Here is a 60,948-nt window from a genome sequence, read left to right on the forward strand (position 1 = left end):
AACAATTAGTTTAGAAGAAATTACATATAAACGAAATTTAGATTAGTTAATTTCTGAAAAAAGAATAAAAAGTAACAAAAAAAAAAAAAAAACACAGCTAAAACTGTCCCGCTTCATAAGTATCTGCATCTCATAACTCAAGTTCCCTTTGAGCTTTTGCATCTGTCCTCATCTGGAGTCATCTCATGACCACTTACCTTTTTTATACTTATTTGTCGGTTCTGTCGACTCAAACCAAGACGATGGGCATGAAATGTGTTATTGCATGACAGAATGTTTTTCATTATCTTTGCATCAGAAAATCCAAAATGAAAGTCACAAATAGAAGATATGACTGAAAATGTTACTTTTTTTCAAAGAAGAACATTTCTTTTTATCGCAAGTATTCCAAATCTTGGAATGCAATGACTCGTTGGCGTTTTGGGTAGCACCTAGCAAACAACGTTGTAGGAGGTCTGGCTCAGAAAGGTGTTGTTTATAAATTGGTTTCAAGTGGTCAACTAGTAGTTTATAGTTTAGAGGACTGCACAGAAGCTTGCTATGTGGACCAGGAGTTTCATTTTTAGCAACAGCAGCATTGTAGAAGCACCATGAACTTGATCCCGTTGGACACATTTGATGTTTCAGTGATTTGTCATTATTTATAGCTTTCTGCATATCAGAATTTTTTGTGTGCTTTCTAACGGCTCTAGAGTAATAAAGTGTTCACTTTTTTATATTGTGTTTTGTGTTAGTTTACCATGCCTTTTGCCTCCAAGAGAAGCACCTTTTTTTTTACTACAATCAGCAACTAAATTCGAAGTGTAGATCCCATTCTTTTACCTACATGGTTGACACATTCTTCTTTCAAAATCGGAATGCCGCCTTAATCTCTAAGATCAGTTATTCTTTTAAAAGAATTAGCATCTCGAACAGATTACTAAATTTCAAAGTGCAAATCCCATTCTTTTACCAACATGGTTCTTCTTTCACAATGGGAATGTCACCAAATAAGGTCTAAGCTCAGCTATTCTTTTAAAAGATTTAGCATCTCCAACAGATAACACTGATGTGTAGCAAAGTCAATTTTTTAACTGACTTCAGCCGATTCTGTATGTTTCCATTATAGCTGATGAGCCTGTAAATATAAAGAAAATCAAATAGTTTAGAAATGTATATTAATATTATTTAGTGAATGTACAAACGAGCAAAACTAATAGAAAGCTAGAGAAGAGAATTATAAACTATACACAATGACGTGATAGAAGTGTTCATTATATTTAATAGACCCTCACCTGTGTAGTTGATTTCACAAAAAAGCTCAAGTCTGTTTCAAACCATTCTGCATACTGTGATGGGGATGTTTCTTTCATCTTTCTGCCAGTAGTTTGACAGACCAAACAAAATGTTGAAACAATGTGAAAATCTAGAACATATCCTGTTAAGACATCTACAACACATCTGTGATGACTTTCTAATTGTAACGAACCACAAAACATCTAATCAAAGTAACAAACTACATCTAATGAAAGTAACAAACTCGATTAGATTTATGTTATATTCATCTGCATCACTTTATTTACTATCTAGTTTCTACCTCACAACCTACACCAACAGGCCTAGCTTCTCAACTGTCCTTCTGCATTCCTGCCCTCTCGTTACCCCCGCTAGGCTGACCCATTCAACCACTGGACAGGTACAGAACAGGGGCGTATCTTAAGGGTGATACTCATGCTTCATGACACATACACACACACACACACCGAAATCCTTTTCACAACAAAATCCAAGTTCAATATGCGAAGAGTAGCCTCTGGTTAGCCATGAGCCATCATATGAGACATCAATATCAATGATGTATATGAGACATCAATATCAATGATGTATATGAGACTTCAATATCAATGATGTATATGAGACATCAATATCAATGATGTCTTCTTCCTTAATGGAAGCTTCACTTTCCTATACATGCTTCTGACGAATAAGGTCAACAGTTTTATGTTCTAAAGCCTTTCGAATATCATAACCTTTTTTGTATATTAGTTTAGTAATAGTTAGCAAGTTTTTTTTTACACATTCCAGGTATGTCTAAATGTTCAAACAGTTAAACAATGAAGAGTCCATTAATATTTATAAATAAGTTAATGGCTGGATTTCTTCATGTCTAAATTAATAATTTTTTGCCTTTTACCTTATCTGTTGGAGGTTGTTATTATTGAGCTTGCATATGTCAGTCAATTTTTTTTTTCAGTCTAAAACATTATCACTTACTGTCATGTCTATACAATTTACATGAGCAAAATTTGGGGAAGGACAAAGCAAACATATATCTTCATCTTGATGGACACCTTCATCTTCCTCATCTTTCATTAGTTCCTGGTATGTCACACAAAGAAAATTGTCCATGTTCATATGTATAAATGTACAATCCAAAGAGTTCATAATACAGTGAAATGTAGTACCCTGAAATATGGTGGGTGTGTTTGAAAGGAGATGAAATCAGGTTTATATTTCCTAGTTTTTAAACTACAGATTTAATATTTTTATGTCTGCCATGATTGTGTATTGGTGGGTTGTGTGTATGTAAATGTTTATGGATGAACTGTTTTTATTAACCTGATTTTTTTTTTAAATGAATGTTGTTTTATTTTGTACTGATGTGTGAATTTGGGTTAGATCCCCCACCTCTTATCTCTGTGTTGACCACAGCCCCATCCCTTTTGTGGTTTACCACCAATGTAAATCCATCTTTTTCTAACCATGTGACATTTTGTGTGACATTTTGTGTATTTTTCTCCCTAGGTTCATCCCCTTTTGAGACTGAGGCATAAGTGCCTGTTGGCACTGTGGACAGGACCAACACTGGTCAAACCAGTGCCCCAACAGGACCACCCTGAAAGGGAAAGGAAAAATCCCTGAAAAGAGTTTGAGTTTTGAGTTTAAGCACATTGGCACAATTTAGGCCATGTCGTGCCAGTAATCCTTTAAGGATCACTGGTCCTGTCCACAGTGCCAACACTGCTGTCCCCTTCCTGGAATGGTGATGAGAACTTTATACACCCTGGGATCGTCTACGTATTTGAGATAGATGTATTGAGGAACTTCTGTCCCTTTCTTAATTTTGATCCATGCGGCCCATTTGTCAGAATTCCCTAACTTAACAGGTTCTACTTTTGAGCCTTCTTTAGTGAAAGACTCGAAGATCTCTATAATTTTGCTTTTTACAATTGTGGGCGCTATCCAATGTAATGTTACTTTGACTTTTTCATCTTTTATGGTCTTTCTGCCATTCATTGGCCATGTGAACACAGCGAGCCACCACACATCACACCTGGCGCCTGCTTCAACTGGTCATTGTCTAGGGCGATTCTGGAGGCCCGACTGTTGACGCTGGGACCGTGTATTGGTCTTTTGTGGCTTTAGCCCTGTCGCGATTTAGGTGTTTGTGTATATAACTGACATATAACGCTCAACACCAGAATAATAGTTAAAACATGTAGCGTATCACTTTATTGATATAGACTATAGAATCTTCCAAAAACATTTAAATACAGGTACATTAATAAAACTGGCCGCGACTAAACTAAGATCTCTAAATGACTGTAAACGTTAGATTTCAATATAGTATTCTAGTACAATATTAGGAAAACAAGAAGAAGCGGGAAATGCGACCGTCCGCTCTACAAAACCCACGCCAACTGCCCCTTCCCAATACTAAAATAAATCTAATTCAATTAATTGAAATATACTAAAAACATAAATAATTGTATTAGATTTAAAACAGTAAAAAAAAATAAATAAACATTCCACAATAACTGAGGCCATGATGGCGGGTAAGGGGTCAGCTAGGTCAACACTCCTTAGCCAGGCCTGTAGTGGACTGTTGTTGTTCTGCTACACACACACAAACGGGTGTGGGCTCACAGCGGTTTGTGACAAGTGTTTGTATTCTTTGTGGTATTAGTATTGTTAGAATTAGTATTGGTACCCTCACTAGTATTATTAGTGTTTTTTTTTTGTTTCTTTAATTCAGCTTCAATCCTCAATTTTTCTAAGTCATATTGAAACTTTCCAACTGCCTCTTTCTTTAGTAGTTCCATATCCCTTAGTTTTTCTTCCTCTCTATCTTTGATCTATTCTTTTTTCTTCTAACTTATCCTTTTCCATTTCTAACCTGGCCTTTTCCAGTTCTAATTTATCAATTCTCTCTTGTTCCATTTTAACCCTTTCCAATTCTCGCTCTGCTTCTGTTCTAGCGTCTTCCCTGGCCTGTATCTTTTCTAACCTGACTTTTTCTAACTATTTTATCTAATCTCTTGCACTCTCTCTCTCCATAGCTACCATTTGTTGAACATAGCTAATTAGTTCTTTTCCTTTAGTTCTAACTGCTTAGCTGCAGTAATAGTTTGCTGGTGAAAAGTCTCCGTATCATAGTTTTGAGATGTTGCCATTATGTTACTTTATAACAATTTATCATGTCAAAGAAAGCAAGAAGTATCAGAGATATTAAAGAATTACTCAGCCATCTTTACCGACGTTCCAGGCAAAACATCAATTATAGAACATAGATCAATTTGACCAGCAACAAGCCTACAAAACAAAGTCCATATAATCCTGTTTCAATCCATTATAGAGACTTTCTACAAAAAGAAATCAAACAATTACTACTGTCACAGCTTTCCTATTCTATTTATACTTATAACTCGATAGAATCTACCTTAGGTCTCGATACATCTAGGTGTCCCTGGTTCAGTTCTAGTTAACGAAATAAAACAATGAAACCACTAGATCAAACACATAAACTTTAATCAGCTTTACTGCATATCACACACGCTGGTCTCTGTCTAACAACCAACACACTTCCGGTCATTCGCGCAAATTGTTAAAATAGATGTGAGTAGGTGCGGACAGACTCATTCGGGTGCTGGCTGATTCTGAACAGCTGCCCAATGAGGCAGTTGATGCTCCGCCTTTCTCCATAAGTGGAGCGTAGAACTTGTACCAGGGCATCTGGACATGCCCTTGTCGTCTGAGGGTGACACCTAAGTTCGGCCTTCACTGCCTCACCTAGATGTGAAATCAGGAACTCACACTTCTCATCTAGCTGCTGTATGTGCTGCGGCTTCCAGGCTCTCTCTATGTCTTGAAGGAACTCTTTGACTTCCCTGGCTGGACCATCGCCATGGAAGCGCCGGATGCTCATCTCTGTCCTTGGCACCACAATCACTGTCTGAGACGGCTGCATTCTTGCTGCTGCTGCTGCCTCGCTGTTCATCCTACTCTAACTACTCAAAAACTAAAACCTACTAACCACTCTAGCAAATGCCCAAGGAAAACTAAACTTCCACTAGCTCTACCGCCTATCAATACCTAACTCGTATGAAAACCTAATCTATCCTAATCCCCCCCAAAAATATGCTTGTCTGGCCACTCAAGCACAGATCCCATTTCTGACACCAAAAATGTGAGCAGGTCAGGAGACGCTCTGAGTGAGAGAGGACTTATTCTCTGCTCAACATTAAATTATTTAACAGTAGGCAGATGTTAGCGCTACTGGGTGGGCTCAATCTGTGACACCTCAGTCTATGACCAAGGGGCTAGAGTCACCTGAGTAACCAGACATACTAACCTAAACTAAATGAAAGCAAGATAACGAAACTTAATTTATACACTTACAAGCCATCCCAGGTACAGAATAATAAAATAATTACACGACAGACCACAAAGATCTTCGGCTGTCACACAGACATACTATACTGACCACTGGTCAACTGTACACTGAACTCAACAAGACAGCATGTAGTACATCACTTTTTATACTATCCCGCACTAACCTATATAAAAATATGCGGAAGTACAATTATAAAATCTGACACTAACCTATAAAAATAAAATATATAAAAATAGATCTAACCTATACAACAAAAATACATATAAAAATAGCTCTGGGAGCGCAAGCTCACATAGATTATACATACATACACACATTCATCCGTGACAACTACAACAAGGAATAATTGAACATTCCAATTCGCCCTACGCAACACCTAACTTGTGAAACGACACAATTCTGCAACACCTAGAATGTGTGTAGACTTAAGGCAATTCAACAAGATCACTTGCCTAGACTCTTACCCCATGCTGAGTCCAGAAGATCTCATTGTGGTGGGTTTGGCACAGAAGACAACTAAATTCTAAATGACGAAGGCAACTCGTAGGACGATTCCAAACTTTATTGTACACTAAAGACCTGCAGCCATACGTGAACACATGGTGTAGAACCAAGCACAAAAGGGAGTGGAGACGACTTAGGTCCAGTAACATACGGACATTACAGCGACAAGAAATGCCGGTCGAATGGACAGTGCCCACGTTGGTCTCCTCTGTCATGCGCGGACACAAGGTGCCATCTAGGGTGAAGGGTCACGTGGATATCGGGGTGGCCGGTGTTTTCTAAAAAGATATCCACTCCACTACATCATGATACAGTTTGCTGAAGCAAAATATTTTACAAAAATAGATCTTTCAAGGGGATACTACCAGATTCCAATGAAGGAACAATGTAAACCATACACTGCTTTCACTACTTAGGGCAAAATTAATTTCCAAAATGTGTACCGCAGGCCAGAATAGATTTGATGAACAGAGTATCCATGGCTTCATTATACAACTTGGGTAAGAGTTTTGAGAGGCCAGATACCAACCCGTTAAAGCCTGGTAAATATGGCTTGTGGGGTGTAGATTGGGCATCACTGATGAATCTGCCTGCATAATAAAAACGTTTTTTAAAAAGTCCCTTAAAGTAAGTAAGTAACAAATATATATATATATATTGAAGAAATCCAGCTATTAACTTGAACAACAGTTTATTACAGAATAAGGACACAGTCCACGTCTCTTTACCGTAAAGAGACAAGCCGGTCTCTTTCGTCATCATCAGTTTTTTTAATCTTCTCTAATCTATTGAATGTACTGTTGCGTCACTTAGGAAATACCCAATTCACCCCCAAACTTCTTAGTGTCTTGCTATTGTGTCATTACAAGCGAATGTAATATTAAAACCAGATTTCTTAATCTTTTTTTTTTCCTCAGGTTCTAGTGGCACTCTATTTTAAACAACGGCAAGAACTCCTTAGTCTGAACTTTTGTTTCAACACTCTTTCTTTACCATTGTTCCCCAGTAAATGAGTCTGTCGTGAACCACTGTTTAAAATGTTCTTTCTGTCTTTATTAGATGAGCAAGAGCGGACATACAAAATATGAACTTCTCCTGGCTGATGAGGTTTACACATGTATAGCAAAGTTCATCCTTGTCATCTGTTTGTTTATGCTTTCAATACATTTTCTGATTGGAAGAGGCCTTATCACTTGTTACAGCTATGACTTTGAAGCTATGTTTCTAAATAGCCAACTGCTTTCTAAAATATGGGGACTAAGTTCCCTGATATAGATAGCATTGCTGTTCAGGAGAAACCAAAACGAACAATAAAATGGGAGGTAATACCTACTACAAGAAAACCTAACTCATGACTGGCAATATTTATGTGGTGGGTTCAGCACAGAATATGACAACCAAAATCACGAAGCAAGTCAGGAGGCTTATTTCAAGTTTAATGTACACAAAAAACCTGCCAAAGGCAAACATACAACATAATTACTAATGAGCATAAAATAAACATAATTATATGGTCTAAATGAACAGACCAATTTGTAAACACAACATCAGGTATAAATACTAGAAATAAACAAAAAATAGAAATTATTATAGTGTGAACCAATCAGCTCTTTTATAAACACAAGAGAGATATGGAACACCAACAAACATTATAAAAATAAATGACATAAAGTAATTTTCAAAAAATAAATCCACTAGTTCTATATAAAACTAACATACATTGAAGAGCTTCCCTCTTTCTTTTCCTTACAAAAACTATAATTAAATATAACAAATCTATACACGGTTTCTTAAAATCCAGTATCTACAACTGGTTGTAGGAATATATTTACAAGAAGGACGTTTACTATGGTGAGCTTGACTCACAAACAAAAGATACAATGGGCTTGGCACATAAGATATGAGCTCGACTGACAAGAAAAACAAAATAGGAACTGAGGTCCCCCACATTATACACAGAGTGGGCCTTCCTTCCAAAGGCATCTCAAAACTACAAAACAAAGGTAGTCCGACAATGAGGACAAAACCTGGGTAGCAAGATGCTATATAAAAAATAAACAAGAATATATGATATACAAGAAACAGTAAAAAATGTGTTTACCTGCAGCCTTGGTCAAAACAATGAACTTAGGACAAACACAGCAGGATCAGACAAGGTGGTATTGGAGTAGGTGCGTAGCAGCAAGTTTCAATGGAGGATGCCAGCAGGAAAAGGAATTCAAATCTCAGCTACCGGGGCAGAGGTCAACTTGACCCTTTGCTGACCGGTGCTTGGTCTTGTTCAGCCGACCCGTATATCAGGTCCTCCCCACTACAAATTTCTTAATACTAATGACTGAGAATTGAGGAAACCTACATCTACACCACTTCCTTTATCAAAAACCAAATCAAAATTTTATCATCATCTCATCATGAAGCAATACTACAAATCTTTTTTCCCTTTGGAGATTTTTAGAAATTTTTTCCAATGCAAACTCACCAATAACTTTTTTGGACTATTATACATGTGGTGGGTTTGGCACAGAACAAACTAAATGTCATGACGAAGGTAACTCGTATGACGATTCCAAACTGTTTATTATATACTAAAGACCTGCCAAAGGCAAACATAAAACATAATTACAAATGAACATAAACTAAACATAATTAATAGGCCTAAATGGTTAGACCAAGTTGTACACACAAAATCAGGTCTAAATACTACATCAACAAATAGAAAATATAATGTAAGCCAATCATCTTTTATCAGAACATAAGGAGGGATATGATACATCAGAAACATTATAAAAATTAATGACAAAGTAATTCTCTAACAAGATGGACATTTAACATTCTATATGCAGCCATCCATAAACACATGGTGTAGAACCAGGCACAAACAGGGAGTGGAGACGACGTAGGTCCAGTAACGTACGGACACTACAGCGACAAGAGATGCCGATTGGACAGTGCCCACGTTGGTCTGCCTTGTTATGCGAGGACACAAGGTGCCATCTAGGCGGAAGGGTCACGTGGATATCGGGGTGGCCGGTGTTTTCTGAAAAGGTATCCACTCCACTACATACATTAGTGTAGTCTCTTAATGTGGAATTTCCTGTCAGTTTACAAATTCCACTCTTCCTTAAAGTTATGGACTTCGACATAACATATTATGTAACAGCCAGTAAATTTTTTTTACTAGGCTGCTACATATACATTTTAATGAGGTATTTGAATACTTGTGATAATTTCTGTTTGTTGGTATTTCCTTTTATATTAATTATTGTTAAAACAGAATCATCTTGCCGGAGATTATATAAATGACTTGATAACACTCTGAAGAAACATCTGCGTTCTCTTCTAACTTCTTTATTAAACTTCTTTAAATTACACATAGAAGTAGATTCTCTATTCAAATACAATTTGACTTAAATATCTTTATAAAATGAAACTTTCTAATACTACAACTTTGACTGATGTAACTTACTACTGATACAACTTTACGATACAAATCAAACAAATGAAATTTAAACTACTGGACCCACAAATGTTTGAAACATAAGACCGTTACTTCATGTCACAGTGAGTCTCAAACAAGTATGTGACACTATCATCAGTGATTATGTAGACATACAGGATCTTATTGGTATGGGTTCATGTCACAGACACCCCTTCCTCCAGAAAAAGATTTTGAAAAAAGCTCTTTGATAAGACAACATATCCCAATGTTATCTTTTAAAAGATATAAGTGCACTAAATGAACAGTTCATTGTATCAAATTATCAAATCATCAAATACGTGTATCAAATTATATATATGATAGCCATTAATCATATAGATCTAGTATTACTCTTAATTATAGTAACTCAATGTTGATAATAAAAAAAAAATTCTGTTTCCAGAAATCTAGTGTTTCAACTGAAAAATGTTCTCAGTTGCCATTTAACATAACATCCTTTTACATTGGTGATAATAGCTTTAGAGAAAAATGATACATATTTCAAAACATAGCATAATTAACTCTTAACAGACTGCAGGTTTTTCTAGAAATTTGTCAGCGACTGAGGGTCTGTTACTTGGCAGGGCATCACTTTGTTAAATTACAGTATATTTTTGATTGTTATATATCAAATTGTTTGAAATTGAAAGGTCTTTGAATTTTTCTATGTTTGAAATCATTTTAAAATATATTTTTTCTTTTTTTTAAGAAATAATTTTGTCATAAAAATTTTTTCCATAATTAAAATTTTATATAATTCACATTCACAAAGAAGACAAAAAATAAATAAATTGATATATGATAATGCTATTTACATTTTATTAAAATACATTCAATTCTGTATACAACTGACAAAAATGAAGTTAATTCATTGACAAATTTTTTAGAAAGTTTTGAAAACAATCATTTTATAGAAAAATGATGACATGATTTTTTACTAGTTAGAAAAAAAATATTTTTTATTGACTTAAACTTCAAAATTATATTATAAACTATCCAGAAATAGAGTAAAACTTGTTATTTACATCTTTTATTATATAGTACAGTGAGAAATAGAACAAAAAAAAACAGGGTTTTAGAGTAATTTGTGGTACTGAGACAAACAGTTTCTTTCTTTTTGAAAACATAAAAACACATCACACACCTTGCATTTAACACTAGTTCTCCTAACTATTTTTTCATTACTGTAACATAATTTACAATTGCCTCTCTTATCCATAAACTGTGGATCCATTGCATGCTTCAAATGAACAGGGGGCTTAGACGCGATTGGTACAGGATCGTCAATACCTATATCTCCTAACTCTCTAATTAATTCTTCAGTAAAATTAAGTTGGCCATATCTTGTGGGTCTTTTCAGCTCAGGTACATCTTTATTTTTATCCCTCCAGTCTTGAAAAAGAATATAGGAATTAACCCTAGCTATATCTAACATATGGAAAAAAATAGTCTTCCAATATTTGTTTGTATTATGAAGTACATTATATTTATTAATTAGCTGGTCACTTTTGTCAACACACCCCCCCCCCCCCCCCCCCCCCATGTATTTATTATAGTCATGTACAATAGTTGGTTGATTCACTGTTAAATTTTCAAACTGTCCATTTGTTTTAGTCTGTCGTTTAGCTGTAACACTTTCATTGGCATCATGAATAGTCGACATTAATGATATGGTCTTATTGTCTCTCCACTGAACTGTCAGTAACTGTCCATCCCTGATCCATCTCATGTCTCCCCTTTTAGATTTTCTTCCCAAATTTTTAACATCTTTTATAGCATTAGAAAAACCTTTTCTGGTCCTAAGAACAGTTTCACATGCTCCAATCCCTATAAACCAAAGATCTTTTTAATAATTGGACACTAGTATAAAAGTTATCAAAAAAAAGCCTATACCCCTGCCTAGATATAGATTTAGTTAATTTCATCACCACCCCATAAGCTAATCCAAAAGGGCCATTATCCTGCTTCCCTAAATATATATCAAAATCATAGGTATACCCACTTAAAGAATCAGCAAGGATCCACAGTTTCATGCCCCACTTTGTTGGCTTGTCTCGAATGTATTGTCGAAATGCATATTTACCTTTATTCCGAACCATTCTTTAATCAATAGAGACATTTTGATGAGGTTGGTAAAGCTTCTAATGTATGTCGTTAACATTCTCACTTGGAACCAATTGGGATCCTCTGTAAGTAGATTTGACACTTTAATAAAACACATTATTGCCTTGAATCTGTCACGTGACATAAAGGCTCTTGCCCAAAGTCCATTGTACAAAGATTTGGTTGACCAGAATCGCCCAATGTTGGGGACCTGAACAATTCCAGCATATATAATAAGTCCACAGAATCTGTAGAATTCATCGGGGCTTAGTTCATACCAACTCCGGAACACACTTGGTTTCTGCAGTCCATGTTCAGTTGCATAGGTGTTGGTGTACTGACATATTTGTAAAACAATATCCATTGTAAAATAAAGTTTGAAAAGTCAATAGTTCTGAAAAATTGTTTAGCAGAGTCTCATGTCCTAACCTGGTCAAGCTGGATACCAGGAACTCTTTCTGGAAGAAAGCTTGCTGGGGCCTCTGGCATAGTGTCCAGCACATCCTACTTAAAGTTTCTGTTGATATAAAAAAAAAATAATTAGGAAAATTGACAAATGTACTTTGTAATTACAAAATTTAAAAAACTTAAGAACTATATTTCTAGTTCTAGATTTAAAATGATTTAGATTAGTATAATAATTAGAAATCAAACAGATGAAAAGCTACATCAGTGGGCTACACCAAGATCCTGGAAACTAATTGAGATTCTGTATCTTTCCATGTAGACACCAGCGCAACTCCTCAAAAATAGGCTTTATGAACTTAAAATGACTATGCTTATGTTTGTATTGAATGGGATCCAATTGGCTTTCTGTGTCTTGCCCTGTAGATACCATTGTTCCACAGTAAATGAGTCTGTCCTGAACCACTGCTGAAAATATTATTTCTCTTTTTATTAAATGAGTAGGATCAGGACCTATCTGGTCAAAAGAGTTTTACACATTTATAGCAAATTTCAACACAGTTATATATCTGCTAATTTATGGCTTTGTTACATTTTCTGATTGGAAGAGGCCTTATCACTTGTTAAAGCTATGACTTTTAAACTGCATACTGTTTCTAACATGTTTCCAAAATATGGTAAATAAGTTACCTGTAGCATTTGTTGTTCAGAAGAAATGTCATAATTCTAATGAATGAGAAACCCTCAACTTCATCACTTCTTTGATCAAAAACCAAATCAGATTTTATCATCATGAAGCAATACTACAAATATTTCTTCACTTTTAAAATGTTAATTATCAAAAGCCAAATCAGATTTTATCATCATCTCATCATGAAGCAATACTACAAATATTTCTTCACTTTTAAAATGTTAAAAAATTCTTCCATTGCAGACTCACTAAAACACTATTTGGAGTACTATACATTAGTGTAATGTCTTAATGTATAATTTCCTCGCTGTTTAAAATTTCCAGTCTTCCTTAAGGTATTATATGGTAATGGGCTTCTACATCTAATTAAAATTTCCTGTCTGTTCAGCATTGGATCAATCCTTCTAAAAATTACAATATTCCACCAATATGCACACACTCTATAATTCAACCTCATCGCATGGCTCTATTCCTAGACACAACATCGGCAAATGTTGGATCAAATCATTCCAGGTTCACTGGCATCAACTTGTCTCCTTTGTGGGAAAATCTGTTAGTAGAACCAGATTAGCAAAAAGTGGGCAGTGAAAGTCTAAGTGAAATCTCTAACTATACAAATTAACTTTTAATCATATCTTCATCTCTGAGTCTACAACTCTACAAATTAACTTTTAGTTACATCTCTTCATCTTAACATTTTTAGACCTTTAATATTTCTTTAATTACAAATAGAAAGAGAATGAAAAAAAAGTGACATTTTAGTCATCTGTTACCTTTTTCTTACAATAAATACACTATTCAATATTCTCTCATTTTATTATTACCAACATGCGAAATTTTACTAGTGTATAAATATGTTTTTTGTATTGTATATATATCAATAATTGATATGTATATATCAATAATTATTCAGACAAGTTCCAATAAAGCAATCTAATTTCAAAATGAAATATTTTATGTTTTTTCAAAGACCTTTACACAGGCCATAAAGGAATTTCAATTAATAGCATGTCTTTTTTTTAGACCAAAATATTTGTTTTGTTGGTCTCTTAAAGTCACCATGGAAACATTGAGTTTTGAAGCATCCTTCAGCTTCATCTCAAAACTAGAGTAGGTAACTTGTCATGGTGGAGAAAGTTGGCACCTTAAGAAAACAAATTTGTTTGGCAGTGGTAATAATTGTGTCATAGAATTAACCAGACAAGTGTTGGTAAGGGGAGACCAACCAGAATGTTCTACTTTAACTATCAGTTGTTGGCCAATGTTTTATTTTCTATTTCTTAACTTCCCTGACCTACAGCTCCATTTTTAGTGACATGACAAGAAAGTGAAAAAAACTAACAGGAGACTTGAATACACACTGATAACAGACTTGAGAAAAACATGCGAGCTTGTGAACATACTGAACAGTAGGACAAGGGAGACAACAAGTAAACAAACACACGCAACATACATAAATAAACATAAATGTAACAATCTTATTGTAAATGTCTTTTAAAGTCTTGTGGAGAGGCACCAAAGTTGCAGCGCTCAGACTCTCAAGCTTTTATGGCTGCTACTTACTCTACAACTTTGCTCTTGCCTTTTACTGTGAGATTTGAATTTTAATTGGAGGAGGCCATTACTTGTTATATAGTTATTGACACAATTATTCTTTGTATGTCTTAGTTGGGGTAACCTAACTACATACATGTTAACAGTAGTGTTTACAAATGTAGTCCAACTTTGGTGTTTTAGATTACTTAATTGTAGAATTATAATACCATTGTAGTAGATAATGCTTCATTGTAATATGATATGGTTTTTTATTTTCTGTTTACCCCTTGATCTGACAATGCACACAAGTGTATGGGGTATTTGTGCTATAAATAGCATAGATTATTTTTATAAAATGCTCATCTAGTACTGTATGTGGCATTAATGCAAAATATGTTGTTGAATGAAAGAAACATTGTGCTTCATGGCCCCTTTCAAACTGACCTTAATGTGATAACAGTTCATTCACATGGCTTCTTTTTCTTTGTGTTGTAGTATTATTATGTAAATAGGCTTTTTTGTTGACATTTTATTTTTTTTTAAGTTTTTTAGTTTTACTAAATATTTTTTTTATTGTAGTGGTATGATACAGGCATGGTGCTCTTCTGAATTAAAAAAAAATGAACAAATGTTTTAATATATTAGCTTTTTTTAAATTTGATTATAATACAATACATTGTTTCAATATATCTGTAAAATATGTACTCTTTGTTATGATTTACTAATAAAATGCCAATTAGAAATAATTTGTTTTCATTTCATTTGCTTGTTTTCTATATGTAGAGTACAATGTTATAGCATTTACAAACACAACTTAATAAGGTCCTTAAAAAGTTGCTAAAATAAAGACCCATGTGCCATATTCTAGTATGAATTCATACAAGTACTTTTTCTTCCTAGTGCCATTAGAGCACGGAATGGGTTGCCTGAATCAGTAAGGAAAACCAATGACTTAAGCAGAGTGTAAAATTAAAAATGCAAAACTAGATTACACTATCTTCTCATTTGAAAGAATGTCTGTAATCAATAAGACAACCCAAGGTTATTACAGCAATAACTAATCTATAACATATTTTATACACTAAACATAACTAATCTAAAACTATGTTGACAGCAAAGTAAGCCTCCACCAAAATTAATGAATATATTTCCAATTAATCTAAGAATGAATAGTTGATCTACTATACCCAGTTTACATAAACAGCCTGCTACTCGACCCAGATCTTGACTTATTTATTGTTTGAACCCGAGAGCAACCAACTATTGCAAAATGAACATGCTTCAGTTGTGAAACAACTTTGTAGCTGTGGACTATATCTTGTCAACCCACTTTTCAATTGATAACTTATAAAACATCGAAAAATATTTTTAGACTGACATAGAGACAAAAAGAAAGAGACAAAGAGATATTGGCTATGTTTTGGTAAGTTTCCACCTGAAATCTACCAGATACACAGAAAAAAACAACAACAATAAAACTGTTCTTTTTCCATTTCAAAATTTATTAACAATCCAAAAAAGCACATACAATTGTTGAATGAATTACAATAAAAGTCAGATAAAACATATGGATCATACATACAAAGTATATCTAGAATGTTACATATATATTTTTGTTGTTATTTAAAAGATGAAACAAAATCTATTGGATAAAGACAGAAATGAAATAAATAATGAAAATATACAAATTGTACATTTTTTTTAAAGAGCTTTTAAAAATGTTTTCATAATATGAATATGATTCAATGTATAACTTAGAAAAATAAATCTTCATGCAAATAAATATAATGGCCTTGAGCGTAAATAGTGATCAACACTGACCTAGATAATCCTTTATATGTAAACATCACAGCACTCTCCAACCAAGAAAAGTTTATTTTACCAAGTTGGCGTCTTTAGCCATGCCATAGAAAATGGACTGTTTGTTTTTCAGTAAAATGTCTGGAGCATCAAACTCTTTTATCTCCCCCTGATCCAGAACCATAATTCTAAAGATGGAAACAGAAAATAAAAATTATATGCTACCATTTGAACAAATGAACACCATTCTCTTAAACAGTATCTTGCTACGTTAAGGATCTAGGATTTGTATTATTACTCATAAGTTAATGAGTGCAACAAAGCAACTTATTAAGCAATACCCCACGTTAAGTACAATTATAATTTCTCACCTGTCATAGTCCATGATGGTGTTGAGTCTATGAGCGATGGTCAGAACTGTACAGTCTTTAAATTCACTTCGTATTGTTTTCTGAATCAGATCATCGGTTTCCATGTCCACTGCAGCCGTGGCTTCATCCAAAACTAAAATCTTTGTCTTTCGTAGAAGTGATCGGGCTAAACAAACCAGCTGCCTTTGACCCACACTGGAGACAATAAACATTGCTGGTTATTTATAAGGTTTAGGTTAAGAAACGGTCATAATTTTATGTGAGGTGAAAAGTAAAGCACTGGTCCACAAATAAAATAAATGCCAGAAATAAAATCACCATAGGAAGAATGGAAGGGCCTGCCATTTAAAGAGATTCTATCCAAGGCAAATGAAAGGAATGAAGAAAGACAGTCAACAGATATTGTGAGATGCCCCAATGGTCCAACAGACTAAGGGAAAGGTGATGTTAAGAAAACCTTCAATTGAAAGCAACTTTGGTAATGTTAACCAGTTATCAACAAAAACACAGAAATGAAACATTTTGAGCTGTGGGGACTGAGGTGTTTGAGAATGCTGTTAGGAATCACTTGGTTCCAAAAAGAAATTCTGTTACAGAGAATAAAAAGCTGTTAGCAACTGAACTGGCAACCTGTTGTGATACTTTCTATGCAGTCAACTCTTTTGCAAGCTCTCACAGCTATTGGATCACTAATACCGAAAGAATCCACAAGGAATTTTTCAATGCTAATAATGTTTAGTCTTCAGAGGGATTATGTCTTTTTCTCCTTCCTATTCAGTTCCCCTAGTACTTTTGTCATTTCCTGTCTAAGCCTGCAAACTCTTGGTTCTAAATAAGAACACAATGAATACAACTACTTCTTATTTCTACTAGCTATGTACCCTATTGCCACAGAACCTATTAAGCTCTATTTCATATGTCTAAAAGATCTTGGGGGGTCTCAGAAATGGACTTTTATTTTACTTAGTAAAAACAGCCCCTGTAATGACTTGGAATCTATGAAAAACAAATGCAGGAAGTTATCAGGATGGGGAAGCTATGTTAAATGTTAAAGAAATGAACTCCCTTTGAGACTCCAGGGGCTACTGCTAAGGTATAAAGTTCAGTGTTTCTATTCTTTAATAAGATTTGCACAGATCAGACACACTCAGATCAACTATCAATAATTAACAAGGCCAGATTTAAGGTAGGGCAGGTGGGGATACAGTATTGAAAAAATATATCAGAATTTCAACAGGTCAGATACTTTTAAAAATCTTTTTTTTTAATTTTTAAGGCTATCTTTTAATCATACGTCAGGTGGCAACAATATCGTGTCTAAGAAGTGTGTCTGCTTGTACTCAGAATATGTAAATACCAGTACAGCTTCAGATTTATGGGAGTGTGACTACCAAGGACCTTACCCTCAACAAACTCAAACATATGCACTTTTTGAAAACTAAAATATGCATAATAATATTTAAAAAAAAAAAGGAAAATGAGATTAAATTTACAAGAACTCTATGTCTTTCTTCTAAAATATAGCCTGCACTTTGATATAAGAATTAAGATTCATAGGTGCAACTTTATTCAAAAAAGTGTATGGACCTCCACAAAAATATTGCCACCAGGCCTCCACAAACTTAAATCCATCCTTGTTAGTTAATGTCATATACAAGGCGATTAAAAAAGAATGTGCCAAAACAAGTGCATTATAATTAAAAAACAAAACAAGTGCATTATAATTAAAAAACAAACACAATTGATACCTAGCTGAACAAAAGTGTTGAATATTACACATGAAACAGATGACCTTAACATCATCTGCCCTAAACATTGCAAGGTCTGAAAGGGGGATCTTGGTTTACTTAAATGTGACCACCGGTGGCATGGACAACATCAAGCCCATATGAAAATTCCCCTAAAAACACTTCAGGATGACCCTGTTCAATGTGTTGATTGCAGCTGTTGTACGATTGTTCATGTCATTGATATTTACTGACAACAAAGGAAGAAAAACTTAAACATACCCCACAGCAAAAAGTCACACAAAGTGTCGTTGGGGGACCTCGCAGGCCTATTGCAGAGAAAAACCTCAAGCACACAAAATGCTTTCTGCTGCAGAGTGGCCAATTTAAGGGTAAATAAGCAAGTCATTTTCCGACAAAGACAAGTTGAAGTTGATACCCAGTTAAACAAGGATAACTCCTGTCTTAAATGACCACTAATAGTCCCTTACATTGCTTTTCAAATGAATAAATGCATGCTGTTTATGAGGCATTCTCTTTAAATCGCCCTGTATATAAAGTAAAGTATTCTTTAGAGCTGGTTGCCCTGAAGAAAATGTGTGTACCTTAAGTTCTGACCTCCTTCATCACAAACAAACTCAAGTCCTGCTGGAGTCTCTTCCACAAAAGATTTCAGGTGAGCATGCTCTAAAGCTCTCCAGATCATGGCATCAGTGTAGGAGTTGAAGGGGTCAAGGTTCATCCTGAGAGTCCCAGAGAACAAAACTGGATCCTGGATTTGGAGAGACTTATACAATTAGTACCAGTACACATTTATTTTATATAAAAAAAGACCTCAAGAACTTTTTTACTTCTACCAAATGGAAGTAGTCAACTTTTACTTTGAAATAGAACATACCAATTTTGTCAACATGGGCCATTGAGATGTGCAAATAATAGCTAGGATAATTACAATTCTTCCATCTGAAAACAATTAGGCCTATCTATTTCCCTTGCTACAGATTCTTATGTTACACATTGCAGACTTTCCTTCAGACTATAATTATTTTTCAAGCCGAATCTTTTTGTCAATCTTGTTTATCATGTTAATTTTGAATTAATATTTGATAGTCCTACAGAAATGTACCAGTACCGGTATTTAGTTTATTGTAAATTTTTTAAAAAATAATCAAATTATAGTAATGTTGTACTAAGGGTAAATAACAAATGAGAATCATAAATTTGAGATAGCCAAAAAGTATCAAAGCTTTGGTACTTTCAATTGTATTAAATTAAAAACCTTGACATTCAAATGACATAATTTAGCCAGTACAATAGAAATGTAACCACCAGTCTTTGCATCTAATAACTGTGTCACACTGTTCGTTCATTAGTAGTTTTTAACTTTGATGTAATCAGCGTTTAATTCAAGGAATGAGAAAAATGTGACAAACCTGTGGCAGTATTGTCAGCCTTGACCTCAAATCATGAAGCCCAATGTCACTGATTACTGTGTCGTCTATTGCAATGCTTCCACTGGAGGCCTCGATTAAACGAAACAAAGCCACAGTCAAGGAGGACTTGCCAGCACCCGTCCTGCCAACTACACCAACCTAAGAAACAAGAGTGATTTCTTTAACACTTACATATACATGAGAGAAGTTAGTCAGGAGTAAAGCTCGATGGCTGAGTGATTAAGCACTTGGCTTCTGAAACTGGAGTCCTAGGTTCGAATCTTGGTGAAGACTAAGATTTTGAATACCGGTATCAGGATTTTTGGGCACCCCTGAGTCCACCCAACTGTACCTGACTTTAGTTGGGGAAAGTAAAGGCAGTTAGTCATTGTGCTGACCACATGACACCTGCTCTTTAACTGTTGGCCAAAGAAACAGATGAACTTAACATCATCTGCCCCATAGATCACAAGGTCTGAAAGGGAAAATTTACTAAGCTCCATATGGAAGTACATAAAATAACTTAATATACAAATCACTTTTGAAAAACAGGAAGTTAAAGGTACAAGTAACCAAAGAAACACTGAAAGCACTTCTCATGGGCAGTACTACGTGGAAAGACAAAATACAATGAAGTCTTTAATAGACAGTTACCTTCTCTCCTCCTTTAATCAAACAGGTCAGACCTTTCAATACCAACTCTAGTTCAGGTCGGTAACGTGTCTTGTAGTCATTGAAACCAATGGCACCATTCACTGGCCAGTTTGAGATTGGTTGTTTGAATGGATTGATCCAAGCTGCCTGATGAACAAATGGATAGAAGAATTTGAGAAGCAAGAAACAAGTTTTGAAAATTAAAACAAAAATGAACATAGCAATTAACAAAAGGTAAAGGTCACCTAAATAGGTCATTTCTAGAGTATTTTGGATTCCAAAGGTTAAAGGTTATGGATGAGGGCAGTTTTTCCATCGCTACATAAATCCAGTAATGCCTGCTTATTTTGCCACATCTAATGCAGACAAAGCCTGTCTACTGAGGATCTATTTAAATTTCCTTTTCTTTCATCAGTATCTGACTTTTACAAGGGCTTTTCATTGGGCTTCAAATGTGTGTCCAGTGGCCTCTGTGAGAAACTCTCTAGCTGTCTCTTTCAGAGGCCATCTGCTGTCACCTGCTTTCCTCTATGTCAGTGAGGGTGAAATCAAGCAACTATTAGACTTGTACACAATCAAAAATATTAAAACTTTGTAGTGACTGAAACATTTATGTATCCAAAACACGCAAATACCAAAGTTTGCACATCAAAACAAAATTTGAAATAAGCTTAGGCACATCTGGCATAAGGATGGCTTACTGGTTTACTACATTTATGAAGTTTAGACAGCTCCATGAAAAAAGTAACTCTAAAATATTAGAGTCTTGAGACACATTAAGTGAATAGTGTGCTAGGCTCTAACAAGCAAGAGGTATAGATAGAATTGACAGATAATCAGCAAGAAAAGTTGAAAGATCAGTGATGGAGTTAAGGTGATTATGTATTTTATATACAAACAAATTTAACTTAATGTGATTATGTATTTTACATATGAACAAATTTAACTTACGGTGAGTGAGACTCTGACATCAAATAATCACCTATATAACTTTTCAGTAATTTTACATTAATGTTTTTTTTTTTTAAATTATTCTTTAATAACTCAAGTTATATTAGTTGAAAATTAAGTGAATGTCTTTGTTATAGTGATTAGAATGATTAAAAAAAAAATGGGCAAAAATTAACCATGGTTGACTGTGGTCATTCAGTTTACTGGTCCTCATCAAGTAGTACTTGTTTTAAAAAGTGTAAAAACCATGGGGCTATAGAATTTCTGGTAAAGTGAGTGAGAGATATGGGGAACATAAAGTGTTGCTGATGATGAAGAGTTGGAGTACCATTAAGACATACAGTCTGACATGGCTAAATATAAAGTTGAAAGAAAATGTAGGGAAACTGACAAAAAAACTCAATGGAAAAAAAAAAATGTTTCCCTTTGAAACTTTGCAATTTGTGTAGCAGAAGATGAGTACCCTCTCCTTGAATTGTGTGTGTGTGCGCTCTACAAGGATTAGATCTGAATCTGGCAGTTTCAAGGAACTTAAAATCTCAGCTTTTAATAGTGCTGTGGGCAATGACTTGAATTTGTTCAATGTTCTTTACCTCCGAAGGTGTCTGCGTATACTCATTAATTCTTTCAACAGCTACTATATTAGTTTCCAGGTCAGAGGTCATCCTCACCATCCAGTTCAAGCCGCCAGTCACCTGATCAAACACAAAACAAAATTTGTAAATGAAATTAGCATGAGTATCAGGTCAGTAGCTGTTTTGAGTTCATATTAAATCAGTAATGAATAAACCATTCACAAGAGATACAAGAATGAAAGCTTATAGATAAATAAGGAGAAGAAATAAGATTTGATCACATTCAAATATAAAAGCTGACAAATATAAACATACTAAAAAAGGAGACAGTGACCCGGGCGTGCTCTGCTAGTAGAGCAGATGATGTCACATCAAGCTGATACACAGCTGCCAAATAATTGACCGAAAAAAACAAGTGGACTTTCAATGTGAAGTTTTACCACTTTATATTCTGGTTGGCAAAAACCAAAAGGCAGGCCATGAATATGATGGTTTGATGATGTAGAGGCAGATCTACAAAAGCTAAAGAGTCCAGGCATGAAGACATAAAGCCATGATTAGATCAGAATGGAAAGATGTGTTGAAACAGGCCAGGGCCCTCCATGGGCTGTAGTGCCTCTGGGAAAGATGGATGATTGCGTGGTTGAGATGGTTACCTAGTTGTGTGGTAAGCAACGTGGATTGCCCACCGCCATCCTACAGGAGGTTTGGGCTAGGATGTAATAATTGCTATATTTTCACCAATCTATATTTAGATGTATATATATATATATATATATACCAAAAAATAAAATTAAAACAAAATAAGTGTATGTCCAAGCATTGGTGAGTCAAAGTTTGATGAAAATTGACCAATATGAAGTGACTGATTTGAGTTGACCAATATGAAGTGACCCCTGCTATGAAGTGACCAACATTTGGATAAAAAATAAACAATAATGAAGAAAGAAAATGTTTATGTGATTACAATCTTAACATACAGGTACTATATGCTGGCTGCACTATAGGTATAATTACAGACAATAATTACTAATACAAGGTACATTTAGTTTTATAATAGTTATGTGAATATAAATATATCTGCATGCATAGTTAAATGTCTTTCAGTCTGTATAATTTGAACACTTTTCTTTGGGACAATAAAGATTGTTATTATAGTTATTACTATTGTAAATATCTTAACAATCATAACAGAAAGTAATAATTAGAAAATATATTCTAACAAAAAAAATTTTTTAAGGAGTTAATTACTTTGGATGAATTAACTTTCTAATACATCAAAACACTGGACAAAAAAAACATCCATTTAGCCCATGCAATTAGTTCATCTGTAAAGATGAACTATGAATCAGACCTGCCTAGGTCACTAAAACATATTTACCTGTAAAGCATATGAGACAGACAGGCCTACTATACTGGGATTAATATCACCAGCAACGACAGCAAACATAGCTGCAGCCAGAACCACAAAGTTGCCAAGGAATTCTAACCTTGTCGCCAGCCATCTGTGAACAAAACAATACAATAAGTATTGTATATCCTAACCAGAAAAGTTTTTTTTGAAATTGATCTGAGATGAGGTGTTGAGAATTCATTAAATAAACAAACTTGTACCATTCTGAAGACAAAAGAAAAGATTTCTCATTCACTCTACCTGTTTGATGCGATTCCAGCAAAATAAAAGACCAAATTTTTATCCACTCTTGCCTGTGACTCTTCAGTAAACCTTTTTGTTGCCTTGTAGGCTCTGAAAGAAATTTTTTTTTTTGAACATTTGCATGATATATGCATGTAGTATTTCAACTGAAATAAGGGTTAAAGGCACTCATGTTATAGGCAGTCATGTTAAAGGCACTCATGTTATAGGCAGTCATGTTAAAGGCAGTCATGTTAAAGGCAGTCATGTCATAGGCAGTCATGTCATAGGCAGTCATGTTATAGGCAGTCATGTTAAAGGCAGTCATGTTAAAGGCAGTCATGTTATAGGCAGTCATGTTATAGGCAGTCATGTTATAGGCAGTCATGTCATAGGCAGTCATGTCATAGGCAGTCATGTTATAGGCAGTCATGTTATAGGCAGTCATGTTAAAGGCAGTCATATGTTTTACTGAGAACAGCTGATAATCCAAGTGTCTTATGCTCCAAACTTTTAAATCCCTTATGAAACCGTAAACCATACCCTCTTTGAATGCCCCTCCCTAATGCACCTTAGGCAGACCCTACTTCCACTACAGCCCAACATAACCAACACTTTGTACGGAAGTGCTGAACAAAAGAACAACACCCTATTTTTCCTTGGCACAGTCTGCATGAGACTCAGCAGCAAAAAGCTGGCTAGAAGAAGAAGAAGAATGCTTCTAACTTTAGCCTGTAAGCTTCAACTTTGATCACTAAGTCCATGTATCTTATCTGTAGGGTAATGGAACTAGAGATAATCCAATAAGAGCAGAGTGCTCAGCATTTTTTGTCAAATTCCTTTTCGTGTGTGAAATGCTCTATGGAAGTATTGAATTGAAATTGTGTTGGCAGATGTAAACTGACTTATGTTAAAATTGTCCAAGCTGCACTCTCATCATCATCATCATCTATCCCTTGACTGACAGTTTGCATAACTAAATCCCTTCACTTTTTCCAGTCAGCAGCTGTTCTTGGCATGATACCAGGAAAAGAGTCGGGTCCATTCTTTTATGTTGCCCAGCCAGATTTTCTTTGCCCAACTTTCAAATGTTGCCAACTCCAAGACTATAGAATTTTCTTTTGGGACTAAAAATAAATTATTTGATGGTAAGTCTAAAAGTATGGCTCTAGTGTAATGATTCCTCAGTTATATGAATAAATTTAATAATATATGAAACTGATTCACAGTATTCAGAAAAACTACTGTGACTGTTTTGATATGTGTTCCAATAGGAGTGCAACTGATTACAAACCTGTCATATTCTTCATGTATAAATTAAGATCATATAAAATGTGCCATTTTCATTTATGTGGCATTGGTTCCCAGGCAATTGCTTTGTTTTACATATTTCACGTGTTCCTTCAGAATTGAAGCTTACATCCTAGCTTTAACCACCAGAGTGCATACCACATGACCAGGCAGCCATTCCTGAATTAGGGGGATGCTTTAAAAAAAACACAGTTTCTGAACACACAAAAATTTGCTGTTAGTATTAAGTTTTCGTTTTACACAAATAGCAAATATTTTCATTAATATATATGCTACGTACAAGCCCAGGAGAGTTCTTTTCATGGAAAATAATTTTTTAAAAAAGATGGTTACTTCCTTCTATGTTCTTCTGAATTAAGAGTTAACTGTAAATACCACAGTAAATGGGTTCAATTCTTTTCATTTTAACAGAAGACTGTTTTGTTACTTTATAGTTTATTATCATTAGCATTTAATAATTCAGAGTTAACTGTAAATACCACAGTAAATGGGTTCAATTCTTTTCATTTTAACAGAAGACTGTTTTGTTATTTTATCTTATCTTATCTTATATAATACAGACGTTACTTCAAAAAAGAAGATGATAACGTCCTACGCGTCATGCATTTAGTCATGCATATTAACCAATGACTTAAATTCTGCCAAGTCACAAGTCAAGTTCATATTTTATAGTTTATTATCATTAGCATTTAATGTCTTTAGAAATGATCTTTTCCCTTTGCAGTTTGGGCATTAGCAATCACCAGAAGCTGTTGCACTTTAATATGGTAAACACTAAAAGCTGAGAAGGCTCATTGAAAGAAAGACAAACAGAAAATAAAGTAGTTTAATGCCTTGATTCTAACTCAAAAACCTTTCACAGCATCTGCAAAAAAGGAAGGGTCTATCCCAACATCTAGTTAATGCCAACTTTTTCTTAGTTAAGGGTTAAAGTGCTGGTACGGTACCAGAACAGAAGGTACACCATCAGAAACAATAAATGATCTTAGCCCTTTACCTGATATATATATATATATATATATGATTTTAGCCCTTTACCTGATATATATATATATGATTTTAGCCCTTTACCTGATATATATATATATATATATATATGATTTTAGCCCTTTACCTGACAGAAACAATAAATGATCTTAGCCCTTTACCTGATAGATGTGGCTCCAGTGATTGTTTCTGTGAAGTGAGTAAAGACAGGAGACTTGGTGGTGGATTCTATTCTCTTTAACTGACGAGATGTTGGGATGTAAAATCTCTACAAATGAACAATTGACATAATTGAAGTACCATAATAAGTTTGACAGATTCATAGCATTGGCTTGCTGCAAATATCCACACAACATGTACTATAGAAATACATCCACTTTACGAAGAAATGCATAAGAATCACAAAACAGGAATCAATTCTTGGGAAGATGTTTTATCAAAGTGAACATAGCAAACTGATAGAACAAAATGCAGGATACATAGTGCACACAAATCAATATAAACTTTCATTCAATGTTTATTGCATGCCATTATATGTGCAAAAATAATAATGTGACCTAGATGGTTATAACAGGCTTATAGGACAAAATATTAGTTACTTTTTTGGTTGACAGGAGATTGGCTAAATCTAACATGTTTACTTCTATTGGAATAAAGTATCCTATTAAGTGCAGTCCCAGATGGAAGAAAGCAAGAAAGAAAAAAAAAAGGGTCAGGTGATCTCAAAGATAGGACTAGTTTTTCCTTTGTAGATTTCATCAGAATAGCAAATGACTCAGTTTGATAAAATAGCAGTGGCTTAGAATAGGTGTATACAAACAAAAAAATATTGCAATGTTAGGTAAATAAACAGCTTCAGCTATCTATCTGTACAATACCCTAACCCTAAGAAAGATAGCTACCCAAAATAACAGTATACTCAAGGTAAAAAAAATTAAACCAAAAAAAAAAAACACCCCATGTTACCTGAACTAGGTAGTAGAGCACTCCCAAAGGCAAAATGACCACCATAAATATTGGTGTACTGTAGCTGATCACAATTATGGTGCTGATAGTTCCAAAGAACGTGTTCATCCAACTCCTGAACAGTGATGGCAGCGTGTTGTCTACAGTCTCCACATCTCCAGAGAACCTGTTCATAATTCTGCCGGAGGGGGTCGTGTCAAAGAAAGACATTGGAGAGCGCAGGACATTGGCCAACATGTGGTTGTGCAGGGTGCCAGCAGCCCGGACCATGCGTATGGAGGCGATGATGGAATACAACAAGATCAGAAGTGCTGAGGAAGACAAGATTGATATATTTCTATGACACTATCAAACTTGTTAAATCATGTTTTTGTTATACAAGTTTCAGGTAGGTCAGCCCAATGATGGAACCAGCAGGTTTTAAGCTCCAGGCTATCAAAATGTCAGTCCAAGCACAAACCATATACCAGTAACCAGGAAGCCACATTGCAGAGTTTACAATACATAATTAATTAGATTAACCAAAGAGGTCTTCTTCAATGTAACAATTACAAAAATATAGCCCGTGATTCAAATGTTGGCTTTGTGAGATATTGAGTCTTCAAACAGTTTCAATTGTTATTTACTCACTGAGTGCTAAGCAACACATAATAAGTAGATGACTTTTATGCAAATAGCAGGGCAATTTAAAGTACAATTATTTAATAAGAGCATATGTTTCATCCTTTCTAACTGTTTCTGAGATTAAAAAACTAATTTCTTGTAAACTTTTGAGCTCCAAAAGACCTTACTTTAATGTATTACAAAGGAGTTAATACTGGACTCATTTAGAAGACTGGATGGTTGCCTGCTTTTTATTTTTCATATTCTGTGCCTGCCTTCAGAGCAGCTCAATAAAGTTCCATAAAAATCACTGCACTGTTACAATGGTAAGCCACAAACCTTGACCAGCTCCAAGAGCACCATAGACCCCCAGGTACATGTCATTCCTGTTGCTGTATTCACTGGTGTTGGACAAGGACCTATTGTTTAACACACTATCTGCCGTCCAATCAGACAGCCAGATACTGGAGTAGACATTCGCTGCTTGATAGCCGGCAAAGAAGCTGAAGAAGAACAATGTAGCCCAAAGTCCAATAGCCTTGAAGTAGACAAGAAACACAGAATACTTCACCTGGAAAATAAACAAAACAAAATCTAGGTGTAGAACAATTTAATGGTTATAAATCAGAGATTTTCATACATGTAAACAAATCCATCAACAGCAAACTTTATGGTGTATCGTGTGTACAAACATATGGAATTATTGGTTAGCCAAGTATTTTAATAAACCAGGTACCGTAATATTTTCACTGCACTTTTCAGCACTGAAGAATAAAATTTTTAAGATCTTTTGCTTATAGCACAAAGTAATCTTTATAATTAAGTTGGCAACAGTGATCTTTCACTATGGCGTCCTTGACCTTGTTTACTTTGACTAGTAATTTCAAAATCTCTCTCAATCTTCCTCTTTTTAGTTTCTTACTTTTACAATTGCTACCAAAGTTCTTCATACTGTCTGCCCTTTTTTTCTCTCTGACTTTCATTGGTTAAATCTCATAGACACAAATGGGATTTTAAAAATTCAAATGTAAACCAAGAGGAGATTACTCTGACTTTTTGTGTGAAAATCTCCAACAGAATGAATTCTGAATAACAAGAAAAACATAAAAAAGACTTTTGAAAAAAAAACAAAGTTTATATAAAGTGTAATTGTATCAATATAAATAATGTGTACAAACTTTTTACCAGACAGACAGAGTGAGTTGATATAAGCTTTGCAGAGCTAGAGAGAAGGATAGCAATGGAACTGAGATGCTACAGAAGGATCTGAGATATCACACTTAAAGACCGCATCACAAACCAAGAGTTTAGAGACAGGGTTACTGCAGCGAGTTGACCCTATGATGACCTGCCAACTATCATAAAAAAACGCAAGCTAAAAATGTATGGCCATATTACAAGGTCTTCAGGCTCGCAAAGACCTTCCTTCAGGGAACAGTACCAGGAACAAGAAGAAAAGGCAGACAGAGAAAGCGATGGGAAGACAACATAAACGAACGGACAGGCCTGCCATTGAAAGAGGTTTTAACCAAGGCAAAGGACAGAGAGGAATGGAGAAAGACGTTGACAAATCTTGCATGGTGCCCCAACAGTCCAACAGACAAAGGGATGGGTAAAGGTAAAAAAAGTAACAGGTTTAGCTAGTCCAGCAAGAGACTAGTCTTTTCAAGTGTTTTTATATAAGCATATGGCTCCATACTTATCACCTCTCAGAGAAGAATAAACAGACAGTGATCGCAAAGAACTTCTAAGTATTGCTATGCCAGCAAGTTGTTCAAGTCTAGAGTTAAACAATAGTAAATTTCAATGCTGAGTGAAAACAGAAATCCATTAAAAGTTGATATTTCTACTGCAAGAAACTTCACAAATTACTTCTGAAATTGTGTTTCATACCTTTCCAGTTTCTGATTTTTCCTCCTGAGTCAAGTCTGTACCTGCTTTTGATTTCGTGGGAGCGTTCTTGGGATCCTCTTTTGTTTCTTTCTCTTTCATTGATGTGGTGATCTGGCGACTCATTTGTCTTGTTAAACCTTTATCACTAGATGATTAAACAAAAAATACTACCAAACATCAAAAAAGAATACAGGTACAAGAAAGTACTAACAAATAAGTTTAAGTAAATAAGGATTATTCTGACCATTTCTAGCTGATCCTATGTGGCATATTGGGTACAGACCATGTTAAGATGATTGTAGTCAGGATATGGCATACAGACATGGTCATGACCTTCCTACCTTATGTTAGATTTAAGGCTTAGTCATTAGTAGAGATGTAAGTTACCAAGCCAAAAAGATAAACCATTTCTTTAATACACAAAAGAAAGCCAAATAATAAGTCCCTCCCCTGGTTATTTTTTTTTTCTTTCTTACTGATGCAGAATTTAAGTTACATGATTCTTTTTTTCAGCCTGTTAACATGACTTCATAGGGCCATGTATTGGCTTGACTTAATCATATTTTACAACTTAGCATTAATTGGGTTAAAAATAGTACTGGTTTATTTTACTTCTTTGAGTTCATGCCATGCATAGCTAAAGGCTAACACAAAGTATCCAGCAAAAGTTAGATTATGACCTGTGTAGTACTGTGCACAATTTTGACCTAATTCTTCTTCTACAATCAGAATACTTATAAAAAATATTCAGAATACTTGTAAATTATAATCAGAATGCTTCTAAACAAGTCCAGCTGCATCTAAATTTATTTCTAGATAAATAATAATATAAATAATTAGAACATCAAAGGTTTTACATTTATATTTCTAAATTAATTCTAGCCAACATTATTAAAAAAAGTAAAAATCCCCTTTCATGCCTTGCGATCTATGAGGCAGATGATTTAAAAGTGATTTGCTTCTGTTGCCACAGGTTAGCGAAAATGCCATGTGGCCATTACAGCAACCAACCCCTTTTACTTTCCCCCAAACTAATGTCAGGTACCCATTACAGCTGGGTGGACTAAGAGGGGCCCAAATTAAAGTGCCCCGTCTTCACCAGGACCTCTCAGTTTGGAAGCCAAGCAGTTTACCACTCAGCCACAGTGCCTCCTAGTCACAATTATTATTATTATTCCATTAAAATTGCAAGATTTATTTAATGTACCTTTTTGTTCTCTCGTCACCAGAAGTAACACTAGACACGACTGTCTCAACCTTCTCTAAGATCTTTGCTTTGATGGCAGCAACTGTGAAATAAACAGAATCAGAAATAAAAGACCAAATAAATTGTTCACATGGCTAGAAACTTTGGTTTTGTTTTTCAATGGATTTAGCTTTAATCATAGATACTATGTTTCAGGCATTAAAATAAATTATACATAGGATGGAACTTAATTAAAATGCAGTTGTCTTTAGAGACAGAGCATGTAATATTCAGCTTAGATTTACGAGTTTTATTCTTCCAGTTCACAGAACAGAAGAGGGAATAATTCTTAGGGTGTACTCTTTTTAATTAAAGTTTAGCTTCTTCTTATCTTATATAATACAGACGTTACTTCAAAAAAGAAGATGATTAAGTCCTATGCGTCATGCATATTAACCAATGACCTAAATTCTGCCAAGTCACTGGTTTTCCTGGCTAGCTCAGGCAACCCATTCCATGCTCTTATAGCACTAGGGAAGAAGGAGCGTTTATACAAATTTGTCAAAGCAGATTCAGACAAACAAAATTACTTTCAGGATCATCTTCTTCATCTTCTGTTTCCTGGGTCAAGTAGGTCTTCAAGAACTTGGCAAAGTCTCCATCATGAGACAGAAGCTGCTCATAAGTTCCCACCTCTGATATACGACCATCTGTCATGACAACTATATTGTCCACCTGAGGCAGCCAGTGGATGCCATGTGTGACAAGTACTCTTGTCTGCGGATGAAAGAGGTCATATATTTTTTTGTGTCAAGCAAAATACAAATAAATCCTTTCATATATAAAAAAAAGCTAATCTAAGAGGAAGAACTACGCAATTACATATACATCCCTTAATAATGTACAAGTTCTTTCCCTTATTCTAAATTAACCGAAATAATTTTATTATCAATAATTAATTATCTAATTGGTTAGTTTTTTTTTAATTGATCCATGTTTTGTTAGGTACCATAAATAATTGTTTAAAATTTCAACCTAATCTGACAATGTGTGTGGTAGAAATAATGTGCCCAAACCTTTTATTGGACAGACAGACAGACAGGCAGAGTGAGTTTTATTTTTAAAAAAACACATCTTATACATCAAAAGATTATGAGACTTACTTTATTCTTCAGCATGCCAGTTTTAGAGGAAATGACATTTTGAAAGATGTGCTTGCCTACATGGGAGTCCACCGCACTAAGGGGATCATCCAGCAGGTAGATATCAGCATCACTGTAGACTGCTCTAGCCATGGACACTCTCTGTTTCTGACCTCCACTCAGGTTGATACCCTGATAATTATTTTTAAGTAGGTTACTTCTGATTAATTGCCCAGTTGTTGAAACAAAAGTAATTAGAGAAACTAAAAAATATTAATTCTATAAATACTGGTAGATTGCTTTTTTTTTTTCAAAACAAACTTTCATGTGTACAATTTTTCTAAGTTTTTAGTCAACCTAAGCTCTATGGTGTACAGTTTAACTTTATCTTTTCTTTTATATTGGAGGCGCAGTGACTGAGAGGTAAAGCACTGAACTTCTGAACCTAGGGATCCTGTTTAGAATCCTGGTGAAGACTGGAGTTTTAAATTTCAAGACCTTTAGAGCACCTCTGAGTCCACCCAGCTCTAATGGGTACCTGACATTAGTTGGGGAAAAGTTAAGGCGGTTGGACATTGTGCTGGCCACATGACACCCTCAATAATCATAAACCACAGAAACAGATGACCTTTACACCATCTGCCAAATAGATTGCAAGGTCTGAAAGTGAAACTTGCTTTGATTTAAGAAAATAGGTAAACACTCAAGTTGTAGCCTGTTAATGATTCTGTACGTGTGTAAAGAATGATGTCATAGCATGAACTGAGATGCTATTTTTAGAGAATCGTATCTTATAAATTACAGATGTTCCTTCAAAGGAAATAACTGCATCCTATGAGTATCCTGGTGTGGAATGATTAAAAAAAGTTATTTTTTTTAGACTGTGCTGGACTGGAAGAGGAAGTGGAGGATGATGAGACAAACGTAGAGACTGAATAGTGTCAGCAAGTAGATTCTAAGTGGGTTGAAAGTAGAGTTGAAAATCTCATAACACAGTGAGTTTAAATGTGTACTTACTACACTAATATAAGAATCTGTAGATATTTGTAAATACAATTTTAACTCATTTGGTTTAAAAAAGATTCAGAGATTCCATTCAAATTTGTGTTTCATTGAAGACTTACATACTTATGAAAATAGATTTCTTATCAAGAGCTACATCCCCATATTAACAGACTGAAATAAAAATAAGTGAAAAACCTTTTCTCCAATTTCTGTCAGGTCAGCTCCAGGTAATATTTCCAAGTCAGGCTTCAGAGCGCAAGCTTCTAAAACCTTGTCGTACACATCAGGATCTTCTTCTTTGCCAAACAGAATATTGTCCTTTAGTGTTGCATTCTGGATCCAGGCCTGCTGGGGCACATACGCTATACTAGACTGAAACAGAGATGAACTAATTAGAGACATTTTGATTTTTTAAAATATTTTTGACAATATACAACAAGTAAAACACATATACTATCATATATGCTCATTCATTTCTCATTTTACATAGAGATTCAATGATTTCGCCATACTTCTGGTAAGAAATAAATCTAAAACCTGGTAATTTTCCAGATTCTTGTTTCTCAATATCTCTGAAAAGTTTCACTCAATCAATTCTTGTAAAATAGCAATGCATTAGTAAACAGTTTTGTAGGTCAGTGATGTTATGCCATTCAAAGTAGCCTCACCTTTATGGTTACCTCCCCTTGTAACTTCTGCATCTCTCCCAATATGGCTGATATCAAAGAAGATTTCCCTGAGCCAACCTGGCCAACAATGGCAATTAGCCGACCCTCAGGAATGTTGACATTAATGCTGTTGATAAAGCAAAAGATTAGATTTCAAAACAGGAGCTAAAGAAATAAAGCACAACAATAGAGTTTTACAAAGTGAATTAACAAGCAAACAAAACTACAGAAAGTGAAATTAATTAGTGCAATCATAGGCAAGTATTTTGTCTAGGACAATGTTCTGTTTTCTATAGTATTAAGATCAGAAAAAAATGATAGGACCTATAGTAGAAAATCTAGCCTAGAAGCGAAGTAAAGGTCCATCTAAACAAAAAATGGTGCTTAAAAAGTCTAGCCTAGAACCAAGTAAAACAACTTACTTACAAATTGTAACCTAGAGGCAGGGCATAGCTAGGAATTGGTCATCCTTTGGGGGCCCAATGTCTTGACCTCTTTGGGGGCCCCTGCATTTTGTGTAATATTTAATATTCAATGGCAAAAACACTTATTTGGAGGCCCGGGGGATTTTCAAATTCTCCCCCTCTCTACGCCACTGCCTTGAGGTCAAGTAATACAAACTGCTTACTAAGAAAGTCTTGCCTAGAAGTCAAGTAAAACAAACTACTTACTTAGAAAGTGTTGGATTGTTTAATGTTGCATCCCAAGTAAAAGTTCCATTCTCTATTCTCACAGCTGACTCTGTAAAAAGAAGGGAAAGTAACAGAGATATAACAAAAGCCATGAAATATTGACAATATAACAAAAGCCATGAAATATTGACAATATAACAAAAGCCATGAAATATTGACAAATATAACAAAAGCTATAAAATATTGACAATATAACAAAAGCTATGAAATATTGACAAATATAACAAAAGCTATAAAATATTGACAATATAACAAAAGCTATGAAATATTGACTATAACAAAAGCCATGAAATATTGACAATATAACAAAAGCCATGAAATATTGACAAATACAACAAAAGCCATGAAATATTGACAATATAACAAAAGCTATGAAATATTGACAATATAACAAAAGCTATGAAATATTGACAATATAACAAAAGCTATGAAATATTGACTATAACAAAAGCCATGAAATATTGACAATATAACAAAAGCCATGAAATATTGACAATATAACAAAAGCCATGAAATATTGTGACAAATATAACAAAAGCCATGAAATATTGACAATATAACAAAAGCCATGAAATATTGACAATATAACAAAAGCCATGAAATATTGACAATATAACAAAAGCCATGAAATATTGACAATATAACAAAAGCCATGAAATATTGACAATATAACAAAAGCCATGAAATATTGTGACAAATATAACAAAAGCCATGAAATATTGACAATATAACAAAAGCCATGAAATATTGACAATATAACAAAAGCCATGAAATATTGACAATATAACAAAAGCCATGAAATATTGACAATATAACAAAAGCCATGAAATATTGACTCACAGAAAATAAATAAGAAACATAGAATAAGAGATATAAAAATACAGACATAGGCCCATAGAAATGACAGAAAATGTTGACATAAAACTGACTCCTGTTCATTTATAAAGCTTTTCTTTTTTGTTTAGTAGACTAATGAGATAAATTTAGAATGTTCAGCTTTGTTTGTAGACTATAATAAACATTTAAAACTATTCTGTTCAGAATCATAAAATGTTAAGTTGGTTTTCTTGCTTCTTGTATCATCATAAAGTATTAGTTTAGTATTTCAATCTTTCTAATTGACTATCAAACTATAAGTCATTATCAAGTTGTAGTAATGATTTACTAGTGTACATTAAATCTGAAACTGCACCATTTTGAAACTAATGTTACCTTTTAAAAATTCATCTTAAATGAATATTTTGAACTCATAAGAAAAAAAAAAACAAACAACAGATTTTCAGCTTACCAAAATTTGGATCATAACAAACGCTGTCTAGGTCTAAATCTTCTTGTCTCAGAAATTTGCTGATACGTTTCATTGAAACTGTTGCCTGATAATAAAAGTATGAAACTGTAAAGTAGTTCAGAGTTATCATGCGATTAACATGCCAGAAAATACCAGTACAACATGATTAATAGGGGCATTGAGGCTCAGGCTTGAATTTTTAGGACATCTCTGAGTCCAACCAACTCTCATGGTTGGGGAAAGTAAAGGCAGTTGGTTGTCATGCTGACCACATGACACCCTTGTTAACTGCCATAAAAACAGATGACCTTAACATCATTTGCCCTATAAATGGCAGGGTTTGGAAGGTAGGCCTACTTTACTTTTCTTTACAACATAATTACTAGATACAGTCTAATTGTGGTTAAGTCTACACAGGTGAAACAGCTACACAATTATTTCATCTTTGAGAATGTTAGGGTGGAACAACAAAGTCACAGTAACAAGTGAATTATAATTCACCAACCCTAAGATGTTTAATAAAACTGTATAATCAAGTCCTATGTAGCCAGTAACAACTTAAAAATCCAAATACCAGTAGTAAAAATATATAGTTCAGTTCATACAAAAATAGTGGCTTTGAAGTGAATCCTTACTGCAGTTATTACAAAAAGAGAAGTACTGATACTAAATTCTTTTTTTCTTTGTTGGGTAAAATGAAAAGAGACTAGTATGTCCACAATGTCATGCTCAAGGCATATCTCCAGCCTATTATTTGTCAAGAAAATAGTACAAGCTAGATATTAACAGTCATCTAAAATATAAGATTATAGAAAATAGAACACATTGAAGCTTCAGAACCTGTTGATGTAAATTCCAGAGCATGTTATTGTTAACTCCAGAATCTGTTATGGTAAGCCCCAGAGCATGTTATTGTAAACTACAGAGCCTGTTGCTGCAAACCCCAGAAACTTGTTGCTGCAAACCCCAGAAACCTGTTGCTGCAAACCCCAGAAAACTGTAGCTGTAAACCCCAGAAACCTGTGGCTGTAAACCCCAGAAACCTGTGGCTGTAAACCCCAGAAACCTGTGGCTGTAAACCCCCTGAAACCTGTTGTACCTGTACAATGAAGGAAACCATCATGGGCAGCAAGTTGATGGGGAACCTGAGGATGTTGAACAAAGAGAGGGCGACAAAAGCTTTAGTAGCGTCCAGCTGGTGGGTGTCTGAGACCTGGACATAGGTGGCAAAGGTGGCCAGAGTTACCTGCACAGATGAACAAATGTTAGCTATATAAAATCAATCTTAAAGTGAGTTTTATTCTAAGTTAAACCAGCCAAAATTGCATAAGGTTATATTTACCAGTCTAAGTTATTACTTAACAAGAACTCATCTACCTTTGGCATCAATTATAGAGATAATTATTACTTAACAAGGACTCGTCTACCTTTGGCATCAATAATAGAGATAATTAAGAGCCAACTTTAAACTTGTATTTAATTTGTATTTTAACCCTCAAAATGCGTGTGGTAAATTAGCCTCTAAACATCAGAATTGTAATTCCATTTGGCATGCACTCATTGTAAAATAGCTCAGCACTTTAAGGGTTAAGTTGTTTTTCTTAACTGTTTAATGTAGTTATCACTTCTACTTCCTAATTTCTCTATCACATTACCATCGAATGACTAATGAATCAATCCATATCTCTGCCTTAAACATCTTTTAACTCTTTCTCTCCGTAATTATTTACCACATTCTGGTGCAATCAACGTTGGTATTGTCAGTTAGGAGAGAAAGAGTTAATGATATAACATCTGTAAGATATAGGTAAGTGTCCTACAGCACTTAAAGATGATGATTTTACCATATATGGTGCTGTTGTCCAGCAAAAAGTGGAGAATGCATTCAAGTAAGCAGTCTTCTTCAGAAGCTCCAACTCTTTATCTCGAATTTCTTCTACTTTTTTCTGGAAAGATGTCTCCCAGGCATACAATTTTAGAACCTGCAAGGATCATGTACATTTTTTAAAGACATAATTTATGGCTTAGATTGACACATCTTATCTTATATTATAAAATACAGACATTATTTAAAAAAAGAAGATCATTATGTCCTATGCATGTTAATCTTATCTTATATACGGTAATACAGACGTTACTTAAAAAAAAAAGAAGATGATTACGTACTAAGCGTCATGCATTTAGTCATGCATATTAACCAATATTCATAGGTCAATCTAGTCATGCAAGTTAACCAATGATTTAAATTTTGCCAAGTCATTGGTTTTCCTGGCTGTGTGTAGAACTCTTAAATAAAGAAGTCCAATCACAGCATTGTAATCAATCATATTTTATGTTACTTAATCCTGAACTCACAAATGTAACTCTGCTTAAAATATGGGATAATAGATAGAACTATTTTAGGGTCAGATCTTCAGTCTGTGAATAGACTTTCTTATCTGTAATGAATGCAGTATTTGTCACATAGGTCTATATTTATGATAAAGTTACATCAATTAAAAGTTTTACATATTACTTTACTATTTTACATATTACAAACAATGCCAAAAGTGCCAGTCTGAAAGTATCTCCAGGAGACACAAAAGAAAAGTCAAATACATTTTTTGAATAAAAATCTGAAATATACAGACTAGTGTGTGGAAATACAACAAACAAGAGACTGTTAAACAGTTTTGTCATCTATATATGAGAATGGTGGTAAAGTGCTTGGCTTGTGAACTGAAAGATCTCAAGTTTGAATCCAGGTGAAGGCTAGTCATTTAAACTTCATCTTTAGGACACCCCCGAGTCCACCCAACTCTCTCTCTCTATATATATATAGGTATATCTGAGGAAATCTGCAATGCCCTAACAAGAGGAAGAAACACAGTAAATTCAAGACTGTACAACAATTTCAACAATTAAGGATCAAAGGAGTATGAAAAACAACAAATACCTTGATCCCACTTAAGACTTCACTCATCAGTTTAATCCTCTGATCTCTTAACTTCATCTGACTGATCTGATACTTCCTCTGTTTCATAGCAATGAACCCATTGAGAGGCATCAACAGGACCATCACCCCCAGTCCTGCCAATGTAGACACTCCCATGACATCCCATAACATGTATAAGGCCAAGCCAATCTGAAAGCAGAGAAATAAAAAAATATAAAAGCACAGAATACAATGATAGTTTGTAAAATAATTAACAAGGACACACAATGATAATTTCCAAACCCCAAAACTTGTTTTTGTTAAAACCAACAAGGATACGCACAGAGGTCAAATAAAACAATGCACCTAACTGAACTGATGTTTATTTAGTAAACTGAAAGGAGAGTAGGCTGTATATAAAAGCAGCTAATTTACCTGAAGAGGAGCTGACCACAGCATCCAGAGATAACCTGTGACATCCTGCATCCTATGACAGTCAACTGACATTAGGTTGACTATCTCCCCAACTGTGGACTGCTTTTTAGCTTCATTGCTGATAGTAAGACTCTGTAAGTACATAATAATAGTCTCGAGATTCATAAATCATTTGTATTTTAAACTACTACAATGAATCATCTATTAACAAACAATTGTCAAAAAATTAATTAGCTATTATTAGACAATGTTTTCATTCTTATGATAATCTATTATAGTATAATGTTTAACATTCAGTTTTCCATATAAAGCTAATGTGTACATTAAATTATGATCATAATATTAAAAAGAAATTTTTGAATACGTTTTGAATGCTCATATTGAAATGAAGATTATTATGTCCTAGCCAGATCTACAGGGATAGAAGAGGACAAGATTCTTGAAATCAGGACCATCATGTTGGATACTACATGACTAGGTAGCCCTAACATGAATAAGTGAGCATTCTTCTTCTTCCTTATTCTCATTATTATGTTGGAGCGTTCAGATGACTAGACCAATATGTGAGATGAACTGTGCAGTGGTTTCCAAATCAGGGAGCTCTCCATATAGTTTTCTTTTTATTGGAGTCATTTGGGGCCAGTGTCTTGTATGGGCCTAATGGAAAAGAGAACAGTTTTGAAGGACAGCATTCTCTGGTGACACCCCACATGGGCAGATTTCACTGGTTCCAATTTTGAGTTTCCAGTACATGTGTTGACTCATTCGGTTGTATCAAAAGATTAGACGTTGATCTTGTCGGGATAGCTTATAATAGGCATCATCTTTCTTGTGACTCGGATGAGAGCTCGTCCATTTCTCATTTATTTTATTTACTATTAGTTTCTTTATTTCTTCTGGATAAAGTGCAAGTAAGCTAATTTAAATACTTTTCTAGACGCAGTTTCTATATTATTGTTACCTTTCTGTAAACAGCCGCAATAAGAGCAGCTTTTATTCTCATCCCTAGCGTCATCCCAAGGTGGAAGTTTTGATTGAACATAATGGATCCTGCCATGGAAACAACAAAAAAGGAAGAAGCGTAGACATAGCCTTTCCATTCATGGGTTTGACTTGGATTATCTAGCTTCTCCTGTGTGTACTGAATCAGGGTGCTGTACAGAGAAATAAAACATGTAATTATTGAGTGTTGATCAATATGAAATATTTCTCAACAAAAGCATTTTTCTAAGTCAAGTTTTTTCATTGAAACCAGTTGACCACAAAACATTGTCTGTCTTCTAACTTATATTATCAATTAAAGATGTTCCTTCAAAAGAGAAGATAAATAACTTATGCATATCCATGTGTAATTAGAGACTTTTAAACTCTGATAAGCCATTGGTTTTCCAGGCTGATTCAGGCAACCCAATCCAGTTCTAATGACACTAGTGAAGAAGGAGCACTAATATGAATTTGTCCTAGCATATAAAATGAGATGTGCCTTTATCTTTATGGTTTTTGAATTTGTAAGTTATGGTTCAGTTTTTTTTTTGTATACTACTCTACTTTCTACGTTTTCTGGCCTGTACTCTAGTGTCTCTGGCTTTCTGTTAATATTTAGCTCTAGTATTTCACTGTCTCAATATTTTGAATGTGGTGATCCCCCTTTTCCAACAAATGACCATGTCTCATGTCCCTCAAAATTGCATAATGTTCTAGCTCATCTATTTTTTTTGTCTGTGCTTTGACCTTGTTCTACAAAAATGAATGCATACTAAAAAAAAAAAAAAGGTCTGGCTCCTCACCTAAGTAATAGAGGGCTAACAAATTGAAGCAAGTCATAAACAAACTTGCAGACTTGAGCATTAAGTAATTCTATCCCATAAGTCTTCACCAACACCTGAAATCAAATAGTCAACACAATCAAAATTACAAAAGCATATCTCTGTATGCCCCTGACGCAGTAGGATGTTTCTGATGTAAAGGTCAGATCATTCTGTACTTTAGTTCACACATAAAGACAGTTTTTTTCTTTCTCATCTAAATAGTTGTTTTTTTTAAATTTATAAGTTGTTGTTTTTTTTTATTAATGAGCCACTGGGTGGTATTCAGTAACAAGAAAACAGCATTAGGTATGATTAGATAGTACACAATGTATACAGTCTCTCTCCCTCTATTGTAGGATATTTCTGATGTAAAGGTCAGATCATTCTGTACTTTAGTTCACACATAAAGACAGTTTTTTTTCTTTCTCATCTAAATAGTTTGTTTTTTTTAATTTTTAAGTTTTTTTTTTTTTTATTAATGAGCCACTGGGTGGTATTCACTAACAAGAAAATAGCATTAGGTATGATTAAGATTAGGTATGATTAGATAGTACACAATGTATACAGTCTCTCTCCCTCTATCTCTTGTGAGTTTGCTATAATCCCATGAAAATGTTTAGTGTCCTGCCAGACTTTTGACCCTAATATCCATCAAGGTTTCTTTATGTTTATAGTAGCTCTCAATAAATCATCTTTAAATTTAGACTTACTAGTTTAGTCTCAATAATTTGGTGAAGAGGAAATGTTCTAACCTTAAATAATGAAGCTTGAACTAGATGGTCCTCATTATCCTTTTCTTTCTCACTAGCACTAGTTCTGGCAGTTTCGTCGGCTAATGATGTCCTTACATTGGATCTTCTGTTCAGTAACGGTGTTTTTTCTCCAGTAGATAGTTTGACACTGTCAGTTTTCTTCCCACTGTTGTCAAATGAAGCGTATCCATTCTGAAGCCTTGTATCAGTTTCTTTCTTCCTTAGGAATTGTACAACAACATGAGCAGAAGTAGTATCAATAATAAGCATATTGAAGAATTAATTAGAAACATGTTGCCCAAATATAGAATTTATTTATTTATCAATATAATGTTTGTGTAGATATGTATGGTATGTTGGTATGGTTGAAAATAATATGGTGTATGCTTATAGCAAAATTCACAAATTGTAATCAATAAATAAAAATAGAGCATCACAAATGTGGGGTTGAATTCTAAACACTAGACTACTGAACACAAGACTAGAACACTATGATCACTAGATCACTAACATAATGTCTCCAAGACTAGATGCTCTTGGAAGGTGTACTGTTTTATTCAAGTTTTATGAACGTTCTTGAACATAAGTAAAAAAAAAAAAAGGTACCCATTTTGAGACCTTGCAATTTATGGGGTCAGATGATGTAAAGCTAATCTGTTTCTATGTTAAAGAGGGTGTCATGTGATCAGCACAAGGATCAACCACCTTTACTTCCCCAATTTAAGTCAGGTACCCATTACAGTTTAGTGGAGGCAGGAGCATCTAAAATTATAAATAAATAAATACCTAAAATCAAATCCCAATCTTCACCAGGATTTAAACATCAGTTCTGAAGCCAAGTGCTTTAACACTCAGCCCCCAATACCTATTTCATGAGTATATCTAGCTCCAATTCCTGCCTAATATTTCTCAGGAAGAAATAAGGTATTGGATTATTATGTCAAAAGACACCACAATTCACCTTTCATAACATAAACAGGTGAACTATATATATATTGCACTCTGAACCCCTAACTCTTAGAGGAAATTTAATATCTTCTTCCACCATGAACTTTCTATTTTCATAAATAATAATAATAATAACAAAGATAACTTAGCATTTCACTTTGTTATGTGATATCTAAACAATTTTCTGTTTCATTCAAAGGTATCAACATGCATTTAATGTTATAAAAACTGTTACATACTTTTTTCTTTTCTTTGCAATATCTAGTTCTGCCTGCCAGGCATTCTCAAACTGGGGCACAACTCTCTCTGCTTTATCTCTAGTGTGTAAATCAAAAAGGTCACCCTCTTTGATACCTTTACGGTAGCCATGAAATATAATTCTATAAACAAGAAAGAGAAAACACAAGGTAAATTACCAGATAAGAAAGAAACAAGCAACTCAATATTGAAATAAATAAAAACCCATCCTTTTTCTAAGATAAACTTATATTGGGGTGTTAGTCTCAATAACCAATGACTTAATAAAGTTTAAGACTAAAACTAACAAGAACATTTGGGCTGTCACATGGATAGGTTTAGAATTAAAATAGCAATCTTTCTTTTTTATGAATATCAGTAATTGATAAAAGAATAAGATAGACTTACCCGTTCATCCACCAAAATGTCAGTCTATTGGGGAATGAAGCAGTAATTTCTGGAGACAGTTTCTAAACAGAATAAATAATTTAAAGATTAGATTTTTAAACTTAAAGTAACCTTATATAAGATGATGTGTTAGAAAATAGCATATCAATTATAAAATATTATGTCATCTGTAGGCCCTAGATTAAAAATTAAAAGTAGCCTCAAACACTGACTTACAAACACAAAAACACAACCTAAGAAAATTATTCAGAAGAACACAAAGATAAAGGCACATTTCTTATTTCATATACTTGGACTTATTCACACAAGTCATCCTTTTTCCTTGGTGTCATTAGAGCTTGGAAAGGGTTGCTTGAATCAGCCAGGAATACCAATGACTTAGCAGAGTTTAGGTCTCAAATTAGCATGCATGATTAGGTCAAAATAAGGATACTAACCATCCTCTTTTGAAGGAGTGCCTGTAGTTTATAAGCTAAGATAATGCTGACGCTACTTGTCCTAAAAGAAACTGAATATTGTTGTTACCTGTCCCAAGAGTTCATACCCCTGCCTGGTGACTTGCTCAGCAAAACTAAACAAAATGAATTGAGCAAACAGCAGTGAGAAGTACAAGACAAACACAACGAAAGAAAACTGGTGATGATCATAGTCCTGAAACAAGAATAGAAACACAGATAAACCCAGAGTTTGCTTAAATCACTTTTACTATACAACTTTGCTCTTAAGTTAAGTTTTACCAATAGGCCTAACATAAATAGAAATAACATTACATTTAAACCTAGGATTGAAAATAACAATAATTTACTTTTCCTAATGGTGCACTTAATCTTAGTTGCAACTATCAGCTTTAAAATGATTGTCTATTAAGATTTTTTTAAAATCTGGAAAGTTTTTTATCAAGGATCAAAAGACATAGTGAGAACAGACCAAAATGTTTAGAAATCTCTACCCATTATCTTAAACAGACAACCTGCTACACTACATTCAAGAAGAACATTAAGACCTATATGTTTAAAACTTTTTTAGATTAGTTTTTCTTTTTAGCTCTTGTGTTTATATTTGTAATGTTATCACAGTGCCTTGAGCTCAAATATTGTTTGTTAACAGCACTTTATAAATTAAATTATTATTATTATTCAGCCTAGCTACTTAGTTTATCCACGTTAACCATGAATTTTAACCTTTTATGCAAAGTATTAGACTCTAACAGAACAACTTCAAACTAGAAACTTTGCTTGTCTCAAGTTTTACAAGTTGTTTCCAACTGCTTCATATGCATGGCAATATCATGAGGTCCCCAGAGACCTTCCTGCAGGGAACAGTACCAGGGAAAAGAAGAAGAGACAGACATAGAAAGGAATGGGAAGAATGGAAGAGCCTGTCAGAGATTCTATTTAAGGTGAAAGACAGAGAGGAATGAAGGAAGATGGTCATCAGATCAAGTATTGTGACCTAACTGTCGAACAGATTACGGGATATGTGAAGGTAATCTGTTTTTATCTCAACTCTTCGCATTTTTTAAATAGATTTTTATTGCCTACACTGAGATTCACATCTTAAAGATAATAAAAAGAAAAATTTATTTTTGACAATTTTATTAGCTTTTTTAAATTAGTGCATTTGACTAAGTTAATGTAATAAGTGTGTTACTAGATTTCTATTTTAAATACAGTAAGCTTGTTTACCTTTAAATAAATCTTGGTATAAAAAGGAATGATGTTGGCTAGAAATGTCAAAGTCCAGAAAGTCCACAAGACCCCAGAGGTAATGATTCCTTTGACTCGCTCTAAGTGAATCAGGAACACAACTAACAGCTGTATAAGAAAACAAGTTGAAAACATTTCAAAATCTTCTACCATCAACATCTAAGTGAAGTGGGCGGAGAGGAAGAAGGAGAATCTTAAAATATAGTCTGATCTCAAATCTTAATTGTGTCTGCAGGTTCCCCAATCAAAAACATTATCATGTATTGATGAAGAAAAGCAGAAGCAAAAAAAATTGAGTGAAACGCTATTTTCTTTTTCTTATCCAAAGACATATTTGAAATATTTTTTTTACCAATGGTTTCCCAAATAAAACAATACTCTGACTTCAATGATAATTGTAAGTGACACAATACATGATAAACACATGATGGGTGATAAATACTTGGCTTCAGAACTGGAGGGTCTCGGCTTGGAATACTGGAGATGACTTCGATTTTTAATTTCGTGATCTTTAGGGCATCTCTGATGGGTGATAAACATTTGGCTTCAGAACTGGAGGGTCTCGGCTTGGAATACTGGAGATGACTTCGATTTTTAATTTCGTGATCTTTAGGGCATCTCTGAGTCTGAGTCCATCCAGCTTTAATGGGTACCTGAGATTCATTTGGGGAAAGTGAAGGTGGTTGACCCAAAACAGATGACCTTTACATCATCTGCCCGATAGGTCACTCAGTCTGAAAGGGAAATTTTTAATACACTTTCAAGGTAGCTGTTAGTGTGAAGTGCTGAACAGCTAACCAGGCGATTGACCTTTAACTGGGACCAGAATGGCTTTTCACATTTGAAATTTTTTGCATTTTAGTTGACACACTGATAATTTATTTTAAAAAAATGACACACTAAGAATAGAGTTGTTACTAGTTTCTAAGCATGTAACAGGTGATAGACATATTGACCTTTCTGTAGTTTAACCTAAGACTAAATCAACCATTGACTATTGAAGGAAATAATGCTAATGACATTTTTAAACAATTTTTTTTTTCTAAAGTAGTTCAGCCATAGTTTGAGATAAAGTGGCAACATACATTTACACATTTACAAGTAACTAAGGGAAATTATATATCATTACACATTACACTGTAAACATAAGTCAAGCTTACATATGTAATGGCCTTGATGAAGCCAGACAAGTAGACCACAGTAGGGATAGCATCTGATGTACTACGGGAGTCTGGCTCAGACTTGAGTGTATCAATCACAGACACAAGGCAACACAGAAAGCTTATAATCTGTCAAAATATCGAGAATATTTAAACAATAGAGATAAGGAGAGATAAAACAGCACAGTACATTCCTAAATTATATTCATACCAATTTCAACTAGTTTTGATAAAAACAACAATACATTTTAAAATCAATGCAATTATTTTTGCTTTTATTTTCATATAATCTGGTCTTGTTCAGTCTACACTTATTATGCACTAAATTTAGAGATGCTTCAGGACAAAACACTAAAAAATAAAGCATAGTACAGATATGTATATATAAATAAAAACTATGCATACTAAATATTGAAAAAAGAAGGAAAATAAGATAAAATCTTATCATATATGGACATTCCTTCTAGAGAGAAGATAATTTTGTCCTATGGGTATCCATGTGTGCTATCTTCTTATCTTATAAATTACAGATATCACTTCAAAAGATAATCTAATCTTTCAATCTAGTTGTGCATATAAATTGGAGACTTCAACTCTGCTAAGTCATTGGTTTTCTTGGCTGATTCATGCAACCTGTTTCATGCTTTAATGGTACTAGGATGAAGGGGCAGTTATATGAATGGGCAACTACTCTCATGTGTTATTACCATAGTAAGTCCATTTTCATTAAAGTCTTCCAAAGAAGATAGAGGAATCCATAAAAGCCCTACCGAGGAACCCACATACCGGTACTTATATTTGGGACTGAATACAATAAATATGGGGACTGAATACAATAAATAGAGGATGTTAAGCAGGTGGAAAGATGATGTTTTCAACTCTTACCATTTTGGAAACATTGAGTTTGTTGACAGGCAGAGAGAAACTGTCCACGTAACAAAACAGGTAGATAAGATAAAAGGGCAAGGTTATCCAGACCAGGCCGCAAGGTACCCAGATGATCAGTGAGTTCTGGAAACATGGTGTAAACTCTGGCCAGGTGTTGTTCAAGAGAAGGTCAACATCCTTAAGGTCAATAGAGGAAATAAACAATTAACAATGCTTTACTAGCTATACAGATTAAAATGGTAAATGTCAAACTATTTTTTTTAGTAAATACAAGTAAAAAAGAAGTTCATATTATTACAAAATAATGCACAGTGACATACTTATAGGTTGATATAACTATCTACCTGAGCTTGTTATAATCTAAAAAAAAATAATTAAAATTTTATATATACATGCTAATTTTCAATATCACTTATCAAAGTAGCTTTAAGTTGCCATGTATTTCTAAAGAAAAAAATACATTCAGTACTTAGACAATATATATCATGTCATAAGTAAGAAACGTATGGTTAAATAGAAGTTATCATGATCATCAAATCCTCTCTTGCAAAAGTCCTGGACAGAAGCCCTGCTGTTGTGGGTGATGCATATATCATAATATATGTCACCAAATAAGGTCAAGAACTTGTGGCTTTGCTGACCTGTTGAGATGGAAATCCGAGTCTAGGGCAGTTTTAAAAAATAGTAGATACCGGTACTGGTTTCTCTTCCTCCCCACAGCAGAGGCACTGTGACTCAAAGTTTGGTCCGAAAGGAGCAAAATATGAACCAACGACAACAAGACAGTGGTCTATCCACTGTGCTTTAATACTAATAGTTAGTAATAGCTTGTTCATGTCTGAGTAGCCTCCACCACCAGGCGGCCTTTTTGGGGCAGCAGTAATAGAAGATCATAACATTTTTGAGAGAAATAATAAAGAAAATATGTAGAGTAGAAGACATGTTGAAGTAGGGTTTTATTTTTCTAGCATTTTCTTTAATATTGTTTACAGAAACTAGTATCCTCTAGTGCTGCTCTTCTAAGGCTCAAGATTTTAAAAAAGATGCAGAACTAAGCTTCGATTACAACATCAGAATCAATCAAACCAACATGTTCAGCACCAATACGGTGCAAAGTGCTTCAGTTACAACATCAGAATCAATCGAACCATCATGTTCAGCAGCATTACAGTGCAAAGGATTCAAATAACATTAACATCCTTTTTTTTTTAAAAAAAAATTAGTGCTGATAAAAACAGAAATAACCCACTACCGTGCATGTTTTGAGATAATCTTTTTGTAAATGATGTGATGATTTTTCTAAATGTTATTGAACAACAAACATCTAATAAAAGTATCTAACTCGTATAGATCTATTTAATATCTACCTGCAGCACTTTATTCACAACTAAGTTTCTATTCTCAATCCACACTAACAGACCTAGCTGTTCAACTCGTTGTTTTCCATCCCTGACATTACCCTCGCTAGGCTGACCCATTTAACCACTGGACAGGTACAAGACAGTGGCGTAACTTAAGGGTTACACTCGTACTCCACGACAAACACATGCACACCAAAACCCTTTCACAACAAATCATATAGGCCTATTGATAATTTGCTTGCTTGATAAGTTGCTTGTAGTTAAACATTTTTTTTTAGTTAATTTGATATTCATCATCATCATTGGCCTCCTTCAGTTGTAGAACGACTATGGTTCATATCAGAGCGCACTTCCTCATGTGGTTGTGGAGCCCTATTTTGGAGTCATAAAAAGGGTGAATTGTCTTTTACACTACAATAGCTTCATTTTGAATATGAACACTTATGAACCACTCAAAACACGTAGGCCCTACAGTACAATGTCAGATAATTCAGTTCTTAAAACACTATCTTAGAACAAGAATCTTGTAGTATTCTCATTAATGGCAAAGATATGTTAAAATCTAGAGAAGTGACAGAGATAAGGACTATATATATTTAATCACCTGTAAGAGTTTTTAACTTTTAAAAAATAAACTTTAGTTTTGTAAGCTTGAAAACACTTCTTTTAAAAAGACAGTGTATAGGCCTAATTACGATTTAATTATATCATAGTATAATATTTAATATAATATTTTAATACAAAAGTGAGTTTATCTAATAATTATGTATAACAATAGTGAGTGACTGGCTGGTTATGTGTTATGCAGTTTGAATGGTCATCACAATGGTCAAGAGTTCAATCTGCAGAAGGTTTGGGCTAGGCTCTAGGGCCCTAGGCTAGATCTATAATTATCTTCATAGCTATCAAGAGCTATCAAGGTCACAACTAGATCTAATGAAAGATTCGTTGAATCCTAGATCTAATGAATGATTCGTTGAATCCTACAACAATGAATGTTTGGGGACATCAATCTTCTCCAATTTTTTTTTTCTTCTTATCCTTTAGGCCTATTTTACAGACGTTACTTCAAAAAACATTTCATGTGTCAATCTAGGCATGCATGTTAATTAATGACTTTTCTGCTAAGTCGTTTTTCCTGGCTGATTCAGACAACCCATTCCATTCTCTAATGGCATTAGGGAAGAAGGAGCACTTGTACGATTTGTTTTCTAGCATGAGCATTTAATTAGGTTTTTGTTTTTGCTATTTGTAAATTATGGTTCAATGTTTTATGGTTTATAGCTACTTAAGTAAATTTACATTTTATTCTTCTGTCCTGAAGTGTCTCTTAAGTATATTGATTTTACTAATGGTGTTACTCTAATCAAATTGGAATATTTGTTATAAATCTCACTTATAAAGCAGATGCCACGCAGATGGGCAAGACGTGGGGACAGTTGGAGAGACTCGCCCAGAACCGAGACGCCTGGAGGAAGCTTGTTGGTGGCCTTTGCCCCGAAGGGACCACAGGCAGAGATGAGATAACTCTCACTGCTCTGCTTTGTGTCTGTTCTAGTTTCTTAATGTTTTCTTGAGTTGAGCTCATTGATGAGGAGCTCTTTTGCAGTATGTATCATGAAAAAGTAGATGGCTTTCTTTTCAGCAGCTCGACACGAACCTTACCTATATATTTTTAAAAAAAAAGGAGGGGGGAGGACTAAATAGATTTAAAAAAAACAACTATTGGCAATAAAATCATGATTTAATCAAAGTTATAGATAAATCAGTAGGTCGACTTCCACAGGACATTCTGTATGGCGAACTAATAGAAGGCAGGAGAGCCGCTGGTCGCCCACTTTTACGTTATACGGATGTATGCAAACGCGACATGAAGCTCTTCAAAATCGACAGTAGCAGCTGGGAATAGGTGGCACTGGATAGATTCACATGGAGAGAGAGCATAAACGAAGGGTCACTGAGATGTCATACACAACAGAAGCAGAAAGAAGGGTGAAAATGCAACGGCGCCTGGTGACTACATATGCCCGACCTGCGATAGCAGCTGTGTATCAAGGATTGGCCTCTTAAGTCACACAAGAAGTTGCAAAGGGGAAAAGATTGTCTATCGAGACGTATACTGCCAAAGATAAATCAGCTATGCGTATTTTACAGTAAAGGTACAGATTGCGATCTATATCTAGAACTAGATCATGTTGACAGTGATAGCCAATCCTTTTACAACTGGGGGTCATAAACGTTTGCTAAACATGTGTCACTTGGTCGAACATCAACGCAAAACATACCGTGGAGCCCAATGGAACTATGGAACCAATAATTTGCGATTTCATTTTGCATCTTGGACAGATTCCGATGTCCAAATGGTTCGAGGCAAGCACGCCCCTTTTATGAACCATGTGACCCGAGAAAGGCTTTTATCTCGTGGCCAGGATGAGAAATTGGATCTCTCTGTCAGGAGGCCCCCGTCGACTAAGTGATTCATTTATTCACACCCGTCTTGGCATGTTGCACGTTCTTCCGAACCTCTGCATGAATTCCTCCTTTCATGTGTGGCCGGAAGCTCAAGCCCCACGTGGGGGCCATCCTTATGCCTATGGACAGAAGTTTAAAGGGGTCATATTAATTTGCTTTGTGTCAGGGGTCACAGTTAGTGCAGCCATGACTCATAAGCCTACTGAGAAATGATGCATTTTATCACAGTGAAATACATTCCTGTTGATAACTTATATTCTCTTCCTAATCAGTATCCGATTAATTCAGATCTACTATCTTATTAGTATGTGAACTTTATTTAAACTATGGCGAAAACATAATTGCATGACCCACAAGATAAAAGTCGAACGTTTTTGTTAAAGGCGTATTTTTGACTTCTGCTAGCTTTTTGATCTAAATCATTACGCCTACTGCCCCTTCCTAGACCCTTTTATTTTTTTTTTACTTTATTGTTAAAGCCTGTTAGACCGAAAGTATCTTCAGAGGAGAAGGGTGTTTTTTTTTTTATGAAGCACAAGCGATGACCTGCTAACTATTGTAAAAAAAAAAAAAAAAAAACGCAAACTAAAACTATAGGGCCATATTACATGGTTTTCGGGGCTTGCAAAAAACCTCCCTTCAGGGAACAGTACCAGGAAAAAGAAAAAGAGGCAGACAGAAAAAGCAATGGGAAGACAACATAAAAGAATGGACGGGCCTGACATTGAAAGGGGTTTTATCCAAGGCAAAAGACAGAGAGGAATGGAGAAGGACGGTCGACAAATCTTGTGTGGTGCCCCCAACGGTCGAACAGACTAAGGGAATAGTGAAATTGAAGGCGACAAGCATTATGAAAGATAGATTCCTATTGGGCATTAGAATTATTAGAAATTGAGAAAAAGTCAAATTAGTATGAGCAACTTTGAACATTGGTTCTTTGACTTACACAACGATGGGAAATATTTAATTTTATTAAATTCAAACGGAGAAACTTTGTTTTTCCTAGTGACATAGTGAATCCAGCCATACCATACGGAGATAGGAAAATTTTGGTAAATTAATTAAAAGCCATTGGAGATTGTCTAAAAGTTATTCCCAATCATTTTCTCGTTGTGCTACATATTGATTTTATAATTTAAGTGCTAAATGTGCGTGTTATATGTATAGTCTATGGTTTTATGGGGTTTATTGTTATTTGCATCTATATCATTACTGTTGTAATAGTAATGCTAAGGTGGACAATTTTAGTCAATTTCCATTTGTTTGTACCGATAATCTTATCTTATTTATATATTTGTTTCCATTTTATGAACATTTTAATAGCAAAATTTTAGGGATTACGTGATTAATAACATTCAATCCTTATCTTCTTATCTTATATAATACAGACGTTACTTCAAAAAAAAAGAAGATGATTATGTCCTTCGCGTCATGCATCTAGTCATGCATGTTAATCAATGACTTATATTATGAAAAATCACTGGTTTTCATGGCTGGCCCAGGCAATCCATTCCATGCTCTAATAGCACCTGTAGACCTAAGACCTAGGAACTTTATATAGGTAGCCTAAGCTATGTAGTGTGTCCTAATAAGCATTTACATCAGATCATCTACAGTAGAAATAAAAAATACGATATTATTGTACTTTGAACTATCTATGTACATTTAGATCTAAGAAAAAAAAATCTACCTATGGAGGAAAGATTTTTTTATCCTCACCATTCTAGAATTTTCGTTATAGACCCACCCTTTTAAATAAAAAAAAATTATTTCGGTTAGCAATGGTAAGTTTTAAGGTTGCCTATTGTTAGTTATCTTTGATCTACAAAGCATATTAATCATTAATTGTTTCGGTACATCTTCCACTCAGAAAACTGAAACATTTGTAAACATTGTTTTTATGCAGCGCATTGAGGAGTACGCCGTGAGACTATGGTCCAATCTCTTTTGTGGACCCATGGGGAGAGGGGGGTGTCTGGGAGAAGATTTCAGTGGTGCAGCAAACACAATTCTGATCGAGTCAGGATTCAAACTCCAGCCCCATCGATAGGTAGCCAAGCAGTTTATACCAACCACCAATAATGGTTTTGAAGGAGAAGTAGTTAAGGTGCGTTGGAGTCCTTTAAGTAGCTATCGCCTTAACCACCTCCTTGGATCTCCTTGGATCTCAAGATTTGTGCTTGTTTTAGGTGTTCCTTAGAAGATCATTTCAAAATCTGATCAAATATCAACTAAACGTTGACAGCATTTGTCCTACCTGAAGCTGTTAAGAATGTGTTTGAAATGCGTCTCAGCTCTTATAGATCTTCTCTTATATAATACAGACGTTACTTCAAAAAAAGAAGACGATTCTTATCTTATATAATACAGACGTTACTTCAAAAAAGAAGATGATTACGTCCAAGGCGTCATGCATTTAGTCATGCATTTTAGCCAATGACTTAAATTCTGCCAAGTCACTGGTTTTCCTGGCTAGCTCAGGCAACCCATTCCATGCTCAAATAGCACTAGGGAAGAAGGAGTATTTGTACAAATTTGTCCTAGCATATGGGACGAGGAATGTGCCTTTATCTTTGTGTCTCTCAGAGTATTTTATTAAATTTTGTTTTTGTTTTTTGTTTTGTTTGATTAAGACCTCTACGTCCTACGCGTGTCCCCAGGTCAATCTAGTCATGCATGTTAATCAACGATTTAAACTCTGCCAAGTCGTTGGTTTTCCTGTCTGATTCGGGCAACCCATTTCATGCTTTAATAGCACTAGGGAAGAAGAAGTATTCGTGCAGATTTTTCCTAGCATATGGAATAAGAAATGTGCCGATTATCACATATTTAACAGAATCACACGGTTCTATATAGCACTACTTTAGACCTATATGTTTTGGCATCATACAAAAATAAAACAGGCCACGTTAGGCCGCTAGGTCGCAATACAAGAACGCATAGGTCTATATTTCATTCACAACTGTATTGGGCCTACCATTGTTTTCACGGTAGGCCTGGCCTAATAACTTGACAAGCGATTGAGCACACACACTTTAGTATTAGAGAATGGAACCTCGCTATACAGGATAGCAGTTGTGTAAAGTCAACTTAAGGTTTTGTTTTCTGCTGATAATAGATAGGCCAACGTAAGGGCCTAAGATAAACAAATTTGTTAATCATTGTGCGCAACACAAACGCATATATATACCGGTATATAAGAGATCCATAGATCTACAATTCTGAAGCCATGTACGGCCTTATGTTTTGTTTTTTATTGATTGATTAACACCCCCACGCGTATAGGGTAGAACGACCGTTGCTATGTGTCCAGTAGGGGGGCCAGATCTAATATTATACATTCCGTATTGTTAAAAACACAAGTAGAACTAGGGCCTACTAGTACCATATTGCTTCCAAATCTTATCTTATTGATAACAGACGCTACTTAGAAAAATAAAAGATAATTACGTCCTACACATTTCATGTGTCAATCTTGTCATGCATGTCAATCAATGACAAACTCTGCTAAACTCTGCTAAGTCGTTAGTTTTCCTGACTGAATATCAATTCTCAATCAGCAATGTACCCCAAGATGTCCTGTAGATCTAATAAATAATTACGGCGGTTAGGCTCAAGAATAATAATACTAAGGCTTGTCTTCGAGTCCGAAGATTAATGAGGAATGCAGTATTTCCCGTGGCTACGCAGCCTCAGCTGTGATCTATATATTTTGCTACATCCAGGGCAATCATAACCATTGTCCGCCGGTGGTCGATTAAGATTTTCTTTTTGCCGTCTACGTCTATCCTCGGCAGTGGATTTTAGTTTGGTCTCAAAAGTGTATCCCCCGGCTCAAGAATACGTTACTAAGAACAGGGTCATTTAATACGCCAACATCTTCTATATCTTGTAGATTACAGACGTAACTTCAGACAAGAAGATAATTATGTCCTATGCATTTCATGTGTCAATCTAGTCAAGCATGTTAATCAATGACTTAAACTCTGCAAAGTCGTTGGTTTTCCTGGCTGATGCAGGCAACCCATTAGCCCTTTTGTTGTTGTTTTTATGGAGAAATCCAATGACAAAGATTGGCTAACGATAACAAGTAAATAAAAAAAAGGCCTCATTTTATAGGCCTATATGAATTACCGGTATTAAGTTATAAGATTTACCCCTATTTTTGTTTCCTCACAGAGAAATTTAATGACACTTGAATCAGATTAGACTGTCAACAGACTGGAACAGACACAAAATAGAGCAGTGAGATTCATAACAAACGAATATTCATATTTGACTAGAGTAACACCTTTAGTAAAATCACTAAATTTAGAAAGCCTTCAGGACAGAAGACTCAAAAGTAAAGTAGCAATTATACATAAAACACTGAACCATAACCTTCAAATACAAAAAAAAAATGTAATAAAATACTCTGAAAGACACAAAGATAAAGGCACATTCCTCGTCCCATATGCTAGGACAAATTTGTACAAATACTCCTTCTTCCCTAGTGCTATTAGAGCATGGACTGGGTTGCCTGAGCTAGCCAGGAAAACCAGTGACTTGGCAGAATTTAAGTCATTGATTAATATGCATAACTAAATGCATGACGCGTAGGGCGTAATCATCTTCTTTTCTGAAGTAAAGTCTGTATTATATAAGATAAGATAAGAATTAAAATTAATAAACTAAATTACGCCAGACGTCATTCGAAATTCGTAAATACTTAATCTTCTCAGGAGAGAATGCAGGGGAAGTAAATTAAGGATTCTAGGCAAACAACAAATCCACTTTCTTTACTCATTGATCTAAACGTTAGTCCCATTGGAATAGGGAGTCCAAAATTTATACATTGATGTATAGTATATAAATATTTTCATTAAAAATTTTCGCTAGTTTAGGGCTTTATAAATGACAAAATAATGAAACAAGTTTAAAGTTTGAATGCAACAATAAAATAAAACTTGTGTAAAATAAAATAAAAAAAGTCTGTATTTTAAAACTCGAACTATATTAAAGGAAACAAATCAGAGTCCCGCCAGCGTTAAAAAATACTAATATGTCAGTATAATGTCACACGAGGAAATTTAATATGCAAACATGTACATGTTCAGATATGAAGTAGCCTAACAATTAAGTGCATGTCACTTCACTAAACAAAATTATAACCTACATAAAGACCTAGTTGATTTAAAATAGTAACTGAATACGTTTATTAAAAAGTACAGATAGATCTACCATTCAGCGAAGTGGTTTTTGCAATTTACAGTGACAGTGCAAAAAAAAAAAGGCTGATCTAGATTCTATTTACTATGGCGCACATGTGCCCAAATCTGGACCAAAAGACGTTCCGTTAAGTTCTCAAAATCTAGGTCAACTTTGGCGACTGGGTCATTTCATATATTTTTCGATCCATGTCAGACTTCTTTGTCCCTTAAACCAGTTTCATAACAGTTTTATCCAGCCCCACTGCCCACCCCCCTCGAAAATAAAATGTACGGAAAGGTCGTGCTGCGCAGATGGAGGTATTTTTTTTAAAGGTCTCGTGGTTTTATAAGAACGGGGAGAACTTTTGGACTGATTAAATATCACTAAAATTATAACACAAAATCATTCACAAAAAAAAAAAGATTGAACGCACTATCGCCCTGGGATACCGCTGACTCATCATGACAAAAATCTATAACAATGCTGACATTTGCTAGAAGTTTCTCTCAACACTTGACACTGAGCCTCGTCATCAAATAAGGCTTAGAGTCAATGTCTTACTATTACACAGCTTCTTTTCTATAAATTAAAAAACTGAACTTTAAAAACAAGCGAAATAAAAAAAAAACAGTTTAATGGGAAGAACCACAAAAGCCATGTCATATATCTCAATACTGTAGGAATAAGTCCCTTTATTCTATGTAAAAAATACTTAATTAATTACGACTAATTGATTAACTAATCTAATTGTAATATGTGTTCATGTAGGCCTATTTATGCAAAATTTCAACTTTATCCGTGAATGGGAAGTGGGTGAATAAACGTGTACAAAATGGAAAAAATAAGGGACATAACTTATCTACAGCCACATCTCTCAATAAGTAGCATTTATTTCCCTTTTTCAATACCAAACCAAATAATAAATTACCAATAATTAACTAATTGACTAATTTTTTGATTGATTCGTGTTTTGTTAGGTACAACAAAGAATTGCGTACATCTTCAACTTGATTCTAGAATGGGTATGAGAGAAAAAAACGTGAACCAAAATTGTACCAGAGTGAGTTGATTTAAGCTTTGGAACAAAAGATTCCTAGCCTCTTTACGACCTCTTCCCAGCCTCTTTACGGCCTCTTCCTAGCCTCTTTACGGCCTCTTCCTAGCCTCTTTACGGCCTCTTCCCAGCCTCTTTACGGCCTCTTCCTAGCCTCTTTACGGCCTCTTCCTAGCCTCTTTACGGCCGCTTCCCAACCAAGAGCTTACGGATTTTTAGATCTTCTTTTATCCTAGCATGCATGGATAGATGAACAAATGGATACGCGTAGGACGTAATTATTTTCTCTTTTAAAGTAACGTCTGTAATTGAGAAGATTAACCTTTGATCAGGTCTTCAGTCACCTTTTGCTAAAACATCAGCACCTGGCCTTGACTGGAGACTAATTGTTAACCAAGACTGACATCTCTTCCCCCTGTCATGGCAAATTTTTCTAAATTTGTACTACCTTTACTATTTTAACTGTGACTAGACCTTGTTTTTAATGATTTAACTGTCTAGAATTTAGCCCTTGTTATGTAAAGGGAGAGTGATCCTTAAAGGATTACGGGCACGACATGGCCTAAATTGCTAAATTGGATGGCTGCCTGGTCGTGCGGTTTGCGCGCTGGACTGTCGTTCGGATTAATCGACGGTCGAGGGTTCAAACCCTGCCGCTCCCATCCCCCGTCGTCCTGCGGGAGGTTTGGACTAGGAAGTAAACTATCTTCAACTCTGAAGGAACATCCGAAACATGTAAAACAAAGAAAACAAACAAATTGTGCCGATGTGCCTAAACTCAAAACTCAACCCCTGCAGGTGGGTAAATCTCGGCAGTCACTGACACACAAACAAAGTTAAGAGACACTGCAATAGTACGGAAAAGATCAACAAAATGTTCCAGGTGTAGAATTAATAACACTAATAAACAATAACAACATGCAGCTAACAGATGAAACAATAACAACACGCAGCTAACAGATGATAGTAAGATATTGATAATTAGCCATGATTAACAAATGATAAATGGATATAGTTCAAGGTGATTTTTTTTCGTGGAAATTTAGGCCAATTAGTAGTGATGGGAACTAAACTAACTTTTAAAAGTTAAACTAAAACTAGTTATCAGCTAAAATGAAGTAGTTAAACTATAAGTTTATCATGAATTTCAAAATATAGTTAAACTAAACTAAAGAAAATTAATTAAACTATAACAAACTTTTTTTTTGAAAGGGGGGGGGACGGGGTTGACATAGAAATATTTATCCATAATAAAATCAGTATTAAGGATTATGTTTCTTACATAAAAGTTAATGCACAATAAAATTCTTGAAAAAGATGTCTAAATAAATATGTGTTCTTGTATTTTTGCTTGCAATTAAAACCTTTAGAAACGAATGGTACTCTTTTTTTTTAAACTTATATTAACTTATTATTAATTACTTATACCGATAAAGTTATAAATCTCAATAAATAACAATTAATTAAAGTTTAAAAATTAGATGAAATAGAAACGAAATTGTTGGAGTTTTAAGAAACATTTGACCGTATAACTATTTCATAGTGTAAAATACATGCTTGACTAACCATGCCGATGTGCTATTTTATTTTGTCTGACCACTAAAAATAGGCTATAACTAACACTATTGCATAACCGTTAAACGCGCAAGGGAAAAAAAACAGGGTGGTCTTGTCATTATGGACTACACACTCAGTACACTATGTAGGCCTACACGTGTACGTCTATCTGGCTAGGTTGTTAAAATCAGTTGGACACAGTCTATTTACTTTCTGGGCTGGGAGGGTGTGTAACTATTTTAGTTTAAAGAACATGCTTGACTAGCCATGCCTCGTCTGACCACTCCACATTAAGCAAAAATACTATTGCATAACGCGTAATGAAAAAAATGCAGGGTAGTCTTGTAGTATCATCAACTACACACGTACAGTACACTAGGCCTACATGTGTATGTCTAGCTGACCAGACGTTAAAATCAGTTGGACACAGTCTATTTACTTTATGGTCAAGAGAGGGTGTAGATTAAGATTTTTTATAGAGTTGGTTATCCTAATGCTTTAAGATCTATTAGGCCTAACTGTCGATTCTTAGATCTCAATACTAAGTCTTAAGACTATAAAAAGAGTGTACTTGATGTTCCTGCAGTTCATAAATTATTTTTTGCGCAAATGAATTGATTAAAACCACTAAATATTGACCTAACTCACTAATCAGATTCCCACTATAAACAGAAATTAAACACCACCACGTGGCTCAAAAAAAAAAAATTCGGAACAACCCCATTTATAATATTGCATAGAAGCTTTTGGCACAAAATGTTTAACATTTTATAATACTGCTACTATCAATTGCAAATATTTAATCCCATGACTTCTACCAGCATCTTACTTTACCCTCTTCAAATGCAAACTGACTAAATAGTTGTTAACTGCATCATTTTTTTTTATAATCAAAGTTATTGACATCACATGACCAGAAAACAGGGATGTGCTTTTCAACCCTGACCACATATTGAAAAGTTGTACAAATTTTAATTAAACTTTTTAGTTAGTAACTAAAAAAATTAATTAAACTACGATTTTAACTAAACTTTTTTTTTCTAGTTAAACAATGGCCTTAACTAATTTATTTTAGTTAAACTAAAAGTTTCTAACTTTTTAGTTAACTTTTGCCAATCACTGCCAATTAGTTAAATCACACAATAAATCGACCACCAGCGGAAAATGGCTATGCCTGCGCTGGATGTGGCAAAGTTAGGGCTGCGTAGCCACGGAAAATACTACATCTACGGACTCGAAGACAAGACTTCTTCTTATTACTGTTCTTATTATTAAATCGCACAATAAATTAATTGTTGATTATAAAGCGAATGTCTTCGAGTACGTGGACGGCGAGATCTTACTCATCATAGACGTTTTTTTAGCTAAAAAGATACCGGTAGCTTTTTTTTTTCAGAACTGTCATGCTGCAGAACTAAGCACATAAATTCGAATCCCTAAAAAGACGAAGAACATTTGTATTCGAGATTACATTTGATATGCTTTGATTTGCTGATCACCTGAAGGTAGCTCGAAAATCTTCTCCTAGATAAGCGTAACCCTAAAGCTATATATCCACTCAGAAAAATTGGGTCAGCGTTCTTGGAGCATATTAGGGCCTATTGTTACATGAAGACGATTAATAGAAATAATAATCATTAATAATAAATCTGATAGATCTATATACTTTGCCCGTTTAGATGTAGGCCTATTCATTGTGTTTTTGAGTGATCACCTAATGCTATTTCGCTATTAGTCAAACAAAGCACAAAGTCAAGAGAATATTGGTGGACGACATTGTTATTTCCTCTGTTTTGACCAGTCACTTTGTAGGCCTACTTTGGCCAATATTGGGTTTTAGTTTTAACACATAGATCTACACATAGATCTACACACATGCTTGCACACACCGACACACACAAGATCGCACTAAGAAAATGTCACTTTATAATAAAAATAAAAATATCGTCCGCCGTTTAATATTCGTAATAGCCAGTTCAAGTAATCCTAGTCAAACATTATAAAAGTAAATAAATGCAACTTACAAAAATCTTACTGCCTCCACAGAATTCACTAAAACTTCCATTGTCATTCATTCTCTCGTAGTTTTTGACAAACTGCAAAACATCAGACGAAACGTTAAGTCCGAAATGAATTTACAATGTCATTTTGAAGTCCCTCGACTTTCTACACGCACAGTTTTTACGGATAGTGACCCCTGACACATTTACACCGGTAGCTTACATAAAGATTTTATTGGAGCGTATCAAACGCAGTTTGGAAAAAAAAAAAACTCTATCCACCAACACAGAAAAAAAAAATCTAGATTATTGAAACCAACGTTATAGGCCTATATATATATATTTTTAAAAAGTACTGAATAAGAAACCTCGATCTAGATCTTGTTAGAAAATAACTATAAACTACACAGTTTGTAAATAATTGCGCTATTCTCTTGACGCAGACGTGTTTTGTAGTTATCGTCTGCTACTATTTGGCTCCGCCCACTATTCCTAACGTTTTTCAAATAAGGTCACTAGTGGGTCACACTTGGCACTCAGTACACTGAAAACAATAGGGGCGGGGACTTGTTAGATTGAAATGTTTGAGATATGGGCTATTAATATTCTGATACAACTGAAGTACATCTTTTTTTTTTTTTTTTTTTTGTTGTAAATTAGCTTTCCACATCATTAAAAATAAAAGTACATAGCCCTTATTACATGTCGATTCTTATTGATAGTCAAATGTTTAGTTCTATCAGTTAACATTATTTAACAACCGTCCCCCCCTCTCTCTCTTTCTTTCTCATCGAGCGTCA

The 60,948-nt window shown here is 34.6% G+C and overlaps 1 protein-coding gene across 2 annotated transcripts; it reads right to left on the reverse strand.

Moving 5' to 3' along the window:
- Positions 1-15,851: 15,851 nt before the first annotated feature.
- LOC106051979 (multidrug resistance-associated protein 1-like) lies at positions 15,852-60,592 on the reverse strand. 2 transcript variants are annotated; one of them, XM_056010445.1, is made up of 33 exons: positions 60,173-60,592; positions 46,512-46,691; positions 45,627-45,755; positions 44,446-44,574; positions 43,286-43,411; positions 42,761-42,822; positions 42,355-42,495; positions 41,168-41,387; positions 40,395-40,489; positions 39,569-39,761; positions 38,608-38,739; positions 38,194-38,382; positions 37,103-37,240; positions 36,358-36,504; positions 35,259-35,343; positions 33,950-34,019; positions 33,279-33,405; positions 32,806-32,982; positions 31,627-31,797; positions 31,054-31,240; positions 30,485-30,566; positions 29,278-29,422; positions 27,724-27,955; positions 26,782-27,092; positions 25,977-26,083; positions 23,536-23,628; positions 23,263-23,386; positions 21,900-22,001; positions 20,356-20,502; positions 19,702-19,860; positions 18,874-19,040; positions 16,542-16,736; positions 15,852-16,358 (listed from the first exon to the last, which is right to left on the reverse strand). In XM_056010445.1, the coding sequence occupies exons 1-33, from the start codon at positions 60,221-60,223 to the stop codon at positions 16,244-16,246; spliced, it is 4,728 nt and encodes a 1,575-aa protein (XP_055866420.1). In that variant the 5' UTR covers positions 60,224-60,592; the 3' UTR covers positions 15,852-16,243. The 2 variants fall into 2 exon arrangements, with proteins under 2 accessions (XP_055866420.1, XP_055866421.1); XM_056010446.1 differs by lacking the exon at positions 60,173-60,592 and adding an exon at positions 49,272-49,363.
- Between the last annotated feature and the right edge of the window lie 356 nt (positions 60,593-60,948).

Source organism: Biomphalaria glabrata, chromosome 14 (genome assembly GCF_947242115.1).
Source record: "Biomphalaria glabrata chromosome 14, xgBioGlab47.1, whole genome shotgun sequence".
Lineage (NCBI taxonomy): Eukaryota > Metazoa > Mollusca > Gastropoda > Planorbidae > Biomphalaria > Biomphalaria glabrata.

Excerpts from the sequence above, each read along its gene's own strand:
- LOC106051979 (XM_056010445.1), bottom strand. The coding sequence starts at position 60,223 with ATGAATGACAATGGAAGTTTTAGTGAATTCTGTGGAGGCAGTAAGATT. Across the intron at positions 23,387-23,535 it reads GCTGGAATCGCATCAAACAG|ATGGCTGGCGACAAGGTTAG; the intron begins GTAGAGTGAATG and ends TTTTGTTCACAG. Across the intron at positions 19,861-20,355 it reads TGATTAAAGGAGGAGAGAAG|GTTGGTGTAGTTGGCAGGAC; the intron begins GTAACTGTCTAT and ends CTTGTTTCTTAG.